Source organism: Aulonocara sp. 'chitande type north' Nkhata Bay, linkage group LG17 (assembly GCF_057382095.1).
Source record: "Aulonocara sp. 'chitande type north' Nkhata Bay isolate Kocher_YH1m ecotype deep benthic linkage group LG17, A_spYH_male_GT1.1, whole genome shotgun sequence".
In the NCBI taxonomy this organism is placed as follows: Eukaryota; Metazoa; Chordata; class Actinopteri; order Cichliformes; family Cichlidae; genus Aulonocara; species Aulonocara sp. 'chitande type north' Nkhata Bay.
The window spans coordinates 6065996-6138084 of NC_141360.1; the positions used below are offsets into that span (position 1 = coordinate 6065996).

General features: G+C 40.9%; 1 protein-coding gene across 7 annotated transcripts; it reads right to left on the bottom strand.

Moving 5' to 3' along the window:
- Window positions 1-22360: 22360 nt before the first annotated feature.
- slc38a4 (solute carrier family 38 member 4) lies at window positions 22361-53991 on the bottom strand. Of its 7 annotated transcripts, none has more exons than XM_086270405.1 (18): window positions 53840-53991; window positions 41018-41267; window positions 40321-40395; window positions 39393-39431; window positions 38279-38369; window positions 37641-37756; window positions 36123-36196; window positions 35614-35706; window positions 35386-35467; window positions 35220-35302; window positions 34717-34775; window positions 33539-33799; window positions 32629-32708; window positions 31685-31785; window positions 31405-31529; window positions 26990-27134; window positions 26258-26355; window positions 22361-26058 (listed from the first exon to the last, which is right to left on the bottom strand). In XM_086270405.1, the coding sequence occupies exons 2-18, from the start codon at window positions 41131-41133 to the stop codon at window positions 25954-25956; spliced, it is 1743 nt and encodes a 580-aa protein (XP_086126531.1). In that variant the 5' UTR covers window positions 41134-41267; window positions 53840-53991; the 3' UTR covers window positions 22361-25953. The 7 variants fall into 7 exon arrangements, with proteins under 7 accessions (XP_086126531.1, XP_086126532.1, XP_086126533.1 ...); XM_086270406.1 differs by lacking the exon at window positions 53840-53991 and adding an exon at window positions 53692-53724; XM_086270407.1 differs by lacking the exon at window positions 53840-53991 and adding an exon at window positions 51361-51380.
- Between the last annotated feature and the right edge of the window lie 18098 nt (window positions 53992-72089).

The window sequence follows — 72089 nt, forward strand, 5'->3', positions numbered from 1 at the left end:
CATTGCACATGCACAGGTGCATGCACCTTGCAACGAAATGCAGTTTGCATCCATCCAGAAGTGTTTTAGCCATGATATAGATATATTACAATATATATTAGCAATAATATAGATATGTAAGTATATTACAGAAATGGGTCTATTATGGTATGTTATAATGTACACGGTATGAAGTATGTTATGAATATTCTATAACTATAAGTACGTACAGGCTGTAGTGAGTACAAGCTATGTACAGGATATAAATATGAAATAAAACACTATACAGAAATATGAGATATACAGTTATACAGAAATGTGAACTATGCAAGTTACTGATGAGGCCAATCACCGTGGTGTCATCTGCAAACTTAATGATGGTGTTGGAAGCATCAGCAGGTCTGCAGTCGTGGGTGAAGAGGGAGTAGAGGAAAGGGCTCATCACACAGCCTTGTGGTACCCCGGTGTTCATTGTGATTGTAGATGAACAGTGGTTATCCAGCCGGACATGTTGGGGGCGGTTGGTCAGGAAGTCCAGTAACCATTTGCAGATGAGGGACCTGATGCCCAGGTCTGTCAGTTTCCTGATGAGTTGTGAGGGGTGGATTGTATTGAATGCTGAACTGAAGTCTATAAACAGCATTCTGGCGTAGGTGTTGTTGTTGTCCAGGTGTGAGAGGACAGAGTGCAGTGCGATGGAGAGTGCATCCTCTGTGCTCCTGTTCTGGCGGTATGCGAATTGGTGGGGGTCCAGGGTGGGGAGGAGAGTCAGAGGTTGGTGGTCTGGCGTCATGTCTGTTTTGGGTGTGGTTGTGGGGTTCCCTCGCTCAAAACGTGCATAAAAGTTGTTGAGCTTGTTGAGGAAGGAGACATCAGAGGATGCGGGGGAGGGTTTGGTGGTCCTGTAGTCTGTAATGGTCTGGAGTCCTATGGTCTATGAGATGGATTCGCCGTGATAAAGGGTCAGTACTATTATGTCAGATCACAGGACACTTTAGCTTTTGTTCACACTGAACTTTAAACTTTAAATACTTTGCTACTTACCTATAGAAAGGAATGTGGTTGTCCATCTCCATATCTTTTGTACAGGTCTGTCTTGACAAAGAGATCTTAATCTCAGTGAGACTACCTGTTCTAAAAAGAAAGAGTGACAAAATATATTTTTACCTATAGTTATATTTTTTTTATGTACTATGTAAAAACCAGTGTAAAGTAACGCTTTAGATAGGCTCGTTATTCATTACTTCGTGTGGTGGCTATCGCGGAGCTTCCACAGATTTAGTAACATTAGCAAGTGGTGGAAGCCAGCAGGTGGATGAAGGAAAGGGGAGGCAGGAGGAGCAGAGACCCGAAGCGGCCGCCGGTCCGAGTGTCAAGTGAACTGAACTTCATATAAGAAGTTATGACCTGCAGTCTATCCGGGTCAGATATAAACCAAGTTTAGGTGGAGTTTATTTTCGTTATGCTGACTTTTTCGTACTGCGTACTAGCTAGCATGACGGAGTTTCTATACAGCTGGGTGGGTGCTATGATGTTGCTGATGTTGAACTTTATCTTGTTCATAAGGTTAATTATTAGAGTTTCCAACCATCCCGTAAAAAATGGAATCGTTCGGTATTCAGAGAAAATATCACGCGTTTCGTATTGAGGTGAAAAGAAACGCAGTTTGTCCCGAACTTCAGCTACAATGAAAAAGACACAAAACTGGATTTATTCTGTCTTTGCTGCACAGCTGCCTCTTCTTCTCTCACCCTCTCCTCCTCTCTCTCCCGTTGCTACTTCAAGCATGAAACTGATCAATGATCAGCTGATCGGCTTTTCTCTCTTGTTTGTTTATCGTCCACTTTGCGCCAGAAAGAAGAAACCAGCAGATGTCGCGCTAAACAACAGCAGCACGTTTAAGCTTGATCAGCTGTTGTTAGAATTTATTTAATATTACTTTCTAGTATCAGCTGATGTCTGCTGGAGCCACAGCTGTAAAGCTGCTGGTCATGATATCGGTTTGGATATGTGGTGAGAGGGAAACATGAAGATGAAACTAGGAGATGTCCTTACTGAATCATCAGAGCTGTGATGGAGAAACAGGTTTACCTTTTAGGTGACATGAATGAGTTGAAGGGAAGTTATGAACTGTTTCTGAGAGACAAATAACACCAGCATCCTTTTCTCAGTAGCTGACAGCTGGTAACTGTGCAGGGGCGGGTCTAGCAAAGTGTTGCCAGGGGACCAGGTATAGGGCATTAACAGGGAAAGGGGGACACAAAGAAATACTTTTCTTTCTTATTCTCATTTAAAATAATAGCTTTTAAAAAATAATCATCTGAGTCTTACAACAAACGATTGATAGATTCATACATATATACCATCAAGACAGTGTACATCACTTGTGACGTATGACCCTGAAGGTAAGTGCGTCATGGACTAAAGTAAAACAGTATGTTGGATGTGCCACGCAATGCTCAATTACATGGGTGGGAGCTAGTGTGTTAGCGCAGTTAGCTCGTTAACGTGTTGGCCGTCTAGCCCCATGCACGGGGCTATCAGGGGTAGCTCGTTAACGGAGATTTGCCGTGTTGTGGCGTTAAGGTCATTTTAACGAGGTTAACCTGAAAGCACTAGTGGGAACACAACGAATATGACTGCACATTTACTCCGACATCATCGCTAGCCCGACGTCCTGGGGCTAGGACGCTAGCGATTTTTCCAGTCGGGCTACCAAAATCTATCTCTGCCCTGCCCGTCCGGCTATTGTAGGAAGGAAAAATATATGTCAATGCTTTTGCATTCTTTCAGAAATGTAGCTGGGTAATTATGTCATTGGCATCGGTGAGCCACTGCCAATATGTGACATATTGAAGTCGCGTTTGAATTTGCGCTTGTTTTTTTGCTTTCACTTTGCAATCGCGTGAACTGTGTATAGAGAGCGACAGCACTGATCTGAGTGATGATAATTTGTGCACCAATTCCTCTGACATCGTCTTATCAATCGTTAGCTTACTATGCAAACATGACAAGTGAAATCTCCCGCAGCTTACACATGTGAGAGGTTGATCGCGCAGAGAATCGCTGAGCTTATGTGAGTGCCTGTGTAAAAGCAGCAGGATTTATATTTCAGTTCTGCTGAGCCAAATAAGACAGGTCAGGGTGAAGAAGTGACAGCCAAAGAAAAGCTTACCACAAAACGGAAAAGTTATGACAAATCAGACTATAAGGCAAAAAGAAAGTGCAGCTTTATGATTTCATGGACAAAAGAATTTCTGTGGCTGCAATATGATGAGCTAAATAACCAGGGCTGCACATAAGTGGTCCGCAGGTGCGCATTCGCTGTCAAAATAAAAAAACACGCACAAGGGTTAGGGTTAAATTTAAAAACTGTACTTTTGAGTTAAAATATATATTTATAATTTTAATAAATGACAAATTAAAAAGGCATGAACATTTTTTTTGTATCGAAAAAATATAGAACCGTGACACCAAAGTATCGAACCGAACCGAGTGGAAGAATCCGCGAGTTTCTCTGTGAGTTTCCCATTACGTCGTTGCGCACTTGGTGCTTGTTTGGAAGGTTAGGGTTTTTTTTCGCTGTAAAAAGAAGTTTTCTTCCCACGCACGATGGACGCTAATGTTTTTGTCACTTTTTATGGAATCAAACTCAAAGTAAGGTCAGTACTTCCACGCTTTAAACGTTGCACGCTCATACTCTCTCCCACAATTGATATATGATCCATTGTTGATCTGCACACAGCTGTTGTCACTAACGTCTCACTCGCTTACGTCACTGTAGTGAGACATTCTCGCAAAAAATCACGGTTTTAGTAACGCAGTAACGCAGTGTTCCTACGGGAAAGTAACGGTAATCTAATTACCATTTTTGCAATAGTAATCCCTTACTTTACTCGTTACTCGAAAAAAGTAATCAGATTACAGTAACGCGTTACAAGTAACGCGTTACTGCCCATCTCTGGTCCAGACCAAGTTGAAAAACAGTAAAGTATGTTTTCTTTAAAAAAAGGCCATTGTTTTTTTTTTTATTCTTGTGAAATATGCATGTCAAAAGCTTTATATGTTTGTATGTGATGTTCTAGCTCTTAATCCAATGTTGACATGATGGTCTAATGTTGTGGTTTTGATTGTAATTAGTGATTGATTTTACTTTTCACATGTTTTACAACAAAATTAAAATGTGTTCTTTTATTCCTTTCCATGGTATCCTGAGTGATGCATCCTCGTCCAGTTTATTAGTTAAGTTTGAAGCAGGCTTTTAGAAGAAGCTCAGCTTTTTTGAGCCACCATACTCACCTTGACAAAGCAAACTTCCCTCAAAATTCTGACAAATTATAAGGACTCAGGTATGAATGGTGTGAATCCACCTGGGATTTATTTAATTTAAAACAATAAAGCACTGAACCTGATAGAGAATAGAACAAAAGGCAAGCAACATACAACAAGAAGAGGAATGCACATGTTCCAATACATTGTTGCAGCCATTTACCATTTTGCTATATAAATAAAGAAATTAGTTACTCAACAAAAAGTACTGGCTCAGTACTTCTTCTTTTTGCACATTACTGCAAACAGGGGTTTAACTGCATCAGAAATGCGACCTTTTGTGTGAAATTAGGGAACGTGTAGCTCTGTCCAAAACTCAAATTCCATTTCCCAATATTAAAAAATACTGACCTAGCATCTGAGCCATCTGGGAATAAATATAATAAAAACATTCACAGGCTAATGTTAAGAACTAAGAAGCATGCAAGCTCCAATTTTTAATCTAAGTAGTCACAATGACATAAGCATTGTTAGTTAAAAGATGTAGTAGCTTGTGATCAATTATATAAGCACACACCTTAGCACATGCACTTTGCAGGTGATGAGGCATGATGACATAGCAAAAATCCACCTTAGGTAAAATGCACAGCAGACTAATATAGGGTGGGCCATTTATATGGATACATATAAATGTAGAATAAAGGCAGTTTGTGGGATTCGTAGTTTTTGAGAGTCTTCAACTAGTAAAAACTAAAGTTATAAGGAGATGTCTGTATGTTGTGTTGCATAGACACCAAAAACAGGCAACTGAATTTAGCATGCTAACTGGCTAATTAGCTGCAAAAGTCTCTCATGTTGCTGGTGAGTTCATCATCAGACATCAAAATGACAAATTTGACTGGCAAATAAACGCTAGCACAAAGATTTCACTTTGACATGTTTCAGTCCCAGTACTCACTTATCCTTTCCCTCTATCACAGCCGTTATCACGTGAAAATTGTGCCAAGTCATGCTGTGCAGTACGTGGGTTTAATTGCCTGAAGGAAATACAGCACCTTACCAGGAACATCCAAAATCACATGGAGCTTGAGAATAAAATAAACAGCTCCATGCAGCTGAACAAACACAACTCCAGAACACTGTATGATTGTCTGTGTATGATTTATCCCCCCCTCTTCCTCTTCATGAGGTACCATCAGAGGGTCAGTCCCATTGTGTATTTACATTGTGAATTCCATACTGACCCTGTCTAAGCCTCTTGAACCTGCTTATCTTGAACCAGCTTATTTCCTTCTGGCTGTGACATGAAAATAACACAACTACGCCTTTTTTTACATGACAACTTCAAAAAGATTGTTTTCATATCAAAAGGGTTTAATATTACATTCATATATGCCTGCAAGAGCTTCATGAGTCCGTAGTAATACGCTTGGCAGCTGAAGCTTTACTGGACCACTGGCCACGGGTTAAAACATTAATGAAACACTGCTGCCTTCTGTGTGCCGATAGCACAGACAAGTGTTGACACTGACTCAGGCTCAGATGCTATTTCCTCGTGTGTGCTTGCTGTAACTTTGCCCAAAATGAATGAATGTTGCCACATTATAAGAAGAAAGCACCTGTCTCTTTGTGAACCAGAGTGATGAGCTAAACCGTACCTATGATTATCAGTATTATCATCTGTTTAAACGTGACCTTTTGTGTGAAATTAGGGAACGTGTAGCTCTGTCCAAAACTCAAATTCCATTTCCCAATATTAAAAAATACTGACCTATTTCATCTGGGAATTAATATAATAAAAACATTCACAGGCTAATGTTAAGAACCATGTCATTTCCTAAAATAGTTTTGGAGTTGGAGAAATACTAAACAAACCTGACCTTTGAACTGTACGATGTGTTCATAGAGAGATGATTACCAGCACAGCAAACTTTGTCATTGTTTGGCTGTTAATGTGAAATGCAAAGTTTGTATCAAACACAGTGAGTCACAAATATTTTTACAGTCAGGAATATCTATTATATCCACAGGAAATACTTACAGGATTGATATCATTCACAACATTAGGATAACAGCCAGCGTTTGAAGTCTGTTTTATGATGTGGCCATTAAGATAAACTCATATAGATGAAGAGTAATCAGTGTAGGTTGTTTGGATAGTTCAGCTTTGAATCATCATCATCACAAGGCTGTGTTGCAACCACTACATGCTGATCATGGATACTTTATTTGTTTGTCATTTCTATTTAATAGAGTTATGAAATGCTGCATTACTAGTAAATTTAGCAATGGTTGATTTCATATTTCGCATAGAGTTCAACAAAACATAGGCTGTAAGAAGACGGTAAAAATAAAAGAAATTGACGAATTAAAACATAAAGCTTGGCTGTAAGTTTGTATCAATTTTCACAGAAAAGAATATTGCTATAGAGATTTCCATCTAGACCAGGGGTGTCCAACATAAGGCCCAGGGGGCCTTAATCAGCCAGGAAAAGACTCCCATACTGGATGTTGCTAGAGTATGTGAAAGAAGCATATGTTTTAGACTTTAAACTGTATTTTCATACATTTTACACCTCGCTGATGGCCAATTAAATCTATTTTAACTTCAATTTCATTTCAATCTGTCCAATTACAGGAAATCACAACAGCAGTTGCCTCAAGGCGCTTTATATTGTACAGTAGATACAGAGAAAAACCCAACAATCATATGACACCGTATGAGCAAGCACCTTGGCGACAGTGGGAAGGAAAAACTCCCTTTTAACAGGAAGAAACCTCCGGCAGAACCAGGCTCAGGGAGGGGCGGGGCCATCTGCTGCGACCGGTTGGGGTGAGAGAAGGAAAACAGGATAAAGACATGCTGTGGAAGAGAGACAGAGGTTAATAACAGATATGATTCAATGCAGAGAGGTCTATTAACACATGTTGAGTAAGAAAGGTGACTGGAAAGTCACAGCTCTTCAAAGGAGAAGATTATTTCACAGTAGCATTTACTCACCTTGTGCTTTCTACCTTCAGCCATCCGGTCAACTTCCCCTTAGATCCTCTGACTATACTCACCTGCATCCAGACGTTGGTCTGTACTCGGCAGCTCACATCGGCTTAACTCACCTGCCTGCCCTCCTGTCACAGTACTCTTAGAATCACCCTCACCTGGAAACCATGCTGCCTCACCTGGACCACTTGGCCCTCCCTTGCCATTTCTCCACCTGCCTGTTATGATTCCTATCCACCAGGACTTCACAGACTGAGCCACTAAATCTTGTCTCCTCTCATTCTAGTGTTCAGAGCCTCCTGTTTGCTTTACCTGATCCAAGACCTTGTACCTACTCCCCTCGTCACCGCTCCCAAGTGCTTTTCTTTTTTTTTTCTTTTTTTTTTCAAGTAGCAGATCATTTAATTTTCTTAAATACTTAATTTAATTGACCTATTTTAGGATCACAAGACCTGTCTGAAGATATTATTATCAAAGTGTTAATAAGCATATATAAGTATATATAAGGAGTATGAGCAATATATTGATATGGTAATAATATAATTTATTTGTATCAAACTTTAAACAATAGTTCACCCTCATTACTATTAAATTATTAAGTTGAGTGTGTGTGCTGAGCTCACTGTTTATACAGGAGGTATTCTTTATCAGTTTGAGTCATGAATATTTGGCAGTGGTACACTTTCCTAGATTTATAGCATTATCTTCTTTCTTTTTTTTTTTTTTCTTTTTTTTTTGCCTGTCCCGTTTGACGCTTTTGCCAGTTATAATTGCAGACAGCAAGAACTTCAACAAAAAGGATATACTTACTTTTTTTGCCAAAAAAGGCTGATGCTGATGGACTACAGCAGCAGAGAAGACCAACACTGGACAACAGAAGTTTAGAAAAATGTTGTCTGATAAGTCACGATTTTGCTGCAACATTCAGAATTTCACATAAACAACCTGAAATAATGGATCCCTCATGCCTTGTATTGGCAGTCCAGGCTGCTGGTGGTGGTGTAATGGTGTAGAGTAGAGCTTTCAAACAAAAGGACTGGGAAAGACTCCAATCCGGTGCACCGGATTGCTTTGGACCAAGTGAAAGAGAGCATATGTTTTGGACTTTTGAACTGTATTTTCAGAGGTTTTGTAGCTTTTCCTGCTTTTCCTGCTTTCCACCTTCCCCATGAACATTCATACTATGATAAAGTCATTAACTAATAAATAAACAATTACATGACAGAAAGCTCCTGTTTTGACCATCTAATGTAGAAATTTTAGTTTTTCACAGTGAAAAAAGCAAACAACTGAAGCTTATGAGTAAGTTCAAAGGAAGATCTGTATTCACTTTTCTGCCTGCTTTCCTGGGTGTTAGGCTGCTTTCTGTTCTTTACATAACTACCACTTTCCCACGCTATCAGTTTCAATACTGACATCATTATTCCAGTCCAATCATCTTCTCGTCCACCTTTGAGCCAATCAGCCTTTGCTTTGCATGATTTAAATCTGTGTGCTCCATCATTCTCCCTTTCAGACTCTCATTCGCGCAGCCCACCTCCTCCTCATCTCCACCTCACGCACCTCAGTCAGGGCTCCATCCATCGGTCTCCAGCTTTACCGCCACCAGCATCTAGACTCGGGGGAGTCCTATCATGGCTGGGATTCTGTTCTGCCCTGAGGGGTCACTGGAGTCTAATGGGAAAATGTGTTAATTTCTATATCTTGATAAATCATGTTTAATTCTTCCAAGTCATCAGTTCTTCTCAATTCTTCCAGATGAAGTTACTGAACTTAAAATATCTTTACGATGAAATGCCTAGCATAGGTACTTTCTCTGGTCCAGCCCACTTGAGATCAACGTAGGCTGCATGAGTGATGTCACATCCCTGGTGTAGAGAAGATTGTTCTGTTTCAAGAAATGACTGTTGTTTAGGTGTTTTTTTTAATTTATAATTTTAAATAAAACTGAATTAAACTGAACACTTCATGTATATAATATGCCAGTTAAACATTATCGATCTTAATGACAGACATTGAGTGACAAACATGGAGTGGATGGCACTGTGCTCCGTGTGAACACACTGAGGAACAGAATGTACCCAGAACTGAACTGAACCAACATATTGACTGAGGTTGATTTGCACAGACATATGAAACTGCAGAAATCGAGCTCAGTTGTTTGCACACGTAGCAAACGTTCATTTTCTTAGAAAGGGTGTGATGTACTCTCACTGTCCTGGCTGTTAGTAAAGCAGATTTATTTTCCATCACAGCAGGTGAAGAGCACAGAGCTAATGAAACACATGAGTGAAGGCCGTCGGCTGGACTGGTTCCCAGGCCGCTGAGTCTGTAGCAGTATTTTACCTCATTGTGTGTTTAGGTTAAGTACACACTTTATTCAGTTTTCATAGTTTGATTTTCAGAAATGTCTAACTGTGCTTGTAAGCAATTTCTATCTCTTTCGTTTCTCAGGAATAAAGACTTTCATTTCTTTTCAGACATGCGGGGCTAGCATAACCTCCCAGGCAGATTTAACACACCTAGGTTTTGCTCCACCACGCCTACACGGTCCCCAAGAGGTCACGATCAATACCCCCCCTTTTTGCATGCGTAGTGTACTGCATGTCTGTGGTTGGAGGTGGTTATTTCTCACACCTAAATGTAGTTTATGTCACAGGGTTGCTATCTTTGCCACTGTAGGCGTGTCATGCAGCACCTTACAGTCAGACACATAAAATCATCCATCTCTGATCTCAGAGACCGAGCCCTGCTCTCCTGAGCACATCCTTTAAGTGATTAAAAAGAGATAGTGTTTGTGTGTGTGTGGTTTTCCATGTTGTTGTGGCTATGGAAAATGTGTGTATCCTGTGTGTGTTGTGCTGATGCTGCTTTCAGATGAGTCATCAGCATATGGTGAGGACCCCGAGCTTAATTACGTCCTCTAATTCTAGTTTTAATTCATTTAAGGTCATTTAGTAAAGTCGATCAGTGGTGATGACACTGACATTTCCCTGATGCACTCAATCAATGAGAGCGGGGCCTTTTTCTGACTCTGCTCAGCTGTTCTAAAATTGAATTGTATTTCATAAAAGTCTGTTAACCACATCTAGACAGATGCTTGTTCAGAGTGGGTACTGGCATCCACTCTGAGGCCACCGAGAGCATCCTTGGTCTCACACACACACACACACACACACACACACACACACACACATATGTATATATTAGGGGTGCAACGATACACAAAATTCACGGTTCGGTTCGATACTTTGGTGTCACGGTTCGATATTTTTTCGATACAAAAAAATGTTCATGCCTTTTTAATTGGTCATTTATTAAAATTATAAATATATATTTTAACTCAAAAGTACAGTTTTTAAATTTAACCCTAACCCTAACCCTTGTGCGCGTTTTTTATTTTGACAGCGAATGCGCACCTGCGGACCACTTATGTGCAGCCCTGGTTATTTAGCTCGTCATATTGCAGCCACAGAAATTATTTTGTCCATGAAACCATAAAGCTGCACTTTCTTTTTGCCTTATAGTCTGATTTGTCATAACTTCTCCGTTTTGTGGTAAGCTTTTCTTTGGCTGTCACTTCTTCACCCTGACCTGTCTTATTTGGCTCAGCAGAACTGAAATATAAATCCTGCTGCTTTTACACACGCACTCACATAAGCTCAGCGATTCTCTGCGCGATCAACCTCTCACATGTTTAAGCTTGCTGCGGGAGATTTCACTTGTCATGTTTGCATAGTAAGCTAACGATTAATAAGACGATGTCAGAGGAATTGGTGCACAAATTATCATCACTCACAGATCAGTGCTGTCGCTCTCTATACACAGTTCGCAAGATTGCAAAGTGAAAGCAAAAAAATCAAATCAAATCAAATAACTTTTATTGTCACATCACATGTGCAGGTACATTGGTACAGCACATGTGAGTGAAATTCTTGTGTGCGAGCTTCACAAGCAACAGAGTTGTGCAAAATACAATAATGTAAACAAGCAAAATACAAGAATGGCTACATCTGAAACTAATAAATATATGTACAATATATAATAGTATATGCATTTCTGGATGTGTATACTAAATATTTTTCTACGTGTGTGTGTGTGTGTACACATATTTTACAAATTAAATAGAGTAAACAATAAATAAAATATATAAAATAAAATATACAGAGTGAGACATGTGCAAAACAGTGGCGTTACTGTACAGTATGGAGTGCATAATGTTAAAGTTCCAGTAGTGAAGCTGAGGTGTCTATGAAGTGTTCAGCAGTCTGATGGCCTGATGGAAAAAGCTGTCTCTCAGTCTGCTGGTACGGGACCGGATGCTGCAGAACCTCCTTCCTGATGGAAGCAGTCTGAACAGTTTATGGCTGGGGTGACTGGAGTCCTTGATGATCCTCCCCGCTTTCCTCAGGCACCGCTTCCTGTAGATGTCTTGGAGGGAGGGAAGCTCACCTCCAATTATCCGTTCAGAGCACCGCACTACTCGCTGGAGAGCTTTGCAGTTGTAGGCGGTGCTGTTGCCATACCAGGTGGTGATGCATCCAGTGAGGATGCTCTCAATGGCACAGTGATAGAAGGTCCTGAGGATGCGGGGGCTCATGCCGAATCTTTTCAGTCTCCTGAGAAAGAAGAGGCGCTGCTGCGCCTTCTTCACTGTTTTGTTTGTGTGTACTGACCACGTAAGATCCTCAGCCAGATGTACACCAAGGAACCGGAAGCTGCTCACTCTCTCCACAGCAGCGCCGTTGATGGTGATGGGGGTGTGTACTTCTCTGCACCTCCGGAAGTCCACTATCAACTCCTTTGTCTTTGCGACATTGAGGGTGAGATGGTTGTCTTGACACCAGTGGGTCAGGGCGCTGACCTCCTCCAAGGAGTTAAGCTCTCCTTGCGACATGGCAAATTGAACCTCCCCCACCCTCATTCAGATCTGGCGTTTGGAACTATTTTGGTTTTCATGTGAAGTATGACCCTGAAGGTAAACGTGTCATGGACAAAAGTAAAACAGTATGTCGGATGTGCCACGCAGTGCTCAATTACATTGGTGGGAACTAGTGCGTTAGCGCAGTTAGCTCGTTAACGTGTGGAAGCCGTCCAGCCCCACGCACGGGGCGATCCGCGGTAGCTCGTTAACGGAGATTTGCCGTGTTGTGGCGTTAACGTCATTTCAGATTAACGCTGACAGCACTAGTGGGAACAAAATGAATATGACTGCACATTTACGCCGACATCATCCTAATGCAAAGACAAGTGGAAGCAGACAAAAACAACAAGCACACATGCTACAAACTTTACCCGAGTCATTTAGACAGCTGTTAGCACATGATTCTCCTTATGGGGACCTGATATGTTTCATATGCTGCTGAGAATATAGCCCAGAAGAAGCGTATAGTATAGCTTTTATTTTGGAAAGAGACATTCCTCTGTAATAAACTCTCTTTTCCAAAGATGAGTGATTTCTCGATCAGATAGATTTTTTTTTTTTATTACTTTGTTGTTTCAGCAACATTAAATTTAAAAACTGCACTTTTGAGTTAAAATATATATTTATAATTTTAATAAATGACAAATTAAAAAGGCATGAACATTTTTTTTTTGTATCGAAAAAATATCAAACCGTGACACCAAAGTATCAAACCGAACCAAACCGTGAATTTTGTGTATCGTTGCACCCCTAAAAAAAAAAAAAAAAAAAAAAAAAAAAAAAAAATATATATATATATATATATATATATATATATATATGGCAGGGATAGCTCAGTATGTAAAGTGCTCGCCCCATGATCGGAAGGTCGGCGGTTCGAATCCACTTAACGGCTACCCTGAGGTACCCCTGAGCAAGGTACCGTCCCTACACACTGCTCCCCGGGCGCCTGCTTAGTGGGCTGCCCACTGCTTCACTGAGTGAATGGGTCAAATGCAGAGAAAAACAAGTAATTTCCCCATGGGGATCAATAAAGTATCCATTATTATTATTATTATTATTATAAATGGCCTGCATTTGTATAGCGCTTTTCTAGTCATTAAGGACCCCAAAGCGCTTTACACTACATTCAGTCATTCACCCATTCACACGGACATTCACACACTGGCGATAGCAAGCTACATTGTAGCCACAGCTACAGACAGAGGCGAGGCTGCCGGACACAGGCGCCATATCTATATCTATATATATCTATATCTATATATATCTATATAGATATAGATATATGCTTATTGTTGCCATTTTCTCATTGAGTTATTTACTTGTGGTACTCAATATTAATTTAAGTGACCTCTGAATTAAATCTCTGCTTTTACTAATTACCAGCTGTAATAGAACAGATGTTTGTACTGCATGTCTGTCTAGCTATGGAAAGATTTTTATCAAGACATTAACATCAAAGCTATGTAAGCTGCAGTCATGAAACTTGACACTGAAATGAGAACTCTTTATAAGGTCAGTGTGTTCCGAGAACTCATACAACTGCAACACGTCTCCACACGTCTTTGAGCTCCTGTTAAAGTTTCTCACTTACACTTGGACAGTCTCTTTTTAGGGTAATTTCATTTTAATGAAGTAAGATAGTATATCAACCAAATGTCAAGCATTAACACATTAAATACGTTATGAACTGATTTGCATGTTGTTGAGTGAAAGAAATATTTGATCCCAAAGCAAAACATGACTTGGAAAAACCCTTGTTGGTAAGCATTTCTTGTAGTTGGTCACAAGGTTTGCACAGATCTCAGGACAGAATTTGCATTGTTTAGGCTTGGGCCAATTGTTTAAGAATAGTGAAGCAGTAGCACTTTTGCATGAGATGCCCATCCCTAGTATGAAGCAAATGTTGTGTATATCTGGACATACAGAGATAGAAACTATAACTTAAATGGTTATATAATTCTCATTTTTATATGGAAATTCTGAAAGGTATTTCACATATAATGTTACACCTACAAATAAACCATGTTATGAGTCTCCAGTTACCCTATACCAGGGTTTCCTGGCTCAACAGGCTTCTGGTTGGTGGCTAGACTTCTGATTCTCATAGTGAAAGCAATAAGTCCATGTGATCTTATTTGACAGAGCTTAATGCATTTTCCTGTGTATATATATATATTTTCAACAAATTAAACCATAAAGAAATTTGAAACTAATTTTTCCAAAGCAAAGGATCCATTAGTACTTGGTGGAGAGTCCTTTTTTGGCTTATAGTTGGTCTCCAGGTTTGCGCACATCTCAAAAAGGAATTTTGAGAAAGGCCAAATCTCTAAATCCTTTAGGTTTCCTAGCTCTCGTCTTCAGACTGGCTAGGCCACATCATTGCCGTAATGTGCTCCTTAAATAACCACTCCTTTATTGCCTAAGCAGTATGTTTTGGGTCATTGTTATGCTGAAAGACCCATCTACGACTCATCTACAGTGTTCTGGCTGAGGGAAGGAAGTTCTCGTCCAAGATTTTATTGCATATAGGCCTGTCCATTGGCCCCTCAATGCAGTGGATGCCAAAGCGCTTAATTTTAGTTTGATCTGACTACAGCACTTTTCTGAATGAATTATATGTTCACTGGCAAAATTAAGATGGGCCTGTATCTTGTATTTTCCCAGTTTAGTTGGTCCGCTGTTTACCGGCAACCTGCTAATAAAGCGGTTATTTTGAGTTCTACTTTGCCTCACTGAAACCTGCATTTTGGGTCCTTCTCTCCTTGCCTGCTGGTACGCGAACATGACAGAATGATGCGACCATTTCCTGGACCCAGCGGTTTCATCCCGGGAGCATGACCTCTCCCGCATCCACCGCCTGATCGAGTGGGTTTCCCACACTAAGGACACTAAGACTATGGCAGTTGGGATTAATGCAATCGAAGCGATCCTGGAGGGGAATCCTCATTTGCGCACACTAAAGGGATTTATGGGCTTCATGGACCAGCTGCATGAAGCCCAGGAGGTGCTACAGGCTCGGGAGCTTGCAGCCTTTGCCCGCGCCCAGTATTCTTCGCCGAAGCCATCGCATCGGCAGCGGCCGCAACATAAGGAGCTCTCCGCGGAGTCGCCCGCCGCACAGCAGCAATTGCCACGGGGGAGAGGGGTTTCCGCACCGCGGCCACAGAGCTCCACTACTTGCCGCTCAGGGCTTAATTCACTTGCCTCCTGCTTGGCGGCGATGTGGTCGCAGGACGAGGACGTCTTTTCTCCATCGTCACCAGTTTCTCCTGTCGCCTCAGCCCCTGCCGCCAGGAGGAAGCAGCGCCACCGCCGTCATTCCTCACTACAACCGGAGCCCAATCACTCGTCAGAACAGCAGGCAATGGTGAGTGATGTTGACTGTACCCCTATTGCTTCACCTGCGAATAGTAATGGGAACTGTTTTCTTCTCACGGCTAAGAGTAGTGAGGTGAAGGCGGTTTGTTCCATGGACATTCATCCCGGCCCTGTAGAAAGAAAAGACTCCCTGACTAATTATGTTGATGCTTTTTCCGCTGAAGTATCAGAATGTATGGGCAAAACTCTGATTGTGCACCCTCTGTTGGAGCCAACTAAGAATTTTTCTGTCGATACAGAGTTAACCCCGGACAGTTTGAATTCAGTTTTGACATGTACTGCTGAATCTATGAATGACGCTGTGGGTTCGCTATCCAAGAATGGGGAGGGAGACTTAACGGGCTGTTTCTGCCCTGTTCTCTTAGAGCAGAGAAGCCTAAGCAGAACTGTTTCTTCTGAACTCGTTCAGCTAGTTAAAACCGAGCCCTAGAGGCTCAGGGGAGCCTATACCACCCCCTGCATCACGCTCACTACAAACACCTCTTCAACTGTTAGCTCATTCAGCAGCCCAGCTAGCTGTTCAGCTGCCCTCAGCTCAGTCAGCTGCCCAGTTAGCTCCTCCATTACCTATAGCTCAATCATCTGCTCCTTCACTAGTTTCGTTCTCACCACAACTGTCACTTCAGCCTTTTTCAACCCAGTCTCCTGCTGAGCAGCCATCTTTTCTCACTCGTGTTAAGCAGAAAAACATTCCCAACAGGACTGTTTTCGTTCCTCAAAAGCTGGCCCGATTAGAGACATTTACTACCTCCAGGGCCTCCCCAGAGTCCGAGTTTCAACCCGCAGTCGACTCTGGACCCCTGGAGGCTAAGGAGTCAGCCGAGGACTGCACCCAACTGTTGCCTCCTGAGCCAAACCTATGTGTTGCTCAGCCCCAGTCAGCATCAACGCTGCCAGAGGCCCGTGCGCCTGCTGGTTCTGTTCTGTCCCTGCCAGAGGTCTCCGCACCTGCTGGTTCCGTTCTGTCCCTGCCAGAGGTCCCCGCACCTGCTGGTTCCGTTCTGTCCCTGCCAGAGGTCTCCGCACCTGCTGGTTCCGTTCTGTCCCTGCCAGAGGTCCCCGCACCTGCTGGTCCTGCTCTGTCCCTGCCAGAGGTCCCCGCACCTGCTGGTCCTGCTCTGTCTCTGCCAGAGGTCCCCGCACCTGCTGGTTCTGTTCTGTCTATGCCAGGGGTCTCCGCACCTGCTGGTTCTGTCCTGTGTGTGCCAGGGGCTCCGGTGCCCACTGGTTCTGAGACTGTTTTCGCTGGGGGGCCAGAGGAGCCCGTCCAGCTTCCTGCCTTGTCAGCTGGAGGGCCCGAGGAGCCCGTACAGCCCCAAGACTCGTCAGCTGGAGGTTCAGGAGAACCTAGCCAGCTTCCTGCCTCGTCAGCTGGAGGGCCCGAGAAGCCCGTCCAGCCCCAAGACTCGTCAGCTGGAGGTTCAGGAGAACCTAGCCAGTTTCCTGCCTCGTCAGCTGGAGGGCCCGAGGAGCCCGTCCAGCCGCCAGCTGCAGCCTCATCATCCTCGCCAGCTGCAGCTTCATCCATGCCACCTGCAGCAGCCTCCTCATCTGCTTCAGCGCCGCCTGCAGCAGCAGCAGCAGCTTCATCCACGCCGCCGGCAGCAGCAGCGGCTTCTTCCACGCCGCCGCCTGCAGCGCCACCGTCTCCGGCTTCCACGCCGCCGCCTGCAGCGCCACCGTCTCCGGCTTCCACGCCACCGCCTGCAGCGCCACCGTCTCCGGCTTCCATGCCACCGCCTGCAGCGCCTCCGGCTCCGGCTTCCTCGCCGTCGCCTGCTGCAGCCTCGTCATCCTCGCCAGCTGCAGCCTCCCAGTCTTCATCCTCGCCTGGTCCAGCTCCGGCTTCATCCTTGCCTGGTCCAACTCCGGCTTCACCCTCGCCTGGTCCAGCTCCAGCATCGAAGTCGCCTGGTCCAGCTCCAGCATCGGCGTCGCCTTGTCCAGCTCCAGCATCGGCGTCACCTGGTCCAGCTTCAGCATCATTGGCGTCGCCTGGTCCGGCCTCCTCATCAGCTTCAGCATCATCGGCGTCGCCTGGTCCGGCCTCCTCATCAGTTTCGGCGTCGCCTGGTCCGGCCTCCTCATCCGCTTCGGCTTCGCCTGGTCCGGCCTCCGCTTCAGCTTCGCCCGCTTCGCCTGGTCTGGCCTCCACTTCAGCTTCGCCTGGTCCGGCCTCCGCATCCGCTTCTGCCTCGTCTGGTCCGGCCTCCACCTCGCCTGGTGCTGCGGGGGCCACGCAGCCTTCAGGTCTACAACTGCCGGCTCAACATCGTCGGCCATCTGCCAGGCCGCTTGTTGGGCATCTTCGCCACTGTGGACGACCTCCTGAACGCCGCCACTGCCTTCCGCGTGGCCGGCCTCTGGACTTGCATTGCCGCTGCCGCCGTGCGCATGGTTGGCCCCAGAACTGTTTCCACGCCGCCATTGCCGTCCGCGCGGTCGGCCCCCGGAACTGAACTGTTTTGGCCTCCTGCACTGTCGGCCTCCGGGTCAGCCCCCTGAACTGTTGGTTGGATTTGTTTTTCTTGACCACCTGGGTTTTTGGTTTGTTTTTGGACTCTGTTTACCGGCAACCTGCTAATAAAGCGGTTATTTTGAGTTCTACTTCGCCTCACTGAAACCTGCATTTTGGGTCCTTTTCTCCTTGCCTGCCGGTACGCGAACATGACACAAATATTCATTTTACTCAATGACATGGAAGTTAGATTATAACTTTTATATGTTTATGTTTTTTCTGGTCTTTTGGTTGATATTCCTTCATAAAACTGTCAAAAAAAGAGACTGTTCATTTCTTTGTAAGTGAGCAAACCCAGTGGGAGATCAAAAACGTGTGGAGACATGTTACAGTTTAAAATGAGTTTTCTGAACACACTGACCGTAATATATGAGTAATTAGAATGACTCATCAGTCAGACACACCCAGGGGCATGTCCAGAAAGGTGGCATCGGCTCCCCCTGAAATAGGATCAGTGTATCATTATAGGGCTGCATATAAACCTGAAAATCATGGCATATGTTTTGTACACTATTTTTAATTTGATTTCATGCTGTGCAGTGTATGTAAATGAATACTGTAGCTTCCATATACTGCATATTTGTGTAGCATAGTATAAGGTGTCCTTGGTTATGATAGGAGATAGTATTATTACTGTTTCTTTAGTTTAAATGTTAGCAGTTTTATTACAAGGAGCTTTCATACACAGGATGAGGAGTCTCCAGACTTCTAGACCTGGATTTGGCCTCTGCAAGGATTATACTACAGACACAAATGTCCAGAATTAGTTTCTGGGTTCACCCTTATGGCATGTTGGGGGGGTCAAATATCTGGAAGAATCTTAATGTAAACAGAGCCAAATGGAAGCTCCCAAATGAAATGCTTCTCACATTCGTTGTGGAGGTATTGGTAAATGTTTGCAAATAACTTTTAGCCATAGACCCAGGTGGGCTAAGACTTAGTATTGTGTTCCCCCAGGAGAATCTGAAGGATGTGGCTAGAAAGAAAACTACTGTGACAACTTTGCCACATGACTCAGATGAGCTGTTGTGGGGATTTTATGCCTCCACATTGGCAACAGCTATAGCCAGGAGGCATTATGTTCTCAGTTGTCTGTCCTTTTGTTCAGTTGTTAACAAAATATCTCAGGAACATCCTGAGGGAATTTCCTCAAATTTGTCACAAACTTTCACATGAACCGATTGATTTAATGAACTGATTATCTTTTGGTTCTCAATTGGCAATGTGAACTCACAAAATAGATTGTGAAGACGATGATCATGCATTTTGAAGTATCATGCATTTTGAATTATATAATTGCATAGTAATTCAATCATAAAACATTCCAATAGTTTATGCAGCTTCTTTAAAAAAAACAAAAAAACAAACCCTTTTCCTTATACTGGAAATACACTACTCCTGCCAAGAGTGTGACAGTATTGCGCATGGAACAAAAACACTAGTGGTGTGGTGTGTGGAGTGGTGAGATTAGATGCTAATGCAAAAGAAATGTTTAAAGCTGTCAAAAAGTTATGATGGCCCAGTACAAATTCTATCAAATACAGCTAGCATGTCACAAATCTGGAGTGGTTTGGGGTTTATTGTTGCAAATAAGGAACAGTAGTTTTGCATGAGGTGCCCATCCCTGGTATGAAGCAAGTATTATGTAAATCTGGACACACATAGATGTAAATTGTAACTTAATTGGTTATAATTCTAGTTTTTATACTGAAATTGTAAAGCTGTTACACATTTGTAGTTTTACACCTACAAAGCACTGAGAAAATTAGCTTCTAGCTTGACATAGCTAATCACCTACTAGATGACTCATTTAGCAGCTACTTCTACAAAATATTTGGACACAAAACAGAAGCCAAGTAGCATATTTCACATGTAACACATTTGCGATCGGGTCTAGTACACTTGTAAGAGTTTGCTTACACACCCAACATACCAGATAAATCACTTTGTGGTTTATAAGCTGCATTAGGAGAATTTGATGATCAGAACTGGAATTCTTATTAGATCATGGTGGGAACTTTTAATTATGGCCAGGTACTTTCTCAGGTCAAAAAATCTGGGTAATGTGACTTCAGTTCTCAGCAGTTTAGTGGTGCTGTGCTGAGCCTCTTTCCCACACAGATAGTAGGTTATTAACGGTGAGTGTATTCCAGGAATTTACAGAACGGTACAGCTAATCCTCATAAAATTAAGATAGTGGGTGGTATGGGAGGGGGGCAGGAAGCAAAGAGGGTTTTGGAAAGGGGGGACTATTAGTTCCAAAGGTAAAGAGTTAAGAGGAGGAAGAGAGAAGAATATAGTTAAGAAGAAACGTCTTGGTGGAGAATGGTGAATCAGAAAAGAGGAAAAAAGAAGAGAAGAGAACAGCAACAGGAATCACAAGAAGCAGGTCTGTTTTGATTATTTACATTGGAGTGGCACACCTTGATCCAGTTTTATTTGCTCCCTTTTTCAATTACACTTCCATCTAAATACATTTAAAGCTTTACATTCTTCAGAAACAACAAATAGCAACATCAAGCTACGGCTTACTGACTGGTTACACAGTTCTAAACATTATAAATTAAGTTATTCATAAAAAGCTCCATTAACAATGGATTTGGGTGTGTAGAGTGAGTCATATTTGCTGTATATCCTGTGTTTACTTAACATATCTAATGTGGAAGATAAATGTGCTATTCAGTTTATTACTCATGCATCCTATCCTTTCCCTTTGCCACTGCAGCAAGCTGGACTTCTGGGAAATGGGAGCATTTGAAAGACATTCTTACTATTTTTGTGGATGCTAATCTATGAATGCACACGGTTCATTATTTATGTATGAAGAGAACAAAAATGTTTTAACAGGTATATGAGGCAAAGGAGCAGCACAATGAGGTGAAGGGAGGTTTCTACAGATTGTCAATCAGAGGTCAAAGCTCACACGTGTGGCATAACCAGATTTACAACTTCCATGTGGTGGAATCTGCATTGTCTTGTAAAGATGCCGTGCTCACACATAAAATCTCAGTTGGACAACACAATTTTTCATAGAGGCATTTTTAATGGCATTGATGAAAAACTGAAGCATGGGCCACCAGGTCCTTGCATAATTAAAGCCTGTTAATGAGTTCTTAATGATTGTTAAAATAATGGTGTAAAAATACTATGGTAAGTACAATACAGTTATTTGCTTTGAGCATAGAAATGTCAGAAAATAACTTTATGTCTTTTGCAAAGTGAAATAATTTTTATTTTAAGAATAATCTTTGTTTCAGTGAAAGTCAAAATGACACTTAAGTTACAGGAAGTTTTAGCATCAAGTAGAAAATAGAAAGAAAAGCAGCAACAAGAGTATTCATACAGAAACATATGGCACTGGTCAGCACTTTTGCCTCACAGCAATAAGATTCCTGGTTTAAATATTAGCTGGGGGCTTTTCTGTGTGGAGACTGCTGTGCCTCTGTGGGTTTCCTTTGTCCACAATTCAGCCGCATGCATGTTAGGATAATTAGAGATTCTAAACTGGACACAGTGTGTGATAGATGGTAAAGTGCTTGTACTCTAAAAGCCTTTGAGTGCTATATTAAATTAGGATTATTGATTTGTTGATGTGTATAGCCATTTTAATGCTCCAGCTGGAGATGAGTTTAATTATAAACTGTTGAGTAGTTTTTTTTTTTTTTAAAGTAGTTTTATATTCATTGGCACAGGAAAATATGCAGTATTAGTGGATTTTTTTTAAAACTCTGCAAAACCTTTTAAAATGAATTGCACATCATTAGAAGTGTACAAGCATCAGTACATTCAGTCACTCCAAACCATTATGAAGTATTGTTGGTCACTGTACTACTCAAGCTCAACAGTGTTGTGGCAGATATATGAAATTTATGCATTTTTATTACTGTATTTGCAAAATGCAGGAGAAAAACTCTTTGGAGAAAGAAAAAAATGGAAAGATTATAACATTCCTCATTTTGACTCTTGGGACATTACAAGCAGGTGTTACATGTCAGCAGCAGATGCTAGGTATCCAGGAAATTGAAGATTTATTTCTATAGGCCCAATACCATCTAATTGTTATGACAGAAATATGGTTCTGGTCACTACCTTCTCAGACACAAACTAGAACCCCCCCACCCCCACCCCAGCATGTTATATAAAATCTGGAGCGACATAAGGGATTTTTCCCATATCCACATTTACAAACATTTTATAATATACTGCATTTCTATTATTACCACTTGTTCGTTTGCTTTGGATTTCTTTAAAGAACTATGATTTTAAAAGTAAAAAAATGATAAAAACATGGTTTTTATTTCACATTTTTATTGTTCATCATAATGAAACAGCATCACCGATACAAAAAAAAAGGAAAAAAAAATCCCCTTTGTTTAGGTAAAATTACAAATCTGAATGTTCAATCTGATCCATAGGAACACTGTGAACAGCAGAAACATTAAGCCAGTGCTTCTACACGGCTGAGGCTCCATAGAAAAATAAGGCAGGTGGTTTTTCTACACCTTCTTTCGAAACACATTCTGGGGACTTGTCTGTTTTACAAATCCATGAGAAGACTTGTCATTTAGACCAGCACGGCATTGTACAGCTTGGCTCGATCACACAAAAAAGGAAAAGAGATATGATACGAGTCTATCCGAAAGTGAGAAGAAAAGTTCAGCCAGACTGAATACCTGAGATACTAAAGTAGGTTGAAAGAGCTTTCTGATAAAAAACTACTGTCTCTTCTTTTTATTGGATGAGCTGCTTGAAAAGACAAAACTCATCCTGAGGAACTGAGAAAAACTCTTACATTAGTAACAGACCCAGAGGAGAGAGTGAGGCAGATTTTCAAACACCTATTATTGAATATTGATAGTGAGTACTGCACGGGTCAAGTGACCCTTTAGTCGAGAAGCTTGGTGACTTTATCAGGCTGTAAAAATATTCAAGTAATGCCTTGCAAATAAAACCTGACCAAAAACTGGGCTTTTTAAAGATGTCTATGACACCAATGCGTCACAAGCCACTGACATACATCCAGCAATGGTGTATGATTGTCCTGGTAAAGCTTTGAGCTGGTGAACGTGGAAGATTCTTATGCATAAAGATATACGCTTACAGTACATGTTAGTTTAAGTGATGGCTACACTGCATTGCACAGTGCAATAGCAAAAGAACCACTTGGTCTTGTAACAGATGACTAACGTGTCTTGTAAGAAACTTCCTGTAGTGTGGTCATAAAATACTTGTCTCGTCCTAATTTTGTTGAGTGTTAAATTACATGTTTAATATCAACACGGCTTAATCGTGGCTTTAAAATTCAACCCAGTGACGGTCAGCTAGTGACATAAACCCAGTTGCCTTATTTCTGAGACTCCTGGGAAAACCGTGTTGGGAAGTAGGCTGTTGAGTTAATGCATTGTGACGACAGGTTAATGTTAAAATATGAAAACAGATATATAGCGAACAACTTTTCTACAAATATACAAGCTTCAAATATAGGACCAAAAAAACCCAGAACAAACTACTGTCTGACAGCAAGAGAAAAAAAAGGTCTAATACATACTTAGAAACTAAAACAAACACGGATTGCAGAAGAAGTCAAGTAGAATTCATCCATCAACCCGCTCACAAGCAATGAGTGTCAGTGTACCATAAAATAAAGATTATTTACAGAGCATATACAATTGTTCAAAAAGACCATGTTTGTAGGCCAAAAACATGCACATTATATATATTTCATTTGAAATATCTATTTGTTTTTATGTACGTAGATCCACAAAGGATCTATAAATGCTGTCCACTTTGGCTGCGTGTGACTCGCAATGGCACGGGAGAAGCGGTGAAACGGAACAAGTCTGAGGTTGTGATGCCGCCATTCACTGTTACATTTAAGGCACCTGTTTCAAAAGCCAATTACAATACCAAGAATTCAGAAGGCACAATAAAATAATGAATACGATTACCGGTTGTATATTATTCTTTTAAATTAAAAAAAACATCAAGAATTATATATATATAAAAATATATATTGCTAGGGGATATCCAAATGTTTAGCTTTAGATGTTGAGGTAAAACATCTGGAGTTGCAACTTGGGATCTTGGTAGACACCCTTCACAACATACTTAAAAATGGCTGACACCTTTAGCATGGTCATCTAGGTATTGAAGCATTCTTTGTTAGTTATTATTTACCGCACCCTTACTTCTAAAAATTACTGCTCTTTGATATTTTGTGTGTGAAGGGAACATTTTCACTTAATTGTCAAGACTTACACGTGAAGATTGATAACAATCTCGTTTATATGCCAAGTAAAAACAAAGGAACCTGGAGACTTGTTAGCCCTCGCTAGCATATTGACTGACTAGCTAGCATGGTTTGGCGTAAAGTTAAAATTTGCCTACCACAGCCTCTAAAGCTTAATAACTGAAATATTATATTTCCTTAAATTAATTTCTATATATCCGTAAATGTTTAAGCATTGCATCACACTTTAATGGAGCGTTTCAATCCCTACAGGCCTGACAGTAAAAGGTTAACTTCCTACTTAACGTGCCTACATGAGATTGTTATCAATCTTCGCATCTAACTCATAAACTTTTACAAAGTGTCAAACAATTACTTCAAACTAAATAGCATATAATTATGCAAAAAAACAAAAACAAAGGACGTACATTCGAATAAAGTTCTTCTTGAGCATAATATGGCACGAGTTAAAATAATTGTAATATTTAGGTCAACCTATTCATATGTATCTTTTTTAGCTGATCTTTTTTAAAAATTGTCTAAAATGCATACTTATTTTTTCCCCATATAATTACTTATTTAAAAAAAAAACAATTCAATGTTTATCTCATGAGTTCTACTGTATGTGCCTTAATAATGATTCCAGCAGGTATATGTATACTGCTAGTTGGAAATGATCATCCAGCTGAATGGGAAACAGCCTTAAGAGGCCAAGTAAGATATTATATACAACAACCATTTTGTCAGTAGATACACTTAATTATGTACATTCGTATCTTGCATATTTAGATCCATCTGTGAACAGTAATACTGAAAGCACCCACTTAATCTTGTGTGCACAGCCGAAATGAAAAAAGACCAGCAAGGAAGATCCTTGTCTTTTTGGAGCTGAAAATATCTAGCATAACTCTACTAAAGAAAATTGTTTGTGTGTGCCAACTTTGGCAAAGCTTCTGGTTGTTAATACGTAACACAGCAGCAAATCGATGTTGAATTTCCCAAATAAAAAATGGAATTAAATTGCTCATCAACCGTCATTTTGAGAAGAGATGAATGCTTAATCGACCGCAGGAATTTTAGGAAATAGTAGTAATAATTATAGTAATGGCTTCTTACACAGCTACTACTGAACACAATGCTAGATGTGCTCCTTTTTCCATGGATGATGGCACACTCCAAAAGACTCCTTAAAGTTCACAGAGGACTGATGGACCTACATGATCGTTCCAGCCCTTCCAGCTTCAAGTACAGGCTGCAGAGTATCTGTTCATTGTTGTTTCTTCTTAGCTGGAAAAGAATGATCATCAAGATGATGGTGACGATCTAAAGCTGTCTCGGTGGCATGTTGGCATTTTAAACCAGAGACCAGTACCCCTTGTTGTGATTCTTTCATTTGTGTCGTTTCACATCCAAAAAAAGAAAAAAGAAAAAAAAATACAAACTAAGCTAAAAGGATCCCCTCCAGTGGGACTTTCTGGGAGGATACTGAAGATGTCTTAACCCAGTGCTGCACTCATGTCTATAGCCTGAGGTTCTATAACGATTTGATGAAATGAAGGAAACCAGTGGGTACGGAAAACAAGTGATTTGCTGTGGGGCAGTCAAGGAAGTGGCTGCACTTCTAAATGGGAAACTGAAGACGGTAGAAAAGTGTTTTAATGGTGTCCCCCAGAGCCTGGGGGGTTGTGGATCCAGTCAAGAACGATAAGCGTCAAGCTGCCAATCATGAAGATGACTCCCATGACCAGGAAGATGGCTGCCTGAAGAGAGAGAGAGAGAGAGAGACAGAACAAGAAGGGATTCAGCTTGATGAGATACACAGAAGAAAGAAGGGGTCTGTGGAAATTTCTGGCAGATCACATTCATCTGGCCCTCAGTGGATACATGGAGAAAGCCAATACAGTGAGACAGCAGCAGAAAGCATTGTGTGTGACTGCGAGTGTGTTTCTGTACACTTACCCCAATCTTCTGTGGGGAGCGCAACGGCAGCGACTTTACCAGGCGCAGGTAAAAGGCAGCGGGTAGGATGAAGATGAGCATTGTTGCTGCAGAGGCGCCTGCAATTAAACCGAGAGGAAAACTGAATCTGCCATCAGGTGACAACAACTGAAACAAACAGCCAGACCAATCACTATGAGGAATTCTTTAAGTGACACGTTGAGTGACAGCTGTGTTTTTTAGACTTTTTAATAATTAAGGTGCATAACATAAGCTTTTAAAATACCTTTAATAAAGCATCAAGCCTCATATATTATAGGCATGCCATTAAGTATTGATTTGAGGTGCTGGTACTCAGTTACAAAGTAGTACTCTTCGGTTTGATTTAGGGATTAGTTTTGCAGAGCTGATTTTTCTTTTTTCTTTTTTTTAAACTTTGCTCGAAGTGATCGTCTTTGCTCCAACAGAACATGTGCACAGGCATCTGCTGGCAACTCTTTATTAAAAAGGGGGTGAGTAGGAAAGTGTTCTTCCTGACAATCTTAAACCTGAGAATCCTCACCAGGTAAGGATTTAACCTGACATTTTAAGCTTCTCTGTACTTCCAGCGGCTTTATCCAATTAAACAATCCCTCATCTGAAGGTGCCAATCAGGCGTGAACCGGCAAACCTCACTGACTCACTCTGGGTTCATGTGTCTTTTTGAAAGGGCAGAAATGTTGCTCTCTGTTCACACTCAGTGTCAGGACTCACCGATGAAGCCAAAGATGTCCCGGATGGTGGGGACACAGATGACCAGGACGTTGTTAAAGGCCAGGATGAAGGCGGCAATCAGCAAGTGGCGAGTCCAGCTGAACTCTCGCCCGCTGAACAGTAACGTGGTGATGGACGAACGGATCTAGGAGAAACAGTGACATAGTGGTGATGAATGTGGTGAAACAGTGTTTTCAGCTTTCTTGTAAATAGAGAAATAAACGTTTGTTTGATAAAAACAATTTATTCCAACACTAAAGTCAGTTGCTCTCTTCTTGTCTCAGTCAAAGAACCGAATCATTAACAAATATGCACGGCTGCCAGCCTGCGACTGAAGCCGATTCCTCACATTTGGCCAGTGATTGAAGTGTGTCAAGAGTTATGAACTTGTGTGTGTGTGTGAGTCAGAGAAAACCAGGAGATCCTTGAGCTACAGGCAACCTGTTAAAGCCTGAACTGGGTGAAAGGTCGCAGGTATCAGGTAAAACCTGAGGCCCCTTTAGCCCGTAAGCCTCTGGGAGAGAGGTCACAAAGAGCCCTGCTTACAGCGCCCATTCAAAACTGTTTGGGATTATCTCCCGCAGCGCAATGGAACTATGGGATTGCATCAGCCAGTGCAGAGAGGAGGGCGGGCTCAGCCCCAGGGGGGGGGGAGGGGAGGAAGAGGAGGAGGCGTGTCTTTACGCCTTTTCTCTTTTTTTGTTGCTGCCAGCATGTGCTTTCTTCTCTGTGACAAACTAGTGGCTCACAGCACAGATAAAATGATCGATTCAAACCCAAGTTTCTCTCTTAGCCGTTTTAAAACAGCCCCTCCTCACTGCCCCAACCCATACCTTCACTTTACTCCCACCAGCGTAATTAGGACTGCTTGGAAAACTAGAGCCTGGACGCAGCATTTCACTCCAAAGCTTCAAGTTATTCAGCATCTGACTGTCATCTGGCACTATGACTCTTGGGAGTGCACCCTTTGATATCTGCGCACTCCTAACCTATCAGTATGGCCAGGCTTCGGTCAGTCCAAAACAAACCACAGATGAAGATCTAAGGTAATAAATAGGCAAGCATATGTGACTTTTTCTGAGCAAAGTTAAATGTGTGACTGACAAAACCAAGTGTGAACTGAAACTACAAGCAGCACAGTAAGGAAAGCCCCTTCTCGGATATACATATATATATATATATATGTAAAAAAAAAGTGTTGCCTCGCTGTAGAACCACTGAAGCTTTACAAACCATGACTTCTTCTCTAGGCAAAAGGCTTTAATGCAGCCAAGCAAACCTAAGAAGAATATTTGTGAACCGTGCTCTCTAGCGGTGACACCGATCCTGATGGACAACAACTGCACTGTGTGAGGCACAGACTGCCCTGCCTTCCCAGAGGTTTACATACAGAACACGCTTTGTACTTCAGCAAGAACAACATTCGGGTGTTGAGGTTGTGTAATTTCTGTCTGGGTGGTGTTTGTCCCCTCCAGCATGACACCAGTGTCATCCTTTTAACCTAAATTCAATAGAAGACCCCTCAGGCTTGTTTGCCCTCGGCTCTTTTGGAAGCGTTTCAGCACATCTGGACTGAAATAACACAACTGTTTACAGAAGCACACTTAGGAGGAGCACACCTATTAAAAAGTAAGACATTCACACGCCTGGATTAATCACCAGAAATGACCACTCATGACACATTAAATATATTTAGCTTGAGTGGCTATCTGCAAATATTCACAGTCACATGTACATTACTAAAGCAGGAGCAGAGGAAGTAAAGAGAAACCAGCTGTAGCATACAAGACTTTACATACATGTATTTAAGCCAGAGCTACAAAAGGAACATTTTTATGTTGATGATAGTAAGTTATTACTGGCTGTAAGTGTTAATCAGCTCTCTTACAGCCGTCTTTTGTGGTTTCCATCTCCTGCTGGAGCCTGAGAACTGGAGCACGTCTGACTCCACATAAAACCCTTTCATTATATCCTGAATCCTGGCAAAGCCTTATGTGATGTGGCCTCTGTAAGCATCTATCCTTCACGTGACTGCACCGCCCTCTGCATGCACACACACACACACACACACACACACACACACACACACACACACACACACACACACACACACACACACACACACACACACACACACACACACTTTCAGGCTTGAACGTTTATCTGGACATTTATCTCCCACACATACAGTCTTGTCTCGTCTCTTATAGTCCTCTACAGGAGTCAAAGACAGCTGCAGATAAAGCTAAAGTTAGTCTCTAGCTGAAGGTTGGCCACATTTTCCTACAAAATGAAGGTCAGGAGCATTCAAGACAAGATTCTCAAATGCCACACGGAAACTTGGCATAAGCGTTGCTGTGACTGAGCAGTTCTTTTGATCCGACGCCGTGCACGGATCTAGATCTAGCCAGTCTTCCGGCAGTGTTATGGCAACGGTGATTGTAGGAATAGTTATGGTCAGTTAATTAAAACCTCCCCAACTTTGTGTATTTTAATCAGAACGCTGTTAATCAACTTTCCCAGTCACTTCATTCACACTGTCACCAGTTAAAAGTACACCCAAGACTGACTAATGTTATGTGTCATGTCTTTACATGCAGGCATATTCAATCTAAAATCAGTTTGCAAAGCAGGATAACTAAAAGAAATCTCCTTGTAACAGCTTCAACGCTGATAAAACGGCCACGTGCACATTAGTTTTTTAACTCCAAGCCAAGGCTGCATAGCTGCCTTTTTCCTAATTCATCACAGCATCCCGTTTCAGTCTCGTGTTTCTCTGCTGCTATCAGTTTTCTATGTCCTCTGTCAAACTCTCTCTATTTCTCTTGAAGGACTCAGCTGGATATGTTTCACACAGTGACTAGACATGGATCATAAATACCCAGGATTACGTTTTTTGATATGATTTGAACATAATTTCACATATGGCCGCAATATTCAATTCAATTCAATGCAATGTATTTTATATAGTGCCAGATTTCAACAATAGTTGCCTCAGGCACTTTATATTGTAAGGTGAAGACCCTACAATAATACAATACGATAACACAATAATGCTAACAAAGTAAGTCCATTACACTGTCTTCCTCATTGACAGAGTGGGTACAGATGCATATTTCTTATCAACAAAACTACACAATTGGAGGACTGTGCGGTCCTGGCAGAGGTTTGTGTCTGTTTCTCTTCTCTAGCTCGTCTCACTGGCTCCACCTCTCTATCGCCCGGAAGGCAGCAGTTAGAGTCGGGGTTTTTCCACTGTCCACTCCGAGTCTGTAAACTTCCACTGCAGAGACTGAGGGGGCTGAAGGGATTCCCCTCTAACATAACAAAACACAACAAAGGAACTGAGGCGGAAGTGGCACTGTGCGGGCATAAGCTCCATCCATGCGTCTAAAATATAACAAAATGTGTAGGCTGTATGTAAGAGAGCACCGATGTACAGAAATGTGTCTGTATAAATGTGTGTGCGTGTGTGTGAGTGCGGTGTCGCAGTGTGTTTCCATAACATGCCATCACTTGCTGCATCATTCTCCATCAGCACTTTCCTCTGATTGAATGCTCCTGCCCCCTGGTGGCAGTCTGCTGTAACTTCAGGTATTTCCGAGAAGAATTCATGCCCCAGCTGCTCTTCTCTATATTAAACCCAGTTTAGATGTGTGTGTGTGTGTGTGTGTGTGTGCGTGAGTGCCTGGAAGCCAAAACGGGTCAGGAAACTTCCTCTGTCTAGCAGCCATTCTTGTTCTCCTCAAGTCAGATAAAGGTCAAGCTAAAATTAGTCCTTGACCATGTATGGACAGGCAAGTAAGAGGGGAAGCGTACGTGTGAATGAATGTGGCTTGTGAAGTTGTGGTGACTGGAAATCACACACATGCAGACTTTTGACTTCATGCTGAGAGAAAGAGCAACATAAACGGGTGTAAAAAAGAGTCGGGCCTCACTGCTGAAATCTTACAGTGTGTATGCCTGTTTGCCTTAATGTGATAAAAAGTTTTGTTTTTTTAAAGAGCCTTCGTCTGTGCATTTGAGCTTTGAGGTGACGGCACAAGATGGAGCTCCAAACTGAACAGTGTGTTCTTTTTTACCAACGCCGGGAAAAAGCAGCTGTGTCCAGAAAATGACAAAAAAAAACCCCAAAACATTCTGAATGACTGCAGTGAATACAAAACACAGTCTGTAAGCAGACTGACAGAGAGTGGCAGCAATGTTCAACATTTACAGGCGTGGTGTTTGTGCTCGTGTGCTCTGACGTAAATCAAATTAAACTGCTGCCTAAACGAGGCTCCAAATGATGAAGGCGAGTGATGAAAGAGGTTAGAAATAAGCTCTAGGCATGATATTTTACCATAAAGGCAACTTTTTCGGCTTCCAGAAGACAAGACAGAGACAGACTGTGTGTTTATGCAGGTTGTACTTACAGGGAAAAGCACGATGGGGACAGTAAGAGTGACGGCAGTGAGGACAGCCAAACGCACCAGCAGCAGCATGGTGTCAAACTTGTACACTTTAGTGAAAGTGTGCAGCAACTCTGCCTCCACGTTGTCTGTGATGCAGAGGGATAAAAGAGCAGTCCGTGAGAAATACTGAGACTGAAGAAATGGAAAAATAGGAATTCTAGCAAGACAAAAGAACGGAATGGCAGAACAAAACAAACAAAAACCAATCGTTTTTTTCTGTTGGTTAAACTGTTGCTTATACCATAAAAGGTGAGGTAGCCAAAAAGTGCCGACAGCATGTACATGATGAGCATCGCCAGGATGGACAGGTTAGAGACATTCTGCATTTTCTTCCGGCTCCGACTGTAGATGGCAAACACACAGACTTTTAGAGAAGTGACTTCACGATCGAAATATAAGGATTGGACAAAAGGGTGAACACAAAATGAAGTGTCGAAAACAAACCACTTCCTGCAGAAGTAACACCATTATCCCGCCACTTCTGCAGGAGGTGGTCTGTTAAAATTGGGTAGTGACCGACAGAACAAGATTGTAGACACAAGTGGCAGAAATGACTTTTCTCCAAAGGACTTGCCTCCCCCTTAGCGATTGGGTGCCAGTTGAGGTTGTTCGGGAAAGTGACGAGTACGCCTCCCGGACACCTCATATGTGAGGAGTTCCAGGCATTTCCTATTGGAAGGAGGCCCCTATTTCTCTCTAGTGTGTCCTCGGGAGATTATATCTCTTGACTGGCCTCAGAATGCCCTGGTGTTTCCTCGAATAAGGTGGAGGCGGTAGCTGGGAGCTAGCTCACAACTAGCACTTCCCAAATGACAGTATTACTGAAAAATGCTAATTAGAAATCCATGTTAAAGTCCCTGACAGCAGTGCACGAGGAGGTATCTGAAACCAGATGAATGTAAACAATACCAGCTCTGGCAGAGGTCCACTACTAGGAGGCATCCACTAATCCACATTAGGAGTACCCCACATAGACACCACAATTTTTGCCATGTCAGAATTACTAATCAACTTTTTTTTTTTGCTTTGAACACATCAAGAATATCGAGAACTAACTGTTTCCTCGCTTCCTCTCTCTTGGAAGACGTCATTGCAACGGGTCAGCATATGATGATTTAAATGTATGTATAAGATGTTTGATGGTTTTTCAGGATGTGATGATGTAAATGTAAGTAACATACTTACTCTTTAAGCTCGCTATAGATAGGCAGCACCTCAGGATGGCAGACGAAAGCAAAGGCCAGGATGGGAACAGTGTACGCAGTCTAAGGAAGGATGAAAAAAGTACGGAAACGAGCCATTAACATGATGTAATATATATGAGAAGTATTCTTCTACTGGGTAAAGTAGCTGTAAAACAGAAATGCCTGCTGATATAGCCTCAGGAGAAAAGAGAGGAGGGAGAGCACTAAAAAACCTTTTCCTCAGCATTTAAGACTTCTGATGCACTGGACAGTTGAACACAGCAGTGCTGCACTGCTGTCTGCTCAGGTCATAAAAACTGGTATGTTTCCTTTCTTTGTCTCCAATCAAAGCATGACATGCAGACAATACAATGACCTTTACTTCTACCAGCTGCTACTTTTGAACGGTCTCATTTTTCTACTTAAATTATGTGAAAGGTATCATCGTGAAATTTTATTTGTAAGAACTGTTATTACACAAAGTTTGGATTTGGATTAACTCGCTTTTATGAAGTATAATGCCACATTTAAAATGTGTACCCTGATTTATGATTATATTTGCCCACAGATTAAACAAAACATTTGTCACTCAAAGGCCGAAAACACAGCACCAAAGATGTCAAACATGTCTTGGCTTGGCATACTGGTGTCTTGTCTATTCCACCCCTACAGCCCCATGATACATTGTGTACATGTTTTCAAGACTTTACCCCAGCAACAAGATTATCTTCAACTTTACTAAAGTCTTGGAGTGTCTAATTAATTGGGAACTGATCAATGGTGAATATTTGCACATGTACAATGACAAACCCAACAGTTCTCCATTTCAGAAGCTAAAACCTCTTAAAATAACAAATAAGCAATGGACTGTGAAGGCAATCAAAGGTTCTGCACCAGTACAACGAACTAACCTGTGAGTTGAAGACAAAGTATTTCGGCGTGCACATCTCCTCAACGTCTGAGTGAGGTTCAGAGTGTATTCCCGTGGAGTGCTGGGTATCGTGGCTGCCAATGATTGCTGGGGAAATGTCAGCGTGGGAGAAATCCATCTGTATAGACTTGTTTTGCAAGGCGTAGAGCCCTGGCATGTCCGAGCCATTTATGCTGAGATTGGATGAGTGGCCATGGAGGAAAGGCAGAGGGCAGGGTAGCTGGGTTTTTTTGTATATTATCTGAAAAAGATTGACATGAAGTCTGACTGTGCTCTTCAAAGTAGAATTGTCACATATTGTATGCTAACGTACTAGCTAACAGTTTTTATTACGACATCCAAAAGATACGGAGCAACATTAGCATCTCAGCAACTTAGTGATTTCAAACTCCTTTTAGCTCTTTTCTAGTTTCCTTCAACTCCATAGAAAAATAAACTGGCAACTTAGTTGCTAAATAATTGACTGAGTTCTCCAGTTAGCAGCTAAAATTATCTGTTTTTTGATGCTGCGGAGGTAGCACATGCTGGGTTTATCAAGACTGTTCACTGAAGCAGGCTCCTTTACCAAAGAAGGTGCACGTGAGGAGTGACAGTGAATCAAGAGTTTAATATTGTTAAAAAATGTCATCTTTGTAATTTGCATTTAGTGTAATTTTGTCATACTACCTAGCAAGAAAATGCCAAAAGATACCATTATAGCGTCAACCATACTGAAGGGTTAAAACAAATAATTTAAGGACGGTTGTTTTACTGCTTAGTTTTGGTGTGAGGCTGTATCTTAGGTTTTAGTTGCACCTTCTTCAAGAATAAGAAGTTGCAACTAAAATTTATTAAAACGTGGTAACAAAAAAATTATTTGACCCTTTTCCCTACCACTTTTGTTCTTTTAGGCAACAAGTTGAGTGTTGACCTGGGAAAGTAAATATGAAAAGAAAGAAAAATCTACTTCCTCCGTTAGTAGTCCTGACACTGGCAAATCGGAAATCTGAGTAACTGGCAACAGGCCGTAACACAGAAACTATTAGCTGAAAGATGCTAACATACCCCAAGTGACAAACACCTACGTACAGATGGTTTATGTTCATACTGATCTCTTGACATACAATTCTTAATCACATTATTATTAGCACATATTACGATTGCTCACACTCAACTTACCACACCTAGGAAGAAAACCATGCAAGAGAGGGAAAAACCACTGGTGTAGCCCAGGTAGCCTAAAAAAGAAACGAGAAAACAAAAGGTGAGTTCCTTTCTTACTCTGAACCTAGATAGCTGTTTTTAATGCATTTTGATGCCTTTTCTATTATATGTGTCACTCTTGCTTGTCAGCCCTATTAAAGAAACGCACCAACCAAGTGTGATCTGAGCAGAAACAAATTTAAATAGTGACAGATGCAAAAAACCCCACCATCATCATCATCAACAAATTCAGTTCTAACATAAAGAATTTATCCCGTCTGCTGCTTTATACAGCTGTCTGTATGTTTTACAGACAGCTGCAAGAACATGGAGGCACTGAGGAATTTGGCGAGACATAGCAGGAAGCGAACTTTAGAAACTTTAGTGAAACTGGAAGTCAGTCTGTGGTGGGAGCAAGTGGATAAAGTTTACAAAACATGTGAAGGAGAAAATATGACGGTTTTCACTTGTGTTCCTACCCAGATTTTTGAGGAGGGATAAAGGCAGAATGATTCCGACGGACACAAACAGCACCAGGTAATTTCCATTTAGGTACCATTCACTGCAAACACAACACAAGGTTAGACCACAAGAGATGGCACACGAACATTAGTTTGCTTCATCTTTAGAGGAGCCCATTCTCACCCAGAGTTTTCTTCTAAGTGCAGGAATGCGCGGATCACTTCTGGCAACTCATACTTCACTATAAAGAGGTAGCTGGACATCGCTGCAAGAGGACAACAAGGGCAACTTCAGGTTTCATGCAAACTACAAATACTTCTTTAGAGGTGCACATTACAGATATTATTGTAGCTCCAGTAATGCAATTAAAAACACATATGTTTCATTGAAATACACTGATTTAGGGCCTACCTCCAATGTTCTGCATGATTATTGATCCAAATGCAGCCATTTTTCCGGGCCAGCCAAATGCCCTCTCTCCAAGCTTCTCATAGATGAGGGATCCTGCCAGAACAGAGAGAGTGACTAAGGATACCAGCCTTAACTAGACAATCAGGTGTATGTTACACAGTCTCTTTTGCAATTCTTACTTAGCCCCTTCTTTGTAAAAAAAAAAAGTTATCTTTGCAATAACTACTTCATTCTCATTTCTTCAAATGCCTTTAGGTAAGGGTGTGGAGATTTCCAACGAAAGTTGGCATAACAGCAATTACTTTTTTGTGCTGTTACAATCACTTGTCCGAGCATTTTCTCATGCGTCATACTCCTCCCTGTGACCTACAGTAACCTCCCAATTAAATACTGTATATAAAATGTTATCATCTGTGGAAACATACACTTGTAATCCCTTAATCAGCAGTCATAACATTTAACGTCGTAACATTTAAAAATGTTTAAAGGTCTGAAGAGCAAATACCAACCTCCTTCCTTAGCAGTCACAAGGAGCAGGTGTACAGAGTATAAGGAGAGAATGGCTATAGCGATGAGGAGGACTCTGCGCAGAGAGAGAGAGAGAGAGGTGTAGAAGTATGAAAAACTGGTACTGTGTAACTGAGTATCTACCCCTTGCTGTTAAAAAAAACGTAATGACATTTGAAGCTGCTCTGGCTCATGTTTGTGTTCGGTGGGGGGGAATTCTGTCCTTTCAAAATGACTTTGGCATGGTTGTAGCATGACTAATGTCTGTGTCACGTAAATGCTACAAATACATCCATTGCTGCATTCTTCAAATACCATACTGTGTGTCAGCAGTGAGATTATGACGGAAGAGGGACAAAGTTGTACAGCTTCCTGTAGTTATTTCACACCCCCAGCTAGTTCTCATTTTTAGGCTCTGGACTGCAGCCATGTGCGTGGACAGTGGATGACAGAGGGAGTTGCGGTGGGTACACCGGGGGCATTTAGGGGGTGTTGGATAATGGAAGTCATCCACAGTCCAATAATGCATATGCATGGGACCAGATTGGTGAGGGAACTGACCACTGAAGCTCAGATGTCCCCGTGGGGAACAGGTGCCCCCTAATCCGAGTGGTACGTGACCACAGTCTATATCTAAAAGAGTCATAAAAATCATTTTTACTTTGTCAGTGCAACAATTAATAATCAGACACTCTGATTTCCAAACAAATTAGTGACATTCCCTTCAGCCTTAGCTGTACCATAATTATCACACTATTATACCATACAAAAGATTCCAAAATGCTGAATTGTCATGGTTGTTGTGGTAACACGCGATTGTCACCTTTTCTAACAAAAAGTGAAAAGAACTTTCTGCCATCATTTGGTATAAGTTAGTTAGTACACACACTAAACACTCCACCTAGTGACGCAGCAGAAAATCTTTGTCTTTCCTGCCCAACCCATAATTCTGTCATCTTAAACTCCACACAATAAATTCTAAGAAGACATGAATTAATCTGTGGAGAACAATGCAATGCTAACCGGTGTTTATTTTAGGTCTCTTTTCAGGACTGTAAGGAGGGGTGACACTGACAGGGAGCTCTAACAAGCTTCAGCTTATAATTGCATTAGTTATTATTAATCCATGTATTTTGTGCTGTCTCCCTCCCCTCGATCTAAACTGGTCGTGGCACATGGTTGCCCCTCTCTGAGACTGGTTCTGCCGAAGGTTTCTTTCTGTTAAAAGGGAGTTTTTACTTTCCACTGTTGCCAGGGTCTTGCACATAGGAGGTGGTCTGATTGTTGGGGGTTTCTCTGCTTTATTTTAGGGTCTTTACCTTACAATATAAAGTGCATTGAGGTTATTGTTGTTGTCATTTTGTAATTTGATAAGTAAGTTGAACTGAAATTGAATAATCTTTCAAAGTATATCCTGTGGAGCAATCATTGTTTTTGGCATTTATAACCAAATTAACACCTAATCTCTATCAAACATGTAACACAATGCACTATATATCCGCTAGTCCAAACATACTTACGTAAAGAGAATGATGCCAGTGTTTGCCATGGCAAAGGACAGGCCCAGGATGCCGCTGCCCATAATGGCGTTGCTCAAGTTGAAGACGGACATGCCGAATGAGGCGTGGCCAGGATGCTGCCCAAAGTCAAAAGAAAAGACAAGAGCTTTTTAAGGTAAAACTACCTTCAGTTGAGTGATGAACTATTGATATTTACTACATGAATCATTAATGTTAGCATCATATGCGCCCTGTTTTAGAAAAAGAAAGAGCTAAACATTTGGCATAGTAAGCCACCTACAGACAGATAGAAGCTTTAGGAGACAAGCTGCAGTTCTTCTGCACTATTCTTATGGTTTTGACCTCACTCTCCTACAGCATCTCATAACTGCTAACAACTTAGAGACTGTGGTCTGCCATGTGGTCTAATTTAAAATAATGAGCAGTGAACTGAACACATGAAAAATTGATGTAGAACAGTAAGTGCGTCTGTGTGTATAATTAATACTTTTCATTTACTTGAATTATGAAGACAGGATGATGAATTGTTGACATGTGCATATGCATTATATGGTGAGTAAAACCAAATATAAAAATAATATAACAGATTATATTGGGAGTCAAAAGGAGATACATAGTTGATGTGACTAAATCCTTACATATTCTTCTTCATATGTCTTCTTCTTTGGTATACCGTTTGACAGAAACCTGTGGCTCTCTCCATCGTCATTATCATCCCCATTAAATTGGCTGTCAACATTGAGAAAGATACACGTTAGGACAAACACAGTGAGAGGTTCACTTCAAATGTGTATCAATTTTCAGTGCTATATTTTATGATGTAACCGCCTGTCATCAAATGCAGTCTTTGTGCGTAAGTGCAAGCGTGAGTGCAAGCAATAAGATGCTCAACTGTTTATATGGTTATACCGATCTACACTGCTCTCAACCCAGAGACTTCCTCTGAAGTAGAACCAAGTTCAAATGAGTGATGAAATATGTAGATTTTCTTTTGCAAATTATTAGTGTTAGCATTCAGTGTACCTTGACTTGACAATGTGCAGGAAACAAAAAGACATTGGTGCCACTTATAAAAGATTTGTTAGACACAAGAAAAACAATCTACCAACACATAGTCCTCCATCCAGGACTATGGTCATCCATAAACTGACTGTGAAAAAGATATACATTAGCACATGCAGTCTCTGTATCAACTTTATGTGCTACAATTTACTGTTAACTACCTAAATCTGTAGCCGTAGTCTTTACGTTTAAGTGCGAGTGTAAATGCAAGCAACAGAAAAGAAGCTGGACTGGTTATGCTGGTTATCTGACGACATTTGTGTGTGTCAGGGTTTTAAATGTAAACGTAAAAATTGTAACTGCACCTCTTTACACCTATGCCTTTCTTCATTTGTTCTTAAAAACGCATCAACTCTAACAACTCAGTTTTTTTTTAAAAAACTAGCTACCCGCTGTGGCAAGGGAGCAGCAGAAAGTAGCTAGCTGGACTGAAACACCTTCCCAATTCAATAACCACCAGCGTGCCTCACCCTGATAAACACATTATTTACATGCAATTAATCTGCCGCTTTAAAGCCAAAAGATAGACATGCCAAATGAGGAGTAACTTCGCAAGTGCAAGCACAAGTGCAGGGAGCAGAAAAGGTACTGGACTATCTATGTTGGTTATTTGTCATGAATCTGAACCTTCTGTAAAAGATTTGTCAGACACATAGTCCTGTGCTAGTTTTATAAAGTTCTTATTATCACCTTTGTCCTTCTCCGTCTTCATTATCATCCATAAATTGACTGTGAGGATTGAGAAAGATATATATTAGCACATACAAACACAGCTAATGGTTAATGTCACATATGAATCAACTTTCTGCCCCACAATTTGCTTTTAACCACTTGCCATCAGCTGTAGTCTTTATGTTAAAATGCAAGTGTCAGTGGAAGCAACAGAAAAGAAGTTGGACACCAACCTATGCCCAGAAAGAAAAGAATGGACAAGAATCTGTAATAATCTGTATAAACCAACCTAAAATGAGTAATAAAATATGTTTATATTTATTCTATGACTCATTAGTGTTTGCCAAGTCTGCTAGTCTTAGTGGATGCTATGTGCAAGCAAACCAAAGCCTGGTACTGCTGGTGGTGAAAGATTCACCAGTAGAAGGAAAAACTATTTATTATCATACTTTTTCCTCCTTCGTATCTCATTTGGAAGGAACATATCATCCATGTTATATTCACTGGCAGAATAGAGAAAGCAACAGAATGTTTGTATGTATTATTGTAGGGTCTTCTATAAAATTGAATTGAATTGAAAGTTATACGTTGGGACATGCAAATGTAGCTAATGGTTCAGTTCAAATATACGTCAACTGTGGCACATCTTTTTTGTAACCAGCTGCCAATAGCTGTTGTAGTGTTTATGTTTAACTGCAAGTCTTAAGTGCAAGCAAAAGAAAATAAAGTAGAGTCTATAGCTTTTGTCAAGCGGTTGTCCTCAAACACACCAACCTTCACCAGACAAAGACTTTTATTTATTTCATTAGTGTTAGCTTTAAGTTTACACTGTCAATGTGCAGCAAACCAAAGGCTTTGGTGCTGTTGGTGAAAGATTTGTCAGAGAGATTGAAAATCCAGCTTCCCATAGACATGTGTTAGTAATATAGAGTATTTATTATCATACTTCTGCCTCTTTGGTATCCCATTTGTCAGGAACACATTGCTTTCTCCATCGTCATTATCATCCACATTATACTGACTGATAGGATTGAAAAAGATATGCATTAGGACACAAACACAGTGGTTCAGTTCAAATGTATATCAACTTTCTGTGCTATGTTTAGCTTTTCTTTTTTTTTACCAAACTGCTAACAGATGTAATCTTTATGTCTATATGCAAGTGCCAGTACAAGCAACAGAAAAGAAGCTGAACTGGTTATGCCACTTGTCTGAGGTCATTTGTGTGTCCACGTCTCAACTATATATGGAAGCTATGTGTAAAAAGATTCACTGTGCTGCTTCAGACTAAAACATATGCAATTTATTCTTAGAAACAGATCAAACATCCCAAGCAGGTGTCCTGAAGTGATGCAAACACAGAGAGTCATTCATTGAAAACATTACCGTGTTACGATTTATGATTTAATCACCTTTCTGTGCAACGAGCAGAGAAGAAGCTGTCTACGCTGATTATTTGACACCAATTTACAACTTCTGTCATTTATTCTGACGCACCAATGCACACCAATTTATACCCAATCATGGTAAAGCAGGAGTTCAAAGATCCGCTTGTGATTAGATTGCCATAACCAGAGGCTTGCCCACAAAAATCCAGCCTTCTCTAGTCTACTGATATTAAGAAAGACATCACAGTCACTGACCTGCTCATGGTGGCCTTCTCACAGTCGGTGGGCTCTGTGAGTTGTTCATCAAGGCTGTCGTCGTCAGCCACTGTGGAGACTTTCCTCAGTTCCATGCGTTCCACAATTCCCGGCATAGTGGTACAGAGAGGAGGACCAGAGGCAGAGAAATGTACCTTTCTAGGATTTTCAGGGTTTAGACTTCACTGGCACAGGATACAAGAACCTTGTCAATCACCTCAGCTATATCTTGTTACCGTTGAGAAAAGTCCTGAAACAATAAAGGAAAAACAAGACAAAGTTTCAGTAACAGAATTGGCTTTTTGTCTGTTTATATGTTGCTTTCCTTTTTTTGCTGGTCTTAAACTGTTCCAAGAACTGGAATAACTGATTACAGGGGCTGTCAGTGGTTTTATTATCTGCCCTTATCAGGTTTTTGGCCATGATGAGGAAGGCACACAGAAAGCCTTTTTGGCAGAAAGCCCTGAAGGCAAACTTCAACTTAAACATGGTTAACCATGATGTTTAACCTTTAACTATCCAAGTACTTTATGGCAGAAAGGGTTTCTTGTAGAAAGCCCCGGGGGAAGACCACTCCCACAAGAATAAAAAAATCCTTTAAGGTAAAAATGGAGCCCTCTACTCTGGAAACCATTTCCTGGAACTGAGGGGCTTCCTAAGAGATTATATGTGCCTTGGCACTTGTTACGCAGCTTCACCTGTACCAGGAAGGGTGACTTTGTGTTAATTTTATTGCCTTTTACATTTCACACAGGCTCAATTAGTTGTGTTAATGACTAAAGTTATTTGTATCTCTTGTCTCTTTAGGAAGATATCACAACCAAGTGCTGACGTACATAATGACTGCTGAGCGGAGTCGAGTCAGCTCCAGTGACGTGAAACTAGGTCATGGATATAGCATGTCCGTGGGGTCGTCGGACCACCATCAGCTGCGCCCTTGATAATGCATGAGCTGGTTTACACAACTTAACCCTTAACATCAAAGAAAAGAAATGACACTCCACTTAGGGGCACCGCCTTCAATTTCTGTAGTGTTTAAGTTATGTAAGAAGGAGCTCAACACACTGAAAGAAGACAACGTGATTATAAACGAAAATAGCAGCAACGTGATTTACAGTGCTGTTTCCCCCCTCACACAAAGAGCTCTTTGACTGAGTTGGAAGAAAAGAGCCTAAGGGCGACTCACTAATGAAAAACTAATGCAACGTGTACAGGACCAGCCAGAGCCGTGACACCGATGAACCCATGAGAAAGGACACTTCTGACATCCTCTTTTGTTTCACGGCACTCGCAGCAGTAATGATGTGGTGTAATGCATTGAGAAGAACAAATATGTTAATGTAAAGTTAAAGGAACAGCTCGGCAAACCACATTTACCTATTCACACAGCTCTTTCTTCTGCCATGAACTTAACATACACTAATGCAGACCTTCCCAAAGTATGGGGCCCGCCCCCTAGGGGGGGCGCAGAGCCATGGCAGGGGGGGCACGGGATGAAAAGGGGGGAAAAAAACAAAACGCTTGGACACTGCTAGCACGGGCGCCTACAGAAACGCAAAGCAGGAGATGAAGCATCGCTGAATGTGTTTCCAAACCAACTTCATTCTAAGCCAAAGACTAGAAAATATGGTGAAGCATATCTTCCCTTTGGCTTCACCTGCACAAGTGCCGAGGTAGGTCTCCCCTGCAGAATTGGTTTTCCCTTTGTTGGGAGCAGCACTGGGCTGTTTAAATCACGGACAAACAGTATCCCACATTCGTGATTTTTAGTTCACAAACACTTCCTGTAATGACTAACTAGATATGGACAGGTCTTTATTCTACCTTGATTACCTTTATGCATAATGATAGCTTTGCTTCTTTGCACTGAATCAAACAGTGTTTCTCTCTGTTTAAAAAGGTCTTATGTTTTAAACCAATCATTGGGTTTTTCATGCAAATTTCTGATAATGCCACAATACGACAACAACTGTAACATCAACGATGAACAAAAACCTTCCCACAACCACCTGGTGATGATCAAGTGGAGCAGTAAAAACATAGTTGAGCTACCATCCATCCGCAAGTGGTCAGTCTTAAGGACAGCTGATAGAAATACAAAGACCTGCAACTTAAGCAACAGCTTTTAAAGAGGGAAGCGGTTGAGCCACTTCAAAGTGTAAACAAGCGTTTGCAGTCAAAACTTGAGCTCTTTTAGATACACTACCAGGGGTGTTCAATGTCCTGGCCGATGCAGTTGAGACCTTCTTTCACAAAAACTTATTGTTACTGACAGGTTGTTGTACTTTCTGTGAAGTAAAGCCATAATAGTTTTGAGCCAACAGAGATTAGGTGGCTGTGTCATCGTTAAAAGCCACATCACACACGCCGCTACACCTAATCTCTCAAAGTCCTTGTCTGCCGTGCTGTTAGAGGGAAATGGAGACTGGGGTTCGCTCTCTGCAGCCAAGAGGATTAACCTGTCAAGCTGGGTTAAAATGATGTGTTGATACAACCATTACTTATAGAAACCCACATTAAGTACTTCCCACCATCGGTAAAATTAATCTTTATAGGTTGCTGGAATTTGTTCATTTCTTTTCCAAACCGACCCATCTATCTCACTCCTGAGGCCAAAACATTTTTAAAGACTCCAGAGACAACACACAGTTCATACAATATGCATTTAAAGATTTTGACTTGGTTCTTTCAACATGTTTCAAGGCAAATCACACAGCAGCAGTCATTTTAAGTTTCTTCTCATATATAGAATGTCTGCTATAGTGATATAGACTGTATGCAGTCATGTTAAGATAAGATATTGGTCTTATCTAAAGTGTTTGGCAAAAAAGGAAAAGAAGCCAGGCTTAAAAAAATACAGTAATTTGTAAATTTAGAATGAGAGCCCTTTACCTATTTAGTCTGAAACCATTCGCCTTCAGTGTACACACAAGCTGTTGCATCAGCCACGGTCTACAAGTCTTGGCACGAGCAAACACACCCCTTTATAGCTAAGTGAGTGAAGTCAATGCTTTAAACTGCTATGTGTTACACAGAAAATTCCTTGAAAGCAAACATTACACGTGTTTCTGTTTTACCCCCCACTCAACATTTGCACAACAGAGGTCCTACCTGCTGTGCATGGCATGGCTCACTTTTTCAAGAAAAAAAATCTCCCTAAACAAACAAGCTCACTTACTGAAAGGTTTCTTAAAGCGGTTCTAGGAAGGTTCCTTGTTTGTCCTCCCTTTTTGAATGAATAGATTTGAAGAAAAACAGACAGAAGAGAGACGAGTGGATGGGTGAGGTGCTCTGGCCCTTTTGTGACTCAGGTAAGACAGGAAGCTTTTAAAAGAGAGGAAGGAGGGCCTCTGTCAGCCAATCAGGATGCGCAGTTTGCTCAGACTCCTCCTTTTTTGATCAGTCATAAGCGGGGTCATAACCCTGATAGCTCACTCCCAATCTCCACCAACACCACCCACTTGGTATGCATACATGTATATACACATCTGACTCAACAAATATAATCGAGGAGAGCACACGGAGAATAAACTATATACACTCACTGAAGGACGGATAGAGCTACACTGTAACGTGGCCAGTTTGATCATCGGCATCGGACTGAAGATACCAGCGTGCACCAACTCCTAAATACCCTCAGCAGCTTCAAGACACGACCACATGACAGGACACATGACCACTTATAAATGGACCTAAATCATACAGATCAAACACAGGTGGTCTGTATGATTTAGGTCACAGAAAACTGCTGTCTGGACTGGTCTCTGACACACACACACACACACACACACACACACACACACACACACACACACACACACACACACACACACACACACACACACACACACAAAATTGCTTGCACATGCAGCAGGCACACAGATGCCCAGACACAGACATACTGTAGGCGACTGTCAGTGTTTTCAGTAGTAGGCCGTGCCACAGGCTGACCAATCAGATGGCTCACTGTCTGGATGTCGGCGTGCCCAAGGTCATGTTTGTGTCAGAGATGGGTTTTTTTTTACTTTGTAATGCAGTTCAAATAGAAGAAAACACACACATGTACAGATCACTTAAGGTAAAAAGACACTATTTTCTTCCTCAGAACATCGGGCACTGAGCTTGTAAATGCTGAACATGAAAAGATATGTTTTAAATATAGACTCCAAATGCTGAACTGCTACAAAGTCTTCGTTTATACGATACTTTACTGTGTTTTAATGTTTAAATAAAATCAGAAAATTTACTTGAGCCCACACGAGCCATTATTAGTCCGCATACTTGGCTGCAAATAAGGACTAGCTGCTGTCCAGTTTGTAGTGAAACTGTGAAAAGTATAACCTAAAATGGGAAACGGGGACAGTTTGCTTTTGAAATATGTCACCTGCAGCTCTGCACAACTTTATCTCTTATCGTCTCAACTTTTTACCATCTCTGTTGCACTTTTTCACGTTTCACTACCACTCGTCTAGTAGTTAGCAAGGCGAGCACAACCTGACAAATCTTGAGCAATGTGTGTGTGAGATCATGTGAGAAACTTCAAAATGTACCAGAGCAAGAAAGCAGTAATAATAATTTCACTTTAAATGCAAGTAAAATCAAATTCATCCCAAAAGTTTGACACAAAGAAGAAAAATGATGAAGCAGAAAAATGCACAGGAGAGACAATTTCTGTGAAAGCTAAACTGTGTGTGTGTGTGTGGGGGGGGGGGGGGGGGGGGGTGTGTCTTCACACACATGCTCGGCTAATCACCTGTGACTAAGCATCAACCCCCGAAGACACAGATTCGGGGGTTGGGAAAGAAACTTCTGAGCCGAGCTGAAAAGCAACTACCAACCAAAGTGTCTGAGGTCAGAGTTTGAGGTCACATGATTAGCACTGCAAACAAAACAAAGACTTGAAGTATCCGTTGGAGGCAAAGACACGTGCTGGCTTCAGCCAATCCATTCAATGATCTGTATCTGCCTCAGTTCCAGCCTACAACTAAAAAAACATAAACCCAAAGGACCAGTCCACCAACTTTGCTCATTTAAAATGAAGGTTTTTAGTAAGAAATATGTGGCTGAAAATATTGCAAAGTTGCTACAAGCATCTACAAATACAGATATTTATCCTTTTTTGAATCTTCCGATTCTTCTTTCTTTTAGGTGTTTTTTTGAGTAATAATAATAAGTTTCAATCCTGGAATTGAAACTTCACTTATTTACTGATAGGTTTGTACAGAACAGGGTGTAAGAGTTCATGTTCTCAGTTCTCTTCTCACTGGGTTCAGTAAAGGTTGATCATTGCTCACGCTGATATCTCTACCCACATTTTGAGCCATTAGCATGTCCCCAGTCAATGTTTTGGGAACACTTTGTCATTTAACTGGCAGAGCCCACCTACTGCTGGTGTTTGCCACCACACTCTGGCTATTCTTAAAGTTTGCTAAAGCGATTGCCTAAATAAGAGCTGAGGTAATCATGTGGTTCTTCCAGATTAGAGAGTACACGTTGTTACTCTCCCGCTTTAACTGCATGTCTGTAGCGGGAGAATAACAAAGTATGTTGAAATCAGGTGGCTGACAAGAGGCCACGAGGGACGTTTCCATCATGGATCGAGGGTTTATTAACCTCCCATTTTGACCAAAACATCGTTGGCACCATCAACTTTAACTTCTCTGTATATCTTTATTGTTAGTGAAGCCCAAACCTCTCAACTCGATGTGACTGGGTGCAAATACCAAACAACTTGCAAGTAAATCATTAGTTGTCCTCTGTCAGCACGTGTTTCTAAGTAAGTGCTATGTACATCATATGATACTTAGCAATTATATTTGTGGAGATCCCTTCAAGATAATCTCAAAAATATTCAATAACACATACATTAAAAATATAAGCTTAATTCAAATGACTAAAGTTACTTTCAACATTTTTTTGTAAACATTCTAAAAGTTAGTGCAAAGTTGTTCTGGCGTGATTACGTCAAAAAGAAGTCACACACGTCACAGTAGCTGCAAATTGCAACCACATTCCTCCACCTGAAACCACAAATTCAATTTAATGAGGCAGTTTGGATGTACAACGGTAGCTGTTAAGGAGAAGTTGAACCAGCTGGTTCATACCTGACACCAGTAGCCTGCCAGCCTCTCTTGGGCTTTAAACAATTAAAATGAACAAAAAGTTATCAGTCAGCAGAAATGGCCGCTAGTTGTTTGCAGGTCAACAGAATGAGTCACTAAGAATCAAACTGTTCTTCTTATGATGCACTTTGCTTTAAAAATTGTGCTACAACCGGCCACAAAACTTCCTGTTAAGAAGCAATTGGGTACCCTGCCACTAGGTGAAGGTAAAGCAATATTCTGGGTAACAGATTAAATAACAAACTGTATGGTGTCATAGAGAGGCGTGAGGCAGGGTACACCCTGGACAGATCGCCAGTCTGTCACAGGGCCACAGGGTGGTAGACATAGTTTATAGAAATCGACATAAATATGGGCCTCATTGTATGTTTACATGCAGCAAACTCTATTTACCTGCATGCATGCATCAATGCTCAACTACTACACTCAGTCAGACACTGACCACCTCCATTGAGTGCATAATAAAAAATTAGAATGCAAGATTTTGCTCAATCAAATAAACATCCATGTAGGAAAGGAGATTTTCATACCTTAATTTTCATTAAGTTATCGTTTAATTATGGTTTACCTGCACATAAGCAACATGCACCAGACAAAAATGCATAAAATGCTGAAACAAAGGTGACTTTGAAAGCTGGATTAGATCACGTAGCCTAAAATACATGCATACAGTTATCTGACAACCTTTTGATATGGTTCCTAAGTACAGTTAACTTGACTTACTAAGTTACCCTGTGAAAAAATGTAATACTAATACTAACACTGGACTAATATGGCACACTTTGGAGATGTCAAAAATGAGTATACTCAATATTTGTTAAATTAGATGTTACTGTTATAAAATCAGTATCATATGACACTTTTATAAGGTGTTACTATTCATAAATGCTAGAAACTAGCCATTTTAACCTATTGGTCGGAGGTTGCTAAGTAACACGATGACACCCGATGAACAAACGCCACATTCCAACCAGAAATATCACCAAGACCTAGAAGAACAGTGTTACTACCTCGGACAATCCCTGCTTTCTAAAACTCGTGAAACTTTTAAAGCACAAAACAGTTTTGCTAACCTTAGGTTTGCTTACACTTTCCAGTCATTTCACAATTGCCAAAACATGAAACCCTATGATAGATGGATGAACAATAAAGTGTTATCTCTAAAGTCTTATCTGTGAAGAGCCATACAGCCAAGACTGGAATCCCCAACGAGAGATCTTGCTATGATTGCAACTCGTTTTGTAAACAGTCTGAATATGTACTGATAACAGCTGAAGCTCACGGAGCTAAAAGTTCTTTTTCATGAGCGCAAAAAATACCAAACTGTCCATTAAACCAGTGAAGTCCATCTGCCTCTGCTGCCTAAGAACAGTGACAGAAATCAAAGCGTTCTGAATCTGCAAAGAATTATGACAGCCTAACCATAGCTACTGGTGAGGCGTGTCATCTGTGGATGGCTTAACATTCACTTGTGTCCCTGCAGCAAGAACTATAACCACATATGAGAGAGTGTGACAGAGGCATGCTCCTTCAGATCATCCAGTTTGTCATTGTTTGCATTTGGGACGAATCATCATGTGTGACATGTGGACGACAACTCCCTCCTCCCTTCTGTAAATTTCCCTTGCTGTTGCGCTGGAATCGAATATCACGTTTTCACATGTTGAGAGCATATGAACAGACTATCCTGGAAGGCTGCGTTCATGCTATTCATATCTAGTTTGAAACTGCTACCATATGGAAGGGTTAGGAATCTATTTCTTGATTTTGATGTTCCATAGAGAAGTTTGATTTTTAATGTTCTGCTTCTGTAGGGTAAAGTAAGCACAGAGGACTGAGTGTTCCCAGAAAAGGTGTGGTGGCTGGTAACTATTTTTTCAACCTCAGTCCTGAGGTATTCCCTCTAGTCTGGAACAAATAATCACATACAACGACTCTCCTGAATAAGGGCAACTTTATACTACATCCAAAGTGCTAGGTTAGCTGGTTAGATAATTCCTCTCAACTGTTTTCCAACATTTTCTGTTCATTTCCCGTTATCGTTTCACAGCGACGGGCTAGATGTGTGAAGGTAAAGAAGAAGACGGGGTTTGAACGCACCTCTGTCATTTCATGCGATCACTGTGACGTATGTGGCCACTGAAAACAACTGCAAACACTTTTTGACGTAGCCAAACCGCACATGGTGTGACCTATTTCTAACATAATATGGAACGGCCCTTATTGCCTGTGACATTTAAGATACCAGTTTGCGTCCACTGTTAGGCGACAGCAGTGTCGGAAGTGAAGGAATGAATCGTTTCATTTATTCAAAAGAAACTGTTACATAAAGATGGAGATTTCTATGACGAATATCAAACAAGTAACACACAAAAAACAACCAAAAAAAAAGCCCATATTGACAAAAAACTTTGACCTTAGACCTAAAGTAAACACCATATTGACCTTTTGGAATAAACCTGGTGTGTCCAAACCTGTTTGTGAACCCTGGAGACTTTCTCTCTCTGTCCATCTTATCAGTTAATATTGATTTGCCAGCTCATGTCTGCTAATAGTGACGACAGCATTTTGTTTTGTAACAATGTGTAATTCTTCACAAGCTCAAGGTTTCACCCTTGACTCTAGCTGGAGGTGTGGATGATGACTTCAGAAGGGGCTAATGGGCCAGAGAAGGGTTTTTGTTTCCTGTTACGTCAAAGGCTCAGTTCTCGGTGTCTTCGGTTTCAGTTTGATTAAAAATAAGCTAAAAGACTAAAACCAGTTCCATCTGTGGTCTTTTCCACCATGAAAAATAACCCGTGGGTGTAATTTGAGAGCTTGGAGCCAGTAACTTTTGTTAGGTCACCTGTATAAAGACGTCACTACCTGATGCACAGAGGAGACAGACTGTTCTCTCAGTAGGAGAACACATTTACAAAATAACCTGCTTCTTTTCATGTTTCTCTAGTTGGCACCATTTTGAACTCTGGATATCTTCATCACGCCATAGTAAGAACTTTCCACATAACAGTCTGCATTTTAAGTTCACTTTAACACAGAACTACTCTGGCTGCTTATGTAAAGCTGACACCTTTGTCCCTAGTAGCTTTATAAAGTGTAATTGAAGCATACAATATTGAATTAGGAGAAACAGAAAAAGAGTCTTTACACTACACAAGCATGAATTCAGGTCACTTTAATTACATTAACTGGGTCTAAGGAAGGAATTGTAGAAGAAAAATGGAGAATATTTTAGTAACCATCAACCCGGTGTTCTCTGATTATTCAGAGGTGCTATGTGGGATATTTAGAGCTACAATCATATCAAGTGCTCTGCACTAATCTCTTGCTAAGGCACTGACTCATAGTTCTGATTCCTGGCAGACAGATAAAAGAAGAAAATATTTAAATATATTACCTCTCTCATGCACAGTGTTGCCTACATGAAACTCGTGTTTACCTTTGCAGGGACTTGCTAACATTAGGTAAACTCAGAGTTACTCTGGGTAAATTATAAATGCTACATTTTTAGGAAAGGCAGAAGTATCTTGGGAAGTCTGTATATTGTCCTTTCTTCAGAGGTTTTAGATGAGAATATTCTAAAACTCTCAAGTCTGCAGGACAAATATGAAGGCAGAGTAAGCATGGGGAGACAGATAGCCTAGCTAAGCCCCCAGTCACACAGGCCTATAGCCAGGTTGTTAACTGCAAGGAAACCACTGATCATGAGGGGAAAATGTACATTCCCCAACAAGTTGCGAGTGGTTGAGAGCAGTCAATGTGATATCACTTGCCCCATTCACACAGGCCTTGAGAGCTGGCAGTCACCTGTCCTGCTGTGTATTCTGCGAATGCTTAGCAAGTGGTTGCACTGTCACTACCATGAAATTGCGTTGCAAAGACGTGTGCAACTATGGATAACAATTAAGGAGGTTTTTGAAGCAGTACTCTTTTTATGACCTGTTTCACCTGGTGAAAGCTAGCAAACTCCAGCAATCACTTGTCAAACGGTCGGGAAATACATGGGTCGACAGGTCTCCAGGGCTATGTGACTGACACCTGATATGCTTGCTAGCTGAAAAAAATAGTTTACGAGTTTCTATCACTCCCTCTCTTTGCCTTCTTTTCCTTTTGTGGTTTTCTCCTTGACATTTACCCCAGGTGTACCACAATCAGTCAACTGAGGAATGCCCCCTAAAACTACAAAAAAACAAAACAAAAAAACCTAATCAGGAATCACACCTTATTCCCTCCACAGGAGTTTTTAAAGTGCTCAAGCAGTTGTGTTGGCAAACATCCCACAGTGCTTAGAGGACACTGAACCCCTGCAGCTGACCCCTGACCACCCTGTTGGCGAGAAAAAGAAAAGGGGTAAATTCCTTCCAAGGTTCTGCTAAGTTTTACATTAGAAAAAAGCTGGATTACTGCATACAGGCAGGTGGTTACCTCAGTGAACAGCCCAGGTTTGTGAATTATGCAATCATTCAGTTCACACATTATACAGTGTATTTACCTTTTCACATTCGCATTGAATGTGCCGACAGCATTCTGGAAAACTGCCAGTTGCTTCTGTGCTTTGTGGCACTGGCTCAATGCATCTTTGTATGATATCCATTCCTTTGAAACTGACACGGCATCTGGCTTGTGGATCATTTGCTCATACTCCAAGTTAGATCAGCCAGTGCAGGCAATATTTCAGCTCCCAGCTGCGCAGCAGGATCTGACCTACATGTGTCATTCAGGTATCCATGGGGTCAGTGAGGAGTAAGGCTTCACGAGCTCCAAGCTCTAACATGTGCAGGAATTTCCTTCCCACCTTTATCTTGGAAAAGCAGTTAAAATAACTGTAATGGCTGCTTTCACAGAGACCTTTACAGTCAGCTGGTGTAAGACTGAAAGGCACTGCACGGATATTAAACATGGAGGTTAGTTTAACCAGCGTGCAGCTGGTGAAATAGTTGGAAACTGCTCAGTTGGTACGTGATCCACAAAACCTTTTCCAAGCTGGAAACACGCTTATGTTATGCTTCTACAATCCTTTGACTCTGACCATACTCTTTAAAAAAAGTTACAGTTTAGGAAGTTGTCAAACTTCATTAAAGTGCACTTCTGCTCAAGAGCTGGAATGACCCACTGCCATTGAGGCAATGGGTCATTTCAAATTTCTTATAAACTTAGGTTACACATTTACTCTGTAGTAATTATTAAAGCTGCAGCAAGGTAATAACTTCTCTTCAATAACTGATAGCCATTATGTCTCCACACAGTCTTTATGACACGAGTGTGTACCACTGCCACCACCACATTCCTCAAAGAAAACACGCCCACATCTAGAAACTTAAATATCCATGTAGGTGGAGTCATACTCAGACCTCTATTATGCAAGTAGGTTGAAAAGAAAAATCTAGGCCTTGGTTTGAAAGTGTACGGTCACTGAGTAGCAACTGGGTATTTTTAGCTTCCAGAATGGCAGTGACAGAACCTTAAGTCACCACTTGAATACGCCCAAGCCTGCAGATTCTCCAGGCTCAATCTAAGTCTTTGTTTTCAGTCCTGTGCTGTCACCTGGCTGTCTGCCACTAAGACCAGTGTTCTCCAATTTCAAACCAAAAGACGCTCAAGAGAGTAAAGTGGAAAGTGAAAAGCATCCCATTATAAAAACCTCACTCTTTACAATCTGTAATCTATTATGATGCCCACAGTCAAAAAAAATGATCTTCCAGGTGGTAACTGAGGGGCACACCATGACAGACAAAGAAAAAGAAAAAAAAACAAAAAGCGTGGACATGAAATCTCGTCAAAATAAACTGAGATTAACCATATAAGCATCTCCATCAAAGCATGGGGACAGTATGAGCTTGTGATTGCAGTCGTAACCTATCTATTAGTCCTCAGAGGGCTTCCTCAAGCCACGCTCCGCGTGCCTCGCTCCGCTGTTACATAAACCACGATCCTTTCTTTCTTTAAGCATCTTCTCCAGCTGCTCACCGCTTCAAAAATCATTACTGGAATTGTATTATATACAGAGAGACTTTATGAGTCACAGAAACTATGGAAAGTGGAAAAAAAGCAGGGAAATGTTAAATAAAAAGCGAGATGAAAATTGGAAACGTTATTAGCCGCCTTTGTGTAGCTTTTTTCCTGCGGTTTCAGTGAACGCGGAAAAGCATGCAAAACACACACAAGCTCCACGCAAAATCCACGTTTGCTGCATGCGATCAACTGGTGGCTCGAGAAACCCTTTTGTTAAGACAATAAATGCTCACACCAAAAAAAAAAAGAAAGAAAGAAAAAAGCGCAATTTTCTCTTATAAATAAAGACACGTTTGGCGCTGTTTATTGACTTCAGGCACCACCCTGCAGGAAGCCTCCGCACACAGACGCTCCTTATCTAAAGACACGCTTTACTGTAGAAAGAAACCCGATAAAAACAAACAAAAAACAAACAAACGAATAAGCATGCATGCAAACCCAAATAAACCCGCGCACAAGTGAGCTCTCTGTCATTATTATTATTTATGATTTGACTTACATGTTCTAATTTTAGTCATTAAACCTCACCACACTGCTTACCAGGCGGGGGGAAGCCCTCCGAGTCAAACTGCCCGCTTCCAGAGTATCAGAAAGGGAGGGTAATGATTAGGCAGCTAATCACAAGAAGGATGGAAAAAAAAAAACTTAAAGTAAAGAGCAGATGTTAATGGAAATGTCGGGGTCTTACCTACTGTGTAAGAGCGGCGCAGGAGGAAGCGGACTACTGGAAACGAGCGCTTCAGACCCTTCCCATTTAACAAGCAAGGACACTGAATGGAAATTTCCATCTGCCATGTGATGATAGCAACTCTTTAAGCGTCGTGTTACACCCACCGCTGCTGGGGGCTCCTTCTTCTCCCAATTACCTCATTTGATTTGAGGATACACTTAAACAGCCCAGAGCTCAGAAAGTGACGGTCTGAGTGGAGTCGCTCAGTCAGTCTTTTACCAGTTTTTCCACCTGAAACAGGCGTTGTAGTCTTAGCCATTTATAATGAGTGTCCAATTTTATGTTTGGGTAGTGTTTAGGATAAATACAGGTTTAATGACAGGGAGTCGTTGTTTACATTCTGGCTGACCACATTGTTGGAGAAAAACAGCTTCACGCTGCCAGTTCAGTGCAATTCACTGCTTTTAAAGCGAGCAGGACCTGGAACGGACTTATCATTTGGGCGTTCCTGTGGTGGTGGCCAAGTTTGAGGAAGCTGCAGTTTACTGTCGCCTTTATTTGCCATGCATTTATTATCCATTGTATTATTTTACTGCCTTGCATTAACTACTTTCCCCCCAAAAGGAATAAATATTACACAAATACACATTAAATCTTAGTGTCGTGAGTTTTAACAGCAGGCATAGAAATCTAAGCCTTTGTGGGATGGATTCAGCAAGGTGTTGGAAATATTGCTGGCAGATTTTGGTGTGACAGCATTACAGAGTTGCTGCAGATCTATCAGTTACACGTTCATGGTGCGACTCTCCCGTGTAACATCCCAAAAGTGCTCTATTAAATTGGGATCTGGTGACTGTGACACTGGTTAGTGCACGTTAGAACAGTGGTCCCCAACCTTTTTTGCGCCACGGACCGGTTTATGCCCGACAATATTTTCACGGACCGGTGTTGTGCCAAAAAGTGATTGTCTGCCAAAAACTGATTTCCGGTATTTGCCAAAAACTGATTGCTCGTATTTAAACTGCTATAAGTAACTTGTTGGGCTATAATATGTGAAACATATGTCAAATGCATCCCTCATGGATGACATAAAGTCATCTTGAGCCACAAACAACATTCGTGTAACAAGGTAGAAGCCGCAATCAGTTTTTGGCAGTGACTTTTATATAACCTTTATTTATGCAGTTAAAAAAATCTCATTAACATTAAAAATGTCTTTTGTAAGAGTAAGTTGGCCAAGAGGACAGCAGAAATGGCAGCAAATATTACAATATTTCTGTAAAAATATTTTAAGTGGGGATAAAGGACCGGATTGGTTATAATGTAAGTACAATAGCAGAGAGTTGTAAAGATACTTGCAAAACAGATATTGTTTTAATTCTCTATATAACCCCTTTGTAAACCCTGTTCACCGAAGTCTATTTACGAACATATGTAAAGATATTACACATAAAAAATACACAGAAACACTGGAAATCAGTTTTTGGCAGACAATCACTTTTTGGCACAACACCGGCCTTTAAGGTGTCGCTGATAAATACAACAAAATAAAACTAGTACCGGTACCGAAAAAAAGAAGATTTATTCATAACACACGTGAAAAGACCCAGGAAAACCGAGTTAACGATAAAAACGATAACAAAATGATGCTGAAAACCGATAAAAACCCTGAAAACCATACATTTCTCACCTGAGCGTCAACTCTCGCGGCCCGGTACCAAACGACTCACGGACCGGTACCGGTCCGAGGCCCGGGGTTGGGGACCGCTGCGTTAGAACAAAACTTCAGTTGGCAAAGTGTGCCAACAAAGTATCTCCCACACGTTACACATTACAGCAGCAGGAGACAGATCCATGCTTTCATGTTGTTTATGGCAAACTCTGAATGTCACAGCAGAAATTAAGACTCAGCCCATCAGGCAGCGTTTTTTCCGGTCTTTTATTGTCCAACTGCCGCTCAATGCCGCTCACCGCCACCAGAGATGGGCAGTAATCTGCTGTAATCTGATTACTTTTTTCAGGTAACGAGTAAAGTAAGGGATTACTATTGCAAAAACGGTAATTAGATTACCGTTACTTTCCCGTAGGAACGCTGCGTTACTGCGTTACTAAAACGTGATTTTTTTGCGAGAATGTCTCATAACAGTGACGTAAGCGAGTGCGACGTTCCTGACAACAGCTGTGTGCAGATCAACAATGGATTATATGGGTGCGGGAGAGAGTATGAGCGTGCAGCATTCAAAGCGTGGAAGTACTGACCTTACTTTGAGTTAGATTCCATAAAAAGTGACAAAAACATTAGTGTCCGTTGTGCGTGGGATGAAAACTTCTTTTTAAAGCGAACCCCCCCCACCCCTAAACTTCCAAGCAAGCACCGAGTGCGCTATGACGTAATGGGAAACTCACAGAGAAACTCTCGGCACACCTGCACCAGGGTAAACCTCCGCCTACGCCACTCCTGCTTTACAGGTGAAAATAGAGCAACAGGACCGCTAGTCTTTGACTTTATTTATTTTCTGCTGTGTTTTACTTGCATCTATTTGAAAGAGTGAGTGTAAACACACACACACACACACACAAATATTTTATGTGCTGGAATGTGCAGAAAATAAGTTTAACAAATTTCTTCCAGTCAGAGAATGTTGCATATAATAAAATTTTTGTTTGATGCATAAAGTTAAAAGGTTAAAACTAATAAAACAAGTTTTAAAAAGAGACTTTTCCATTTGATTACATTTTGTATGATGGATTATGTAGAAAAAGTAGAATTGGGCTGAAAGATCTATTGCTTTATCACCTATTCAGGTTGTAAATCGTGTTTTTAAAAAGTAACTAAGTAACTAAGTAATTAATTACTTTTGAAAATAAGTAATCAGTAAGTAACGGGATTACTTTTTCAGGGAAGTAATCGTTAATTAGTTACCGATTACTTTTTTCAAGTAACTTGACCAACACTGACCGCCACTCATTTCTGTTTTTCAGACCATTCTCTAGAAAAACCACAGATGGTTGTGTGGAAAACTCCCAGCAGATCAGCAGTTTTTGAACGACTCAGATCAGCCTATCTGGCATAAACAATCATGGCACATTCAAAGTCACTTAAATCACCTTTCTTCCCCATTTTGGTGCTCAGTTTGAGCACCTTTTCTTCCATGAAAATAAAATAGGAACCACTTGTCAAAGAATTTCTTGATGCGACGGGTCTGTTGCTGAAAACCTTCTTTGCTATCTTTTCCTCATCACCGGGCCAAACACTGTTTGACCGATTTAAAGGAGATATTACTGGATAAGCCTATTGAGACTGGGTGTCTTCACAATATGGTGTGTTTGTATGTAATACATCGAACTTAATGCAAACATTTTAAAACAATATGAAATGGACTCAACAGTTTTTCTTACATTTTGTAGACTTTCAATATTTCTTCCAGTGTTTGCGGTACTCTCTGTCTGTCTTTCATTACAAACAATTATCTGCCAGATAACTTAGCTATATATGTACAATATCTCTCTCTCTATCTCTCTCTCTCACTCTCTCTCTCTCTCTCTCTATATATATATATATATAGCAGAACAGGGTGGGGATACCAATCTCGACCATGATGTCCATCTGGCTAGGCCCCCCATGCTACCTAAACCATACAGGATGCCATGCTGGCTCGAACATCTCCTAGATTAACAAGTACCACATCAGGTGTTACGGAATCAGGGCACATTGATGAGAAGTGGGCTACTGGAACAAGAACGTAGACAAGGGATGGGAATAGGGAGCTGTTGGAATGCTACTACACAAGTAATCCCAGCAGAAGGGGTTACATGAACCTATAGCTTGTTCGACACCCAAACTAGGCGAGTGGCTCCAGCAGATACTAGGAATGACATTTGAGCTCTCCGTCCAGAAGCGCACAGTCCTAACAAGTGTAAAGATACTGTGCAGCACCCTCAACCTCCCGGGCTTATGGTAGAGCACCCGAGCATGAAGGAAGACTGCTTACAGTGGTGAGTGGGGATTTTTATATAGATAGGGCATTTTCTTCATTTAACTGACTTTCATCAGCTGTCACTTCAAGTTTGTTGCTGTGCACCTTTGTGCATGTTTTGGTTTTACATTTGAAAGCTCATTATCGTCAAACATCACCGAAACGACACACTGAACACGTCTGTTTATGAAAACATTCCAAGTGTGCTTTGTTGACCTGCTGTTCTCTGCTACATCCTTGCTCCGTATTTACAGGATGGAAAGAGGAAGCTGATGTTGGTTCGACTTTATCCGCCTTCAGGTTTCACCTCTCAGCAGGCATTCATGTGGCAACAAGCAGGCAACAAGTGATAGTGTCCTTTATTATATGCACAGTACAGCTGATAACAGTGGGCAGAACAATATTTTGGAATAGCATGGGTGATTGATTGCATTAAAAAATAAGCTTCTTATTATTCTTATTCTTATTATGCCTTCTTATTATTAGCCAACGTGCCCACTGAGGTCAGAAATAGTTGTGTGTGGTGTTACAGGCCAGCTCGACATGCTTTTCCCCCTTTTTGGTGCTACGTGTCATGTGTTGTCTCATGTTTTGAATAACAGCACAGAAATGCTATAAATCATCTCATGAGAGTCTGCTCATTTCAGCTGACAGCGATTATGAATACTTGAACCACACTGGCAGTAATTAGACGGAGCATCTGTCAGCAGGAAGTAAGTCCCCTGAAGAAGTCTCTAATACCTCAACGAGTTAACCATCCAAAAGTTGGCATCTTCGTCCGCTTCTACATCACTTTGGCTTTTTCTGTCAGGTAACAAGTTCATGTGAACTATTGTCACACGATAGCTGGTCCATGGAGCAGCTATATCTGAGACCAGAGGATTTGCAGGCAGATATTATAAACTGCACATCCCAACAGTGCAACACGTGTATGAACATGAAGCCAGATGACCTACTTTTTCCAAGTTCCTTTTCAGGCACAGAACATTGCTGGGTTCTCCACGCTGTTAAAGTGCAGGTAAAACACATGCAGATAACTTTTAGTGTCACTATTCGCACAGAGGACACACACGCAGATCGCTGATCACAGATTCATAACGTTTAATGAAAAAAGCCAAGATGGTTTTACAAAAGCAATAGAAGTTAACCATGGAGCTTCTTAAAAGCTGGGTGTTCAACTTAGGTGAGAATTTTACGACAAAGAAACAGGTGATACTCCTGGGATGTCTCAGAAACGTGAATAAGCCACTCAGGTAGGCTTCTTGTTAGAAAATCAGACAAGTTTCTGCAGTCACCTGAATGTTTTATTCAGGTAAGTAACTCGTCACTGAATCAGAAGTGTCTTTCCTTTCTGTCCTCTATCGATGATACATGGTTGACTCCTAGTCTGGGATGATAGTGGGTCAGGCAGGTATGTAGATGTGTATGCTATTCCAAGAGTAGGAGGAGAGAAGCAGGTAAGTGAAAGCACAAGTTAACAGCAGGTAAGTAGAACATAAATCTGAAATGCAAGCTGCCTGCACTTCACAGCCACATGAGGTAGGTTAACAATCTGGCGAAACGTGGAGATGAAAGCTGGGTTTAAATATTGCCAGTGACTACAGATGGAAAACAGGTGCGCCTGGGCCAATTCCTGGAAGACACACGCTCATGCTCACTGAGAGGAGAGCCAAGGAGAGAGCAAACGAGGAAGAAGTCAGATCTTAATGAAACTGCATAAATATTGCCTACCTACCTACCTTAATACTGCATTCACCATGTGCATTTCTGGACGTTTGGTGTTCGAATGCTATGTTTGTTGTAGTTTGTGCATGTTGGTTATGCTATGCATCTTTATGGTCACTGCAAAACTGCCATCTTTGCAGTGCAGATGAGTGGCCGCTAACTTACTGATATTAGCTAATAAAAGCACAAGGTAGGAACATAACACAGCAGAGCAGATGTCAACAACATCGGGATAAGAGGTAGGAGTTTGGGTGAGCATCATCATCATCATATCATCTACAACTCATCATCAATGCTTCAACACTTAGTACAGTGTAATAGTAATATTTTATACCCTCAGACACTTAAAGCAGATAGCTGCTCCTCCATAAACCTGGCTGTGCCATAGGTTTCTTCCTGTTAAAAGGGTATTTTTCCTTCCCACTGTCACCAAGAGATTGTTCATAGAGGATCATTTAATTGTTGGTGTTTTCTCTGTATAATTGTAGGGTCTTGAATGTACAGTATAAAGGACCTTGAGGCGAATGTTGAATTGAAGTAAAGTTTTGGTACCATATATTTAAAGCGTTTTATTGTAAATGTAATGTATATTACATAAATATATTTGCAATGTTGACCATCATTAGGTGATAACAGTTCAAGTAAGACTGTTAAACTCAAAGTATGTGCCACATTTTCAGTGATCAAACAAGCACTGCAGGCCAGGCAGAACCCACCTGTATGAAACTCAGAGACTATACACTTACTCACGCATAGCGCAGGGATTTGATAGATTATGTTTATGCTCCTCATGCTTTCGTTCAAACACACCTACAACACTGATGAACTAAGCCAAGTTACCATTATGGGATTTTAGAAGCTCTGCGTGTGCCAGACTGTTGCACTTTTATGTTTATGAAACAATGCTGCTGCCAAAATGTGGAAAAAACGGCCTGATGCACCACGTTCAGGCTTTGTCCAGGGCAGCATCTGTTAATATTTGCTTTTTAAAAAAATATTAGTCTCCCTTTAAACTAGTTTGAGCAGAGGACACCTGCAGTTGTAATCGTATTAATGTGACGTGTGCTGTGCTGACAGTGACACATAAATGTTACTACAGTTTTACTGTGCCAGATCAACCTTGTAAGATTGTAGTCGCTAATTTTATAGAAGAGCGACAAGTGTGCACATTCGGACATGAAGCTGACCTGATCAAATGCTCTCAGATTAATGGAAAGGAGTGCATGTCTGAGACTTGACCTAAAAATGGATTTCAATAGCAGAGCTGCAACTATTTGAGAGCCTTTGAGCTGCGGGTTACATTCTGTATCTAAAAACAAAACCGGCACACATGAGCGACGTTCTAATTGCAACATGCCGTTTATAAATAGATATGGTGCAAAAGTTGACACCTTGACACGAATACATTTAATTAAAAACTTTTATGTTTAATGTACAGGATCATAAAGGTTGAATGAGATTTATTCAGTTTTATAGATGACTGCTTCCTGTAATAATGTGGCTAATTGTAGACCCAGAGAGCAGACTCAAAGAACAGCTGGGAAGTTTAAGATTTATTTTATTGACAACGACTGAATGAAGAAGTAGTGGATAGATGGTCGGGAGGTTCTGCAGTTCATTAGTGAGCACTGCCTTTAAATAGGGAGCTAAAAGCAGTCCAGTAGTGGGACACTGTTGACAGAGGTGAAAACTGTGTCAGCCTTACTTGTTTTCTAGGTGAATGGAGTCATGGAGGAGGTTTGTATTTCCAAAGAGCCAAAGTTTCCACAACAGCTCAGACAGGTAACTGGGAGGAAACAAACAGATTGTCATCACCATCATGGCGCCCATTGAGCCACCTTCATTACCTGTTATTTGTAACAAACCTGCAAAGAACTGGTGAATCCACCAGCCAGATATACCCAGCACTCGATCGCAAATGTGAAGCAGGTGTATGAAGGAGGGAACTATAGGGAAATGCTGCCCAGAGGCGGACCCAGTGAGAGAAGCCAGCGCAGCAATTCCACCTGAGACTGATAGCAAACAGTTTAGAGAAACAAAGAAAATTGGGCTTCAAAGCCATCCAGCCACTCTCATCATAACACTCTCATCATAACACTCCCATCATGTGCTTCTTTTGTTTTCAGAAGAGAAACAGAACCTAAAAGTGCCTTCTATGTTTAGATGCGGTTACCACGAGGAAAATTAGTCCTTTATAAATAGCAGTCAATGGATCTAAAGAACTAACATTTTCAAGGCCAATTTTTATTTTAGCTTTTGAAATTACAAAATGAATTACATAGAATCTTAGAAGTGAACTGTAATGACCTTTGTTCTTTCCTACCTGAAAAGGAATGAATGCTGATGGTTAGTTAACTGTTTACAGCAGATTGTGACAGGATCTTCTCCTTTGAAAAATGCTAGGCTTTGTGGTTCATTCATACTTTCATTCAAATAATAACTCTTAAAATATAAAATATTCCTTCCAAACGTCTTCATAGAACATTGAGGCCCAATCACACAAGCCTAAAGACTGGCTGGGACTTCCTGCTAATCACTGCTGACAAGGGGAAAATGTCTATTCCCTGATGTCAACTACCTAGCTTCTGAATTTACTGGTGATTTAAATGGGAGAATAAAATCAAAATCTAAAAGGCAGGAAACAAAACACAATTAAAACTAAACACTTTATAATGGACGATGTTGAACAATTGCAGTACAGATACTGCATGTATTTAAGAGCAAGGTGAAACAATTAATCACATTACTACTAAAATTCTGTTATATGTTGCTGAAATGTGCTGCTCTTTGTGACTTGTATAACGTTGAAAACACACATAATGTCAGTTTGCAGTGTGGCAAACACCATATAAGCAATCTCACAGGTATCGACATGCCTGTGTTGAACATAGTATAACCAAAAACTCATTGTGACAGATTTGGTTGCTAGAAGATTGCTACAGTTGCCCATACTTTCAATGGAAAACGGCAATTTATAGCATAGCATATCACTAGGTTTGTTTGACTTATGCCTCTTATGCCTCTGCTGTCTGGTGTGGCAGTTTCTTTTCCATGTAGAAAAGCCAACTACTTATTAGCAAATGACAGATGAACAGTTAGCTGCAATGTTAGCTGAGGAAAAAACCCCAAACCAAAATATTTCCTTATGTTAGCTAAGAAGGAAGAGATTTTGCTCTGGGGTAAGCAGAACAAAAGTCTTGCTAAAGTGGATAAGTAACATAAACATAATGATAAATATCGCTCTTTATTGTTGAGCATGTAAAGAAGAATGTGCTAATGCTGAGCAGAAAGATAATAATTAGCAAAAATGATAATAAACTTTCTAGCACTTAAGTTTTAATTGAAGGTAAAACATAATATTATACTCACAACTTTCAGAAAAAGAAAAGAGGGTGAAAATACTAAAACATGATTCTCAGAATTGTGATTTTTGCTTAAATATTAAACAAAAAAAATGAGCTAAAAATATTTGTGCTGTAGAGCTACATGCTGCTATGCTACTTTGATGTTTGCCTGCTAATAAGAGGCTGGTGTAACCACGGCTGGTACATAATAACAATAATTGGTACATTTACTTTGGACATATCAACAAACCTTGTGACTAAAATCTACAGCAATCAATTTTAGTGGTTACAGAAGGAAGAATAAAACTGATTATTAATATTTTATTAATAGTGATCACTGTGGTGGGATACACATGCACAATTCAAGTGACAAAGTAACAACAATTAAATATAGATTAAAAAATGTTACAAATTAAGACAAATGTCACATTTTTTATCATGCTGCAATTAAAGGGCTGGCTGCTTTTAAGTATATATTAATAAGCTATTTAAAAGCAGTGTGACCTTTCCTTTGATTTGATGTTACACATGTGTATCCCGTTTATCGGTTATCGTGATTGGCCCAACAACGGTGTAAGAGTTCTATTTGCTCAAAGCCATCCCACCCTCTCTGTTCAAATACTGCTGAACTTCATAACTTGGACTTGGATCGTAATATTAGCAAACAGAACTTAGATAAACTTTAGACTGGAACATACCTGTTGCTGCATGATAATACTCCCACTCAGCAAACCAGTCAAACGAACGCTTGCGTTATGTAACTGACAAACTGAGAAAGACATTGCACAAATGCATTTGCCAACTTTCTGAACTTTTGCTGGAGTGATCGCTGGGACAGGTTGAGTTTACTGCACGTGAGCTGGGACAGATAAAAACTTTAGATTTGGAATTTGGAACTTTTAGGCCCTGCAGGCCCTTGTTCAATGTCAGACCCTGTTTTCTGAATAATAACCACATCTGTGTTTTGACACGGCTGAACAATGTTTACAAAAATCAAAGGGGAGGGCAAACGCGTAGGACCCCAGAGTGTTTTTGTTAAATCTAACATCTGTCTTCCCGATTTAGCATAAAAGAAGTGTTTGAAGACGAGAAGCGAGACCCTGACAAAGACCCTTCACCTCTTACAAATAGATGTTTATCCAGATGGGTGTTTTCTGACCATAAGAGCCAAAGCACATAATTGATTTACAGAGGATAAAACTTTATTTATGACTCACTTGTGGTAAGAAAGTCGCACAAAAAAATCATAAATAATAGTAATCAGATTCCTGGTTAATTCACATTTAATTAATTGAACGTCAGTGTAGGCTGCTCAGATGTACTGCACACGTGAGACCAAATAAAGTTGTGCAATAGTACTAGGAAACAAAATCAGATCTGCTGGCATGAAATCCACACCCCCTGTAAAACTGCATATGTATATGTCAAGCTTTATCTGACAGAAGATAAATTCCTTGATTATGCAGTGTGTCCATATGGTAAATTTGTTTCATACAGTTTTGTTGAATATTTTGGTATAATAGGCTGTTTTAAATTTTTATTTTAGCACTTGTCAGATTTGATCCTAAAATGCTTCAAAACATGCAAATTATGTGTATATAATTTGTCCAATGTTCCTTTTAGATATATAATATTATGTGTAGAATAATACACATCTTCATTCAATGCAAAAATAAAATGCTATCAGCTATTTAAGGCTGAGCTCACATAGGTTGATATCAGTTTGCATTAGTGAAAACAGTGCAGTTAAAGTAGGAAATATATTCTGCTGTGTGTGAAGAACACAGACCCTGCACATGAGTTGTGGTTAAAGATTTAATTCACCTAGAGTTAACTACATTTAACCAATTTAATGTTGTTTTCTATTCAGGAATCAAGTGCTGCTAAATAAATGTGAATGCCTAATTGCAAAGCATTTTAGAAAGGGTTTATAAATGCGCATTACAGATGTTGTACTTTGCATTTGCAATATCAGTTCAGTTACACTTACACCACTTAAGATTAGAAAAGGCAGTGTCATAACTAAATTAGTTTTTACATATTATTAGTTATAGTAATGCATATTCTTACACTATTATTATCATGCACTTGCTACATTTACCTAATTCTAAACATTACTTGAGTTGTTAATTAACAATATAATGTTTAACTCTAATTATGTAATTACAAATTTCTTTCATAGGTTTATGTCCTTTGTCAAAGCTCAATACATATTCTGCATCAGATCCACGTTGTAATTTACGTTATAGCCTGAACCCCATTTTAACCCCACGCCACAACCTTCTACATAACTTGATGTGCACCTCTTGAGAAATGTAACTACAAATCACGTCGACATATACCCCATGGTGTGGAAAGGTTACAGTGTCGGGCTATAAGGAATTTCTGGTTTAAAAATAAATTTCTGATAGAAATCTCAATCACGCTTAAGTGCCAAGTATGCATCTTCTATGTAAACTGGAGGAGACTATGGCAATCTGACCAAAGGAATCACGAAGTTTAGTTAAATTCACAATTTGCAAAGCAGTTGGTGAATACACATTATTCCTGACTGACCAGTGATTGCCAAGAGGGTCAGATTTCAGTCTCTAGGCTTGGTGACTGAGTAGTAGTAACTTAAAGACATAGAAATTGCTCCAAGTTCAAAGTTTGTTTTCATTAGCAGATGCCTTGAGCCGTCAATTCATCAAAATCTTTTACACTTGCCACTTTATACTGTTCAATCTGCACCACTCATTATCATGAAAAACAAAGTCTTCAGGCTTGCTATGGGTTAGATTAGTTAAAACTTCCCTTCTGGTCTTACTAAAGCAGAAGCCAGCCCTGCTAGTGTCAAAATAAAATTTCAAAAACAATGCTTCCCTTTTCTGCACAAGCATGCATGTGCTGCACCACATCACTTCGATGCATTGTTATCAATACCAATCACCCCACTTCCCTTGGTGTGGAGAACTGTCATTGGCCTAAAACCAAAGACAGGAAACTAGCAAGTTTCTTCTTAACTCAAACTCAGTCTTGAGTTAAAATGTTTAACAAGGTATAGATCACATTTCCTATCTTACTCTGTTCTTATGGCATGTTTTTATCTTAACTAGTCAGGAATTTATCAACCTATGATGAACCAAAAGACTTGGAATTACTGGAAAAAGCATCAGGTCGTTTTAGTCTAAAAGACGCTTAGTCTAATAATTTGTGAATTTTTAATCTATCTTGAAAGTCTGAAACTCTTCAAACGTTCTGTTCTCATCAAGCAGTTGACATTCCCCCCTAAAATCCTTTGAGCCCTCCTGTGTGCCCCTCATGCCAGGGCACCGATACAATACTGCAAGGCCATGGCATAATTTCCCAATTCTTCCGCCTCTCTGCCCCATCTATTAATTTCTGAGGCTTGTTACATAAGATATTATGCAATGTCTGATGTCTATTTTTCAGGGCTCCGCTCACTAACAGGTCCGGGGGCACATTTTTGATGGCTGAAGATGCTGTTTATATTCAAAAGCTCACCCCCTGCTCCCCTTCCTGATGTGGATGTTTGGCTCTGATGAACCCAAACAGGCCATAAACAGTCGGCTGTGTCGGAGAGCCCACCGGTCACGATCCACACGTGTGTGGAGAAAACAGGGGACGTATGCAGTTTGTCAGTTACAGCGCAGCATGGGCTATCCTGTGGGTAGACTTATTTTTGTTTGGAAACTCGACAGACAAAAGAATGATTCATGAGCAATCTGGTGTGACATATTTGTAATCTGGATTAACAGTGTCTGTTTTGTCTGTTAAGATAAAGGAAAGTGAAATAATTAATTAGTAATAACTTCTTGATGACACAAAGTGGGAGTATAATGGATAGATCAGCTACTTGCTGTCTATAGGCTGACAAATACAGGGGATTTTTCAGGACTTTAACACTAATACAGAGTCAATGAGACTGAAACTATGACTCTAAAACTGAAACAATGAGCTCAAAGACAATAAAGGTTTAAAGGAGAGTACATTTTTTTGTTTTTCCTCAATGACAGCATCGTCCACATGTCTCTAGTCACTCATCTTTTCCTTTGACAACATAAAAATATTCACAAGAGCAGGTTTAAAACTGTCATATGTTCACATATTTCGCCCTGTGGTTCTGGGGTTATTTTAAGGAAATGAACTTTAGCCTCCTTTCCTAGTTGGTAATACTGTGATAATGTGATACTTGTTTTATTTTTTCCCTCTCCTTTAGAGGTTGGTGCAGCTGGGAGAAAGCCTGAAAAGTAATTAGTGGACCCTGACAGGCAGAACACCTTATCCTGGCTATATACGCTGTACTCAAGGTTACCACAACTACTGATTGTAAATACTCGTCAGATTTAAAACAGAATATTTCTGATTTGGCACTGATTTGTAGTATCGAATAGCTCTCCGTTTATTTTAATTACTGCATTTAAAAATGGTTATGTGCAATAATGCAAATGTTCACTATTTGTAATATAATAAATACAAGGAATCAACAGGGGCAACGGGGACACCAAAATAGACATCAGCTATCTTTGTCCTCATGTGACTTACAGAAACAGCTTCTAGCTACCTTCACTGTTCACATGAGCAAATATGATTGGTCCCTTAGTCTTTTGCCTTCCCCGAACCAGTGGGAAGCCAATATATATATTGCTCAAAGATCCTTCAGCAGAAAGGATATTTACTAGTAGAAGTGGATTTGTCCTTCTCATTCCATTTAAATGTCAGCTCTTATTATGACAGTTCAATCAGTAACACTGTGAATATGGAAAGAACAAACCTTTGTGGGAGTTACCATTCAAGAGTGCTAAGGGTATAGATGGGTTTAGTCACATATAACATTTCCTGTCCTTTAATAAACACCAGCCAGTGACCACGAACCAGGAAGGTAAAACAGCCACTTGTTTAAAAACTTGTATTTACTTATACACAAGCAACTTTAGTATAAATTTTAGGTTTAGTCTTTCTGATATAATTCTTTATCAGATTTATTATTTATTTATTATGACCTGTTCCATCCAGCCAATTTAGCAAGCAGAGTCATAGTCTGAATGCTTTGTTGAGCTAAACACATTGGAGATTAAGTTCAGTGATAGTTGGGTCCATAATTTCTTCGACAAAGACACAATTTTCTATACTTCTGCCTTTGTACACCACCACAGTGGATTTTACATCATAGAATCGAAAAGTCCAGACTTTGCTTCAGGGTGTATTAAATATAAGGCCCAAAGAAAGAGTGTAACAGATATTGTTACAGGGAAATCGTTAATGGTGAAATACAAGGACAACGAGTGGTGCAGACTCTTTTTGTCACGGTCCTGGGTCTCCTGACCCAGCGTTTTTAGTTCTTTGTGATGTTTGTATTATTGTACTTGTGTGAGTTATTCTATGGTTTCTAGTTTCGATCCCTTGCCCTTCATGTTTCTCTATGTCCCCTCTGTTCTGTGTAAGTCTGTGTCTGCATGTTTGAGTTCCCCTCTGTGTCTTTCGGTTCTTAGAGTCCTCTGCCTTATGGTTTATGTCTCTGTGTTTCTTAGTTGCTGTCTCCACTGTGTCAAGTTCGTGTCTCTGTGTGATCCTTCCTGTTTTACTTTGAAGGTCCATGTCTTATGTGAATGTGTCCTGCTTTGCTTGTCTCGTCAGTCCTGATTTCTCCCAGCTGTGCCCTCCTCCTGTGTCTCATTCCCCTTGTTACTCCCCAGTGTATTTAAACCCTGTGTTTCTCTGAGTCAGTGTCGTGTTGTCCCTCATGCTGTGTGTGAGTCTCCCCGTGTCTTCTGTATGTGTTATAATTAGCTTTTCCCAGTTTAAATGGTAAATGGCCTGTATTTATATAGCGCTTTTACTAGTCCCTAAGGACCCCAAAGCGCTTTACATATCCAGTCATCCACCCATTCACACACACATTCACACACTGGTGATGGCAAGCTACATTGTAGCCACAGCCACCCTGGGGCGCACTGACAGAGGCGAGGCTGCCGGACACTGGCGCCACCGGGCCCTCTGACCAGTTTAGTTTAGTTTTGTATTGCTTGTTTTCTATTTTCCAGCAATAAAGCTGTGCTTTTGAGTTCAAGTTCTGTCCCCGTGAGTTTGCGTTTGGGTCCAATCCCTGCCTGCCACACAGCGTTTCATGACACTTTTATGGTTACTTTTATGATAAAACCCCGTTGGCTGTTTGAAAACTCAAAATGGTGGCTATTTAAGACATATGTTGAGAAAGGAAAGAAAAATGCTTTTTTCAGTTAAAGTAAACTAGATTTGCCTTTTTGAAACCATATCATACATATTTGTCCACAAGTCTAAAATTAGTCAGAACATTTTTTCTTCCTTTTCTTTCTTTCAGGATGTCTCAGAGTGCTGGTTTGAAGTTTCCCTCTAGTGTTGGTTTCCGCATCCCCCTGAATTCCTCTTGTACAGTTCTCGGCATTCCAGGATTCATGTGTGAGGCAAAGACCTTCTTGTAGTCAATCCAGGCGGTGCACATGTTCATCAGTCTGGTCTTACGGTCTCAAGCGACTGCTCTGTCTACTTCTAGCTGGTGTTTAGTCCCTCTGGTGTTTATGCCAATGCTTGTGACTCTGTCTGGATGTCTGCCACTGTGATGGTTACTGGATTACTTTTTAGGGAGGTTTCTGTGCTCTGCTCTTAGATGCACTATCCACAGCACTGTTGATAGGCGTTGCGTCCCTTTCCCATATGCTCTTCCGGCATTTCTGTCTAAAGCCTCGGTGGGGCTGTTCCCGCTGAAAGCGCACCTTGGGTGGTTCAGAGCAGAAAATCTGGTTTATTCTCCTGGCTTCTGTCTCTGGTATACCTCTTTAGGCAGCTAGCCATGGCTGTTAGTCATTGCTTGGCAGTTTCTAAGGCCTCAGCTTGTTGTATTTCTAAAGAACCTCTTTCTTTACCACACCTTTCTGCGGTTCTGATAGTTAGTGAATTTCTCTTCGTCTAGCATGTGTGCCAAGGTTTAATTTAAGCAAGCACTTTTTTCTATACCTTTTAGTGCAATCTACAGTATTTGTGATCTAGTCTGGCCTCTAGTCTCCTTCTCCAGGGAGGGTCCTGCTCCTTGCAGGCGTTTATATTGTAGCCAAGCATCTCAAGGATCACTGTTGCTGTGGTGTATATCAGCTGGTTGGTTTCAATGATGGTCGCAGTAGAGATTGTCTGTAATACTGCATTCACTTCTTCTAGGAGACTTTCAGAGGGTACTTCACAAAGTCTTGGTAGTTGGCCATGGCTTTGGCCCTCTTCCATTTATGTTTTCTTGCTCCTGTAGCCCACTTATCATCAGAGTGTCCTGGTTCACCTGACACCTGACGCGGACCTTGTTAATGAATTGCACAGTGAAGTGTTCAGGGCTATACTCAAAACTGCAAAACCATCTGACATTGCTTCACAGTGCACATGGATAATGACCCAAAACATACTGCAAAAGCATCCTATGAGTTTCTTAAGGTAAAGAAACAAGATATTCTTCAATGGCCAAGGCAGTCACCGGATCTCAAACCAATAGAGCACACTTTCCAGTTATTAAATAGAAAACTAAATGGAGAGGGAGATCCACAAACATGCAGTAAGGTGGCTGCAATAAAGGCTTTCCAGATCATCTCAAGAGAAGAAACATTTAGTGATGTCCCTGGGCTTCTAGACTTCAGGCAACAAACTTCAAAGGATTTTAATTAGTGCTGTCAGCGTTAATCTCATTAGAATGACGTTAACGCCACAACCGCATTAACGCAACAATTCTCTGTTAGCGAGTTAACACGGATCGCCCGGTGCGTGCGGCTGCACGGCGTCAACGCGTTAGCTCGTTAATGCGTTAGTGCTGTGCAGCCCCATGCGGAGATTTGCCGTGTAATGCGGTTATGGCGTTGACGCCATTTTAACGAGATTAACGCTGACAGCACTAATTTTAATCTAAATTATAAAAATATTAGCAGCAATCCTCAAATGACAATTATTGCATATAAAAATGTCCTAAATAGTAAATACAGTACTTTAGTTAAACCCCTTGACTTAAAGTTGAAAGTCAGCCGTTCAGTCATATATTGATTGTATGAAATCCACTGTGGTGGTGTAGACAGGCAAAACAACAAAAACTGTGCAATTATCAGAGAAGTTATGGGTGTAACTGTCAGCAGGGACTGTACAACAGGGTTTAAGGGCAGATGAGGAAAACATGAACTTAGTGAAATAATCAAAACTGTTCTTGGCAGAAAGCTGTGTAGATCCTTTACTTAATAACCTGTACTTAAGAAAAAAGGCTTTAATTTCTCAAAACACCTGGATCGAGAACACAATATTCCAGTGTCCTTCCCCGACTTGTTTTTTCTGCTGTGTCACCACTCATAATGAGAAGTCGCCCCTCGTGAGAGTGTCTGCACAAACAGGGATTTGTGCGATGGAATGTCATGCGCCAGTTGTTTTTCTCAAATTGAGTTGTGCTAATTCTATACACAGAGCAGCGGCTCAGGAGGATGATGCTCCCATACAGATGATGATTAGGCGTGTGGGTGGCAGGCCAAAGACCTGTACTTTTCCATCAGACAGTCGAACAACTTGCAAAGGCCTCTTGAATTTTCTAAGCAGCCATGTCTTATCAAGAGGAATGAGTTTTTCCCCTCGTTTTCCTCTCCTTGAGTTTTTACCTGGATGGTCAGGAGGGGTTAGGAGGGGATTCAAAGAAGTCCCTGAGCGACACTGTTATTGTTTCCGGAGCTACGGATGGCATGCTTCTTAGCGACTCTGCTGAGTGTGAAGCCAGTGCTTTGTTTAAATGCCTGCCACCTGCAAAATGGGGCCCGCCCCCTTCCTGTCAACATGATATTTTTAGAAATGAACATTTGGCTTAATAAACTGACCACAAGTGGGGGCAAACCATTTTACTTTGCAGAGGGGAATAAAAAACGTGTCTCTGAAAACAGCATTTTTCATGATTTGCAATGATCAAATTCTAAAATTGCATCAACGAAAAGCTGGAATAATAAACACAAACCATTGTAGCTTTTCGTTTCTCTCAAGGGCACATTCAGTTTACATGTTTTCTATCTAGAATGCCAACTCTCACCTTCAGTGCCCTATACCGCTCCCCATTGAATGCTGGGAAGTCTCTCAGAGTGTGTGTATAGTGTATAGTGGGGAGTTGTCTTCCCATGCAGCAACCGTAGCATGACGTATGATTTGCACATTGTTTTTTTTTCCCCCCACGTAGTTTTAAGGGTG

Coding starts and splice junctions, on each gene's coding strand:
- slc38a4 (XM_086270405.1), bottom strand. CDS start 41,133: ATGCCGGGAATTGTGGAACGCATGGAACTGAGGAAAGTCTCCACAGTG. Junction 40,396..41,017: donor GAGAAGGCCACCATGAGCAG/GTCAGTGACTGT, acceptor CAATCCTATCAG/TCAGTATAATGTGGATGATA. Junction 31,786..32,628: donor ATCTATAGCGAGCTTAAAGA/GTAAGTATGTTA, acceptor TGCCATCTACAG/TCGGAGCCGGAAGAAAATGC.